We start from the raw sequence: 72,089 nt of genomic DNA on the forward strand, positions 1-72,089 counted from the left end.
AACCCCTCTGATTTTGATTAGTTGGGCTGGGCGAGTAAAACAAAGCAGGAGTGGAGATGATGGAGATCACCGCCTTCTCAATCCTCTTCCGTCGCTCCAGGCCAGTGAGCCAGAGGGCCCTCCATGTGGACACACTCCCTGAGCTCCCCGTTTTTAGGAGTCCATATTAGAGGAGCTAAAATCTCTTCCTCCCCCTCTCCGGAATATTCTACAAGGCACGACTTTCCAAACCTGGCCGCTTCTCAAATGCGCCTGGGCGAGCCGCTTAAAATGCAGATTGCTGGACCTCCCCCACAGAGCCTCCTCCACCGTGGCTGCGAGTAAGCCGGGAATCGGTGTTTTTGCTCAAGCTCATCAGGTGATTCTGATCCGCAACCAGGCTTAGAAAGCCTCATCCCTAAAACCCTCCAAGCCTGCCCCCCTCCAGCGGCTCAGCAGTCATCCACCCCCATTTCCCCTCTGGTTGGCTTTTCCTGAAATCCCCACACCCAGCAGCCCTCACAGCCCTACCCCTTTTGTTTCCCAGGATCCTCCCACTTCTCCCTCCCTCCATTTTTAATTTTTTTTTTTTTTTTGGCTTCCAGTGCTTTCTCTCCCGCTAAAGACGAAAATGCTGTTATTACCTTCTCATCTCGCCACGTTCCCATTGTCCGCTACGTTCAGCCTCCTTCCGCCCTCCGTCAGCTGCCCCCCCCCCCCACGGAGGCTCCCCGTTCACCTTCCAGCTTTTCGGTCGGCCACACACAGCACGCGCACACACATACCAAACACATGCCACACACATACCTGACACATGCCACATTCCGAGCGCGCGCGCGCACGCACACCCGCGCCCGGCAAGCCCCAGGCACGGACCACGCACTTCACACATCACCTGCCCGCACGCACTCGGCTGCTACCTGCCGCCCATCCCACCTCCGCTCTCCTGCTCCCGCACCTTCACACACGCCGCGGCCACTCCCGGCCGCAGCGGCCTTCGCGTCTCCTCGCAGGCTGGACCTCCCCCCTCCGCCCTCCCCTCCCCGCTTCCCTCGAGACGCCCACGTTTCCCTTCTCCAGCCCGACACCGCCTCTCCTTCCAGGAACCCCCAAACCCCATGCCCTCGAAGCTCCCTCGACACTGCGCGCGGCCGTGCCCCCCCTTCCAGGCCGGCGAGCTCCCCCCCCCCCCCCCCCAGCCCCCCCCCCCGCCCTCGGCCCCGGGCGCTCCAGCCTTCTCTCCGCCCCCCCCAGCCCCCATCCCGGCGCTGGCGGCGTCCCCCGCCAGCCGCAGCCCTTCTAGAGCGCCCCTTGCCCGCTGCCGCCGGGGAGCCGCCATTCCTCCCCTCGGGGGCGCCCCGCTCCCCCTCGCTTCCCCCGGCCCCGGCGCCGGGCCGGGGCCCCTTCTTTTGTCTCCGCGTCCCCTGGGCGGCCGCCGTTACCGGGCCCGTAGAACTTGCGGCCTTTGGTCACGTCGAACACCTTGCCGTTGATGGCCATGAGTATGCGCGGGTCCTGGACGCCGTCGAAGCGCCGCAGTTCGGCAGGGGTGAAGTCGCGCCGCTTAAGGCGGGGCAGCGGGGGCGGCTCGTCGTCGTCGCTATCGCTGCTGGCCGCCGGCTGGTCCCCGCGCACGATCTTGTACAGCAGGAAGACGCAGAGGCCGAGCAGCAGCAGGTTGAGCGGCGACGTGAAAATCTCGTGCAGCAGCCCGCCACCCTCCAGCTCGCTCGGGTCGGCGCCGGTGGCCGCCACATCCTCGGCAGCCATGATCTCGGGAGCAAAGGTTGGGCCGGGCTAGGGAGGGCTCCGGAACTGGCTGCTTCCTCCTCCCTCTCAGCGAGCTAGTGGCGCGCGGGGCTCGGCGGACAAGGACTAGCCGGGGGAGGAGGCGGGGCGGGGCGGGGCGGGGCGGGCGGAGCCTCCGGGCCCCGCCTCCCCCGCCGCCCGCCCGCCCGCCCGGGGCGCCGCGGCCCGTCCAGCTCCGGCCCGTCCAGCTCCCGCCCCCCACCTGGCCCCCGGACGGTCGCTCCCCTTCCCGCGGCCGGATCCCGCCGCCCCCCACCCCCCACCCCCGCTGAGGCGGCGGGAGCGGCACGCCCCCCCGCCCCGGGCCGTACCTGCGAGGCGGCGGCCGCAGCCTCACGCCATCCCCGCGCCAGCCTCTAGCTGAGCGCGACGCGGCGCGCAGCCCTCCTCTGCACCCTCGCCGGCTCCTTGCACCCCGACCCACTCCGAGAGCCTCGGCCCTGCCGAGCTCGGTTCGAGGCCCGCTCGGCCACCTGATGCGCGCCACACACGACTCCATTTCTCTTGCTTCAGCTTCTCCCTCGCCTTCCATTCTGAAGCTTCACCTTTCCCCGCCCATCCCCCCGGGCACCGTGAGGCTCCCTTGGGGGACAGGAAGGAAACTCTCCTCGAGCTCCTCTTTCCACCTTGGAGTCCCAGACTACCCATTTCCACCTTGAGAACCCCCTTTTACTCTCCTTAATGACCCTTCTCCAGGCCTCCCCGCCAGAGGCTGTGGCATGGACACCCCCGTGTAGCTCAAGTCAGCGCACAGGCCCCTGCCTGACAACTCTCCCAATATCTGGGGGAGGCCGATCGGCTCGCCGGATGAAATTGGATTCATTCTCGGAAATCTAAACCCTTTCGCAATCACAGATTTGCTCAGTCCCAACGCATCAGCAAGCGGCCTTCTGTTGTTGCGCTTTTTTTTTTTTTTTTTTTTTTTTCAGAATAATGACCGAAGCTTCTTTGTTGGCAGAGTTGTTTTATTTGAACTCTGTCGAGCTACCCTTGGCAGTCTCAATAACCCTGTGCTGTATCCCAGACGAAAGCGGGAGTTTGGAAAGATCCTAAGTTTGGTCCCTTCCTTTCCTGGGTATTTCCGCCGGCTGTTGATGGGCTAACCGTCTGCACAGGAGCAGGCCTTACGGAGGAAGGGCCGTCTCTACCCTTTAGAATCGTAATCCGGCCGCCCTCTTCAGTGTCACGGGGTGGGGGGAGGGGAGCGGAAGAAAGGATAGAGAGAAGGGGGAAAAATAATTAAAACCAAGCCCTGCACACATCTGCAACCCAGAGCAGTACTTTTCCATCAAGAGTTCTGTTCGCTTGCACATAATTTACTCCCCCTCTCAACACGCAAGAGATTTGAGAGAATTGGCGTCTTACCTCAGAATTCTAAAAATTTCTGGCACCAACTTCTTCCATCCCTGCCCCCACCCCATCTTCTTAAATCCTTTAAAAGTACATATGAGCGGAATAATCCTTAAATTGGGCCCACACGTTTTTTCCCCCACAGATCTAAATTTAGGGTTAGCTGAAATGGCCCTCACAGATCTTTTGTCAAACCTCTTCCATGTAATCAAGGGGAAATAGGCTTAAACTGAGGGCCCAAGGCCGGAGTTACACTCTACTTATCTTTTGTTTTAAAAGTCTATGGCCAAGATATTTTTAAAAACCAACAAACTTGTGAAATATATTTTCATCTAATGACAGAGAAAGGGTTAATACCTTGCAAGAGTTCATTTTAATTGATAAGAAAATCCAGAAGAGGCTTAGTCAATGAATGGGCAAAAATGGAAGTAGGTAGTCCACAGAAGAGGGGATACCAATGGTGCCTAAGCATATGAAAAATGTTCAGTCTTACTGCAATGAAAAATGGAGATACCGCTGTCACGTACCACCTTCCTGTCAGAAAGATGCAACAACAGCAAAAAAGGATGATCTACAAGGCTGGCCCGAGGGTGACGAGACTCTTGTACACTGTTGGGAGTAGAAATTGATACAGTCTTTTGTCATTCATAGAAATACTCTCTATCCATTAATCCCACTTCTAGAAATCTACTCTTTGGTCCAGTTCTTTGACCTCTAGGTATCCATGGCAAGGAAACACTTAGAAATGCAAAGATTTCATTACTAAGATGCTTGTCAGAAAAACTTTTTTTTTTCTTTTTTAAGTAGTGAGCTCTATGCCCAATGTGGGGCTCGAACTCATAACCTCGAGATCCAGAGTTGCCTGTTCTACTGACTGAGCCAGCCAGCCGCCCCAGAAAATCACTTTTAATATGAGAAAATTGGAAACAACCTAAATGTTAAACTTTAAGAAATAGCTAATTAATCCACTTGAAATGTGACAAAACCACAAAATATTATTATGACATGCATGACGTGGGAAAATGCTTATGTCTTAAGAGAGAAAAACAGGCTACAAAACTATGCAGTATGAAAACTCAGCTATATAAAAAAACATGCATTAAAAGGAAGCCTAAATGGAAACATGCTAAAATGTTAACTGTTGTGATTGTTAGTTTCTTCGTACTCTTCTATATTTTCTGCAATGAGCACATGTCACTTTTAGCCTCAGGAGGAAAAAAAAAAAAGATTTATTACTTTTGTGAAAAAAATGTAGAAGGGTAATACATGCTCATTGTAACAAACTTAAACAATATGTAAGTGCATAAAAGAAAAAATGAAATTCATTCTCTCTCTCCCAGCTCCCCAGGCAATCTTTAAATGGGGCCCACACATTAGCAGTTTGGTTTATATTCTTGCAGACATGGGACACACACACACACACACACACACACACACACACACACACACAGATTTTGTTTTACAAAACTGGGGAAATTTAAAAATTATAAATGGTTTACCAGGGTTTTTTTTTTCTAATGAAGAGAGATACAAAGTAAAAACTAAGAATAAGTCATGAGCTCCCACCCAGATAACACATGTTGAAATTTTTTTAAAGTCATATTTGTTTAAGGTCATAAAATTCAAACTATGGAAAGACACAAAAGGTAAATTAAAGCCCTTCTCTTCAGCCCTGATTCTCTCTCCTCAAAAATAAGCACTTTTGGAAGTGGGGGAAATGCCAAACACAGAAATACAATACTGTGTGATATCTCTTACACGTGGAATCTAAAAACAGACACTGAACTCAAAAAAAACAGTGGAATGGTGGTGACCAAGGGCTGGGGGTGGGGGAAGGGGAGAGATGTTGTTTAAGGGTGCATACTAGCAACTAGTAGATAAATAAGTCCTGAAGATCTAATGTACAGTACAGTGATTATAGACAACAAAACTGTATCTTAAACATTAAACTTGCTAAAAGACTGGATATTAATTGTGCCAACCACTAGAAGAAATGATAATTACATGATGAGACAGAGGTGTTAGCTAATGTTACAATAGCAATTGTATTACAATATAAATGTATCAAAGGTACACCTGAAACTTACACAATGCTGTATGTTATCTCACTTATGCTTTATTTTATCTTTTTTTTTTAATTTGAGAGAATGGGGGTGGAGAGCAGAGGGAGAGGGAGAAAGAGACTCTCAAGCAGACTCCCCGCTGAGTCTAGAGCCTGATGTGGGGCTCGATCCCACAACCCTGAGATCATGATCTGAGCTGAAATCAAGAGTCAGACACTTAACCCACTGAGCCACCCAGGCACCGCTATATTTTATCTTTTTTTTTTAAGATTTTTTAATTTATCCATTTGACAGAGAGAGACACAGCGAGAGAGGGAACACAAGCAGGGGGAGTGGGAGAGGGAGAAGCAGGCTTCGTGCAGAGCAGGGAGCCCGATGCGGGGCTCAATCCCAGGACCCTGGGACCATGACCCGAGCCGAAGGCAGACGCCCAACGATTGAGCCACCCAGGCGCCCTATATTTTATCTTAATAAAAAGTGGGGGATATGCCTTTATGTAGGGCTGGGGAATTTATAATTTTCTTCCCTCACACAGAGGGTAGAAAAGTTGTGCAACTTGAAACCCCAAGCAGTGATACAGCTTGAAAATATAAATGCTCTCAAAACATATTTGATATTAAGGTGGGCTCTTAAATAACCCTGGGATGTTGAAATTGTTGAGGAAAAGTATCACCTCCACCTCCCCCTCCCGCCCCACCCCATTCTGGCTTATAGTCGGTGGAAAGGTCCAGAGTTCTCAAATTCTGTGGAAATTGGAAGGGAGCTCCTGACTAAAAAGCCCTCTCCAGAACATGAGCGTTGCATTATATGTGCTCTTTGGCTTCAAATCAATTTCTAAAGCTTATGTACTAGACCTGAGGGCTACCTATTTCACAAGATATATATTAAGTCTGTTGATGTTTCCAAACTTCCTGCCTCCTTTAAATTATTTTCAAAGGTTTTCAAAAGCTTTTAAAGAAAAATAGGACAATTGGTTGATTAGCTAGAAAATGTGTGGGAAGTAATTCAACTTCACTAGTAATCAAATCTAAAAGAACATAATAACAACGTACCACTTTTCATCATTCAAATTACTGGAGCATTCTGTTTTGCCTTTTGTTTCTTGAAGCTTTTTAAGAATGGTAATTCTTGGTGTTGGCAAGCATACAGCAAAGGCAAGCACTCTGACACAATGCTGGCAAGAGTGAAATTGCTAGAATGAAAGATTCGTTTTGTTCACCGGTGTATTTCAAGCCCCTAGACCATGTCTGCCTCAATAAAGTAGTAGGCACTCAATATAATTAACTAAATTATATTTTAAGTGAGTATAGACTTTCTAGAAAGCCCTTTTGGCAATATGCAGCAAGAGCCTCAAATTATTCCTAACCTGTGACCAAGGAATTTAACTTCTAGAACTTTTCCTTAGGGAAGTGCTCAGAGATGTGAACAGAGGTTTGTATAGAAAAATCACAGGGGCGCCTCGGTGGCTCACTCGGTGAAGCGTCTGTCTGAGGCTCAGGTCATGATCTCAGGGTCCTGGGATGGAGCCGGAGTCGGGCTCCCTGCTCAGCCCGGGAGTCTGCTTCTCCCTCTCCTCCCCGCTCGTGCTCTCTCTTGCTATCTCTGTCTCTCTCTCTCAAATAAATAAATAAAATCTTAAAAAAAAAAAAAACAGAAAGGAGAAATCACAAAGCATGAGAGATGGTAGCAAAAACTGGAAACCACCTAAGTGTTCAAAGATGCTCCCCATCTCACTCAGAGTAAAAGCCCAAAGGCCTTACAGCAGCTTACAAGGCCCCACAGGATTCAGCGCCCCCCACCCTTACCTTTAGGACTTTAGCACCTCATTTTCCAGTTCCTTCCCTGGTCACTCAACTTCCAGCCACAGCCATCTCCTTGCTGGCCCTGGAACAACCAGGCATGTTTCCAGTTCAGGGACTCTGTACTTGTGATTCCTTTTGCTGGAATGTTCTTGCCCAAATATCCTCATGGATCATCCCTTCACCGCTTTCGAATTTTGAAACATCCTTCCTCGCCTCTCCACCCCCCTTCTTGGCTTTATTTTTCTCCATCGCATTTATTGCTTCCTCAGATATATAATATCCTTTACTCACTTTTTTGGTTATCTCCTTCAACTTGAATCTGAGCCACACAAGAAGAGACATTTTATTTCCTTCCCTACCGTAGCCCCTGTACTTAGAATAGTGGCTGACGCATAGCAGGTGCTCAGTAAGTATTTGTGGACTTGAATTGATTTGAGTATGGAAACCCACTATGTGAAACATACACGCAGACAAGACATGAAGGAAATACACCTACTAGTTAATGGCAATGGCGCTTCCGCCACCGCCGCAGCCGCCTCGTGATTCCCGGGCTTCCCAGGGTGGCGGTGTCCCTGTCCACCTGTCTGCACCTAATGTCCGGAGGCCTTTGGAGGGCACGCTGCGCAACGACTCCAACGTGGAGCTGAGCCAGTACCGGGACCCGCCCTTCCGGGGGGACCATAAAGAACAGGAAAAATTACTGAAGAAGAGCTGCACGTTGTATGCTGGAAAACTTTCCTTTTGCACCACAGAAGGGCACACCTATGAACTCTTCAGCAGAAGTGGCGGCATAAAGAAAATCGTGATGGGCCCGGATGTGGGTTCTGCTTTGTGGAGTCCCATTCAAGAGCAGGTGCCGAAAATGCCATGAGGTACAGACATGGAACTTGTCTGGGTGACCGGATCATTCGCACAGACGGGGATGCAGGCTTTAAGGAGGGCGGGCAGTATGGCCGTGGGCCCTCTGGGGAGAGCCCCATCATGAAAACTCACTCCTTTGGCCTGTTGAATTTGTGGGGCACTACCCAGGGTCTGCAAAGTTGCCCACTCTTACCAGCCTTTTTTATTTTTTCAAGAAATCTCTACATTCAAGGTGGGGCTCGAACTCACAACCCCGAGATCAAGAGCGGCTAGCTCCAGGGACTAAGCCAGACAGGCGCCCCCACCATGCTTTGTTCAAGGTCTCTACTGAGCTGGAAGCCTTTTCATGGTTTTCCTATTAAGGGACAGAATCCAAAAGGAAGCCTTTAATTCTGTAGTCTTAGAATCTCGGCCATGTGTCAGGTTACCAGAATGATTTTATGTTACCAGGTTGCGTTCGGTGGCAACAGATTTGATCTCTGATGTTGATCTATCAGCCCCCAAACACCACACTTCTTCTAGGAAGATGGAAGATTTTAAAAAATTGATAGTAGATTCATGGTCTACATTGGGGCCTGCAGTTATTATTTAAACATTTTTAAGTGTGCAGAAGATAAAATGTAATAAATGGGGTTTTGCTGTGTTGTACAGCTTTGCTCTAAATTAGTAGCTCTTTGACAACTGACTTCGCTTTCTGTTTTGAATTCTCATCTCTAAAGGCAAACTCAGGAGTCAAGGGAACTTCCTAATTTGTTGGGGCAAAAGTAAGCCTTAGACTGTCCCAGGGGAGACCGCCAGCTTATGTGTTTTATGTATTAGGACTTGAAAAGTATTGACTGTACACATTTTTCAAAAGATGTGTTTTACTTAAAGCTACCAAAAAAGGGTTTATGCATCACACTCATGCATTTTCAGAGTGATCTTAGGAATGGACTGGGTTTCAGAAGAGCTTGAAGATCAAGAGAACACTTAACCAGGACAATCCGAATTGCTTCCCTCAGGAAATGTGTGTCGGCCAATTCTCGTATTGAAGTCTGTTTCCCCCCCCCCCCCCCGATTCTGCCTACTGAGTTTCAGAGCCTTGTTAGTGAGCTGATGGCCTCTAAAGAGAAGGGGGTCTACAAAATTTATTTTGCCTTTGTAAGGCATAAGGTGATTTCTCTAATATATGTGAACTCTTGCTCACTTAAACTGTTCATCTAATACAATTTTCCCTGACATAAGTGAAATTTTTACATCTAGCAGCAGAGCATCTCCCAACTCCCACTAGAGTCTGTGGAAGTTGGGGCTGAAGTATCTCGATGTGAGCGCCTTTCCCATTATGGGAAGAATAGGTTCTCTCATTAAGTTCAAGATGATTATTTGGATTTTTAAAAGCTGTGTCTAGTTGTATGTGTTTAGGAAAGAACCATTTGCAGATGTTTAATGAGGACGTATCCTTCATTTTGAAAATTTCTTTTACAGTGTAGTTTGAATGAATGTATTTTATAATTTTGTAGTAAAACATAACTCAGATTTCTATAGGCCTTAACGCAAACAATGGTTCCTGCTTGAATTGTTGGACTGAGTTATCATTGTCTCTACCCATTACTTCACCTAGAAAGAGGGACATTGGAACTCTTAAAAAGACAGTTAATGGGGGCGACTGGGTGGCTCAGTCATTAAGTGTCTGCCTTCGGCTCAGGTCGTGATCCCAGGGTCCTGGGATCGAGCCCCGCATCGAGCCCCGCATCGAGCCCCACATCGGGCTCCCTGCTCCGCGGGGAGCCTGCTTCTCCCTCTCTCACTCCCCCTGCTTGTGGGGAGCCTGCTTCTCCCTCTCTCACTCCCCTGCTTGTGTTCCCTCTCTCGCTGTGTCTCTGTCTGTCAAATAAATAAATAAAATCTTAAAAAAAAAAAAACTAAAAAAAAAGAAAAAGTTAATGACATCTAGTATGTTAACTACGGTAGAATTAAAATTTTTAAAAAGTTAATGACAACCATTTCTGGGTTGTGAGATTATGGATAATTTTGCTTCCTTTTTTGTACAGTGAGCATAAATTACTTTTATTATTGTAAAAAGTAATACAAAGTTCAAACAATGAAAAGGATAAAACCCAAAACTTCAAAGTTGCCAACCATGTCTTACATAGTAGAAATATATGGATTCCAAAACAACCAACCAACCGAGTGTATGGATTCTACATTTTCAATTTCAGAGGTTACAGTAGGCAGCACTTGGTGCTGAGATTTTAAAGAGACCCAAAAGGGGCCTGTCCATCTATATTCACTTGACCTTGAGGACCTCTTGAGACCCTGCTCCGTGCTAGGCTCTGTGGTAGATGTTAAGAATGCAAAGTCTTTGCCCCTCAAGGAAGGAGCTCACTGTCTAGCAACAGGAGACAGACAGTCAAAAGGTTATAGATGCTGTGATCGTGGTCTGCACACGATAAGGAGGAGGTAGAGAAAGGAGGGCTGGAAGGTCTGATCTAGGAAGATTTCATACAGGAGGTGAGTCTGGGCTGAGCTTTAAAAATGTTCACCAAGTGGACAAGGAAGCAATGAGTTTTCTAGGGAAACTAGTGGTTCTCAGACTTTAGTGAGGATCAGAATAATCTGGAGCGGGGGGAGGGTACTTATTAAAACTTCTATTCCTAGGGTCAGCCCCCAAAGATTCTGATCCAGTAGGTCTAAGGTAAAGCCTGAGAATCTGCATCTTTAGTAATAGCTAACATCGTTGGAGCACTTCCTGTGTGCTAGGCAATGTTCTAAGCCCTTTGTATGGAATGACTCATGTCCTCTTTTTTATTGAAATATATTTGATGTGTAATATTGTGTAAATTTCAGGTGTACAACATATGAATGATACATTTATATATTGCAATATGATTGCCATGGTAGTGATAATTAGCGCCTCAGTCACATCACATCATTAGCATTTCTTTTTAGTGGTCGGATAACTCATGTACTCTTCATAAAACACTGCGAGGCAGGTAGTTTGTGGGGCAAACTCTGTGGGGCCACCTCAGTGTCAGAGCTCCCTGTGGGATCGACTGAGGCTGTGTTGTGACTGCTCTCTGGATCCTGCTTCCTTGCCTTACCCTTCAGGTGTAGATCCCAAGAGCACTCTCCCATCAACTTCTGATCAACGAACTCGCCATTGTAGAGTCTGTTTTCCCAGGGAACCTGACCGAAGACTCTAACCTTCCATGATCTGGCCTCAGCCTACCTACCTAGCTTGATTTCTTTCTACTTCTTATCTTACCTTCAACAACTATACTAAAACTAGGAGTGATGTGGCTGACATCACAGCTAAGGTGTGTTGAGTGCTACAGACACTTTCCATATATTAACTCATCTATCTAACCCTCTGAGTTAGGTTCTATCATCATCCTCTTTCTATAGATGAGGAAATTGATACACAGAGAGGTTAAGTTATTTGCCCAAAGTCACACAGCTAGTAGGAGGCAGAGCTGGGATTTAAACCCAAAAGTCTGGCTCCAGAGTCCAGGCTTTACATGAGATCACTTTTCTTTGTAGAAGTATTATGCTGGGAGGAACCTTGAGGATGCATTGGAGGGATGGGTACTGGAGCAGGGACGCCAATGAGGAGCCTTCCTCGGGAGGAAATGGGGACGTGAATCAAGGCTGTTATAGTGAGGACATAAACACAGGGATGAATGTGACATATGCGAAGGAGTTGGATGCAACAGGGCTTAGGATTCCTCTACTTTTCCTGTTCCCTCTACAACAATAATTTGCCCCAAGCCCTTGCTTGGGTGAGTGGGTAGATGGTGTGTCATCCACCAAGAGGGGGTATGTATACAGGGGAAAGAGCAAACTTGCAGAAAGGACCTTGTATTCAGATGGGGGTTGTGTCTTAAAGTGTGATTCATGGACCAGCAGTGTAGGCATCAGCTGGGAGCTTGTTAGAAAGGCCCCATCTTTGGGGCGCCTGGGTGGCTCCGTCAGTTAAGCGTCTGCCTTGGGCTCAGGTCATGATCCTGGGGTCCTGGGATCAAGCCCTGCATCGTAAGGCTCCCTGCTCAGTGGGGGGCGGGGGGGATTTCTTCTCCCTCTGCCCTTCCCCACCCCTGCACCCCAGCTCATGCTCACTCACTCTCCCTCATGCTCTCTCTCTTAAATAAATAAATAAATAAATAAATAAATAAATGTAAGAAATGCCCCATCTCGGGCAATACCCCAGAACTACTGAATCAGAATCTCCAATTTTAATAAGATGCCCACATGAGTCACATGTGCATTACTGTTTAAAAAGCACAGGCATAAGGAAGATCTTGGTGGAGATATCCAGTAATGTGTCCAGTTGGATCTTTGGGTTTGGAGCTCAGGCCAGACGTATGCAATGGAGAGTTAAAGAGAGGAGAAACCAGCCTGTGAGCGGATCACCAGGGAGAATGTATACAGCAGAGGTCTCGCCAAGGCTCATTGTACACTGTGCTAAACCAAGGTTGAAACTTCTTGGCCCTGGTGATTAGAGCTGTCTCGAATGCGTGTTTATTTGACCTTCACACTGTGTTAATTTTTAAAACACTAAATGTAAATATTTTAAAATATTAGATGTAAACACCAAAAGACTTTTACGTAAACCCGTATTTCCTACTTCTTGTGAAGAGTCAGACAGTCTGCAGTCAGATCCCTCTGTGGCAGAAACCGGCCAGAGCTGACTGGCAGCTTGCTTCCACTTTTCCTTTTACTGTATCCCCCCCACGCTGAGACCAAATATCATTTGTCTTTTATCATAGTTGCTCCGTTTTTATTAATAGTGAAGAAGAGAGTCAAATGTTTTATGGACTCATGACTCTATCAAAAATGAAGAGAAGAGGGTTACTGTTTCCTTTTCTTTTTTTAAAAAAAAGATTTTATTTATTTATTTATTTGTCAGAGAGAGAGAGAGAGAGAGCACAAGCAGGAGGAGTGGCAGGCAGAGGGAGAAGCAGGCTTCCCGCGGAGCAGGGAGCCCGATGGGGGCTCGATCCCAGGACCCTGGGATCATGACCGGGGCAGGGAGCCAGCCACTGGGCTCCAACCCAGGTCCTTGGGATCCTGACCTGAGCTGAAGGCAGACGCTTCACCGACTGAGCCACCCAGGCGCCCTGAGGGTTACTGTTTCTTAAAAAAGGTGGGGGGAGGTATATTTCTTTGTGAATTGCAGCACATACTCTCCACAGTCACACACCCATCATCCTCCCATTATGCATTCATATTATTTGCTCGGCATCTATAGGGGGTTCGTGGGTTGTGGAGAGAAAAAGAGGGCCGGGATCCCATCTTGGGGAAGATTACCATTATAGGGATAGGGAGAGCAAGAGGAACCCGCCAAAGAGACTGAGACTAACAACTGGGAGAATTCAGTCAGACCAACGCCAAGAGAGGAGAGGTTCACAATGTTGAGCACAGCTGAGTCAGCAAGGAGTCAGACTAAGGAGTAAGTTGGCCAAGGCCACTAACAAACCCCAGGTTACCTAAGCCAGAGTCCTTTTAATGTTGCATCAGGAGGGGGAAGCCTGGTTCCAGGGGCCTCAGGAGCGGGTGAGCTGTGAGGGTCGGGGAGATCTAGCTCTCAAACAATAAGCTTTAGAAGCTTGCCTACAGGGAGCAGGATGGAAGACAGGGAAGTTGGATTTCTTGGTTTGACTTGTTTTTCCTAAAGCGTAATAGACTTAGGCCAGCAGTGCCCATGGCCAGTCAGCCGATGCTCAGAGGCGGAAAATACAGGAGGGGGCGGGATAGTCAACAATCTTGTGGCAGGAAGTGAGACAGGAGACCTTGAAATCAAAAGGACAGGCACAGGGATGTGCCTTGTCCTTTAAGAGGGGAGGAAGAGATTGTGGGAACCTCAAGGTTGAAGGAATTTACACCTGATAGCCTCCATGTTTTCCCTGAACTAGGAGGGCAAGGTCAACTGCTGGGGGAGTTGAGGGGGGAGGGGGAGGGAAAGAGCAGGGACTTGAGTGCTGGCCAAGGTTAATATTTTCTCCATTCCCTCCATAGGGGCTTTTAGAGACAGGAAGAAACAGGAGAAATACAGGCATTACGTTGCCTAGGAAACTCAGTGGTTTGCTAAAGCAACAGTAGGGTTGTTTTTAATCCGATTAACCCATTCCTATCCATTGTCACATAAAAGAGGAATGGTGAATAGGGGTGGAAACAGAATCCTGCATCACAGGGGACCCAGAGGCATCCCTCTGGAGCTAAGGAAAATTGGGGGCATAAGTAGCCCTGGGACAAGAGACTTAAATAAAATGGGGGGAATCCTCAAATAAGTGGCAGGTATGGGATATCAAAGACAAATTTCCCCTATCTCCTTTTGCTTGTGTGTAAACACACACACACACACACACACACACACACACACACACACACACGGAGGCTCCATACCTCAGCATGTATATACCTGTGTTCCTACTATCCCACCTAGAAATATCTAGGGTTAAACTTCAGGAATTATTCCTTCTTTTATTTTTTGTGCATGGCAGGATAATCTCATTAATTGTGGCTTTGCTAAATAAAATTGATTTTTCTCTCCCTTACTCAATCTTGCCACAAAAGGTGGCCAGGGCTGGTGACAAGGCGGTCTGGACTTGAATTGCCTGAGGACTTGAATTCAATACTTGAATTGCCAAAGAGGAATTGGTTTCCATACAGTCACGGTTAGGGAGAGCTTGCAGCTGGATTGTCTGAGATTGGCAGCCTCTCAGGGTAGAAGGACTGGTGTGTGGGCCAGCCCTGGCCAGTGCTTGATCCCCTAACTCTGAGCATATATTAGGGAGGGGGGCAGAGTCCCAGAGTGTCTGGGATCTACGCCCTGGGCGCTTCCGCCCTCTAGAAGCCCAGAACAGGAGGTGTATACATTCTACTGAGGGAGCCTCTTCCTCCAGACTCAGTTGTCCCCCTCAAGTTTATCATTCTTGGGGACTTTAACATCCATGTGGATGACCCATCCCATACCCTGGCCTTCTACTTCCTTGATGGTCTTCAACTCCAACCAGCTTTTCCGTCTACCCTCGATTGGCCACCTTCCCTTTTGGTCACATATTAGACCTTTTCAAAACCTAACCCTGGTGAAACCCAACTGTCCCCCTATTCCCTCGACACATAAACTGCTGAACATGGTAGCGGGGAGCACAGTACCCCACTGGCTGGTCTCACTTGAAAAAAATTAATTTTTTTTTGGAAAAGAAGAAGTAAAACTTTTTTTTTCATGGATTCCATGCTCATTTATACAGGAAATCCAATGGATTCTACAAAGAAGCTACCAGAACTAATGAGTGAGTTTAACAAGGTTGAAGGATAGAAGATTGACACAGAAATATCAATTTTAGTTTTAGATAATAGCAATGAACAATGAGAAATTGAAATGAAAAAAGATGCCAGTAGCATCAAAAATATGAAAGATTTAGGGACAAAGAGGTGTACATGATATATGATTCCATTGATATAAATCTCCAGAAAATGCGATCTAATCTATGGTGACAGAAAACAGATCAGTGGTGACCTGGGAACAGGGGATGGGGAAGCACTCACGTGAAACTTTTTGAGCGTAATTCACCAACAGACAATGCAGTCCAACAATGATACCACATTGTCACAGTCCATCCTTCCTCCCTCTCTCACACTTTATCACACCACCCCCCTGCTTTGCAGACCTCCAATATGCCCTCTCTGTTTTCATTCACAACTGATGAACTTGCATTTTATTTCATTAGGAAAACAGAAGAAACTAGATCGAAACTCCCTTATCCTCCCGCCACCAAACCCACCACCCTCTCTGTGTGTCTACGTTCTCTGTCTTCCTTCTTGGTACAATGCAGAGAACGTCCTTCCTCCTGTCGATGGCGTCCCCTTGGGCTCTGCATCCATTTGCTTTGTGTACCATCAAGACCTTGGCGCCCACAGTTATCCGTCCTCCCTCCTGCATATTAATATCATCCTGTCTGCTTGATCATGCCAGTGTGCAACAGACATGCTCTGGTGTTTCTTCTCTTTTAACGTGACCCCCCCCACCCCGACCTCAGATCTTCCTTCGAGCTACTGCTCCATTTATCTGATTCCTCTATGACCATACATCTCAGAAGGTTCGTCTATTCTGCACGCACTGTCTCTGTGTCCTTGACTTCCTCTCCTCCACTCGCTCCGTGCGGCTTTGCCCCGCCTATGTTCCCAATTCCAGAGACATTTTCGTAACCTCGTCTTTGTTTCTCAACAGCATTTGACGCAGTTCATCAGTGCACCTTGAGTTACTTTCCTTATTGGGTTTCTGGGATACGTATTCTGATGGTTTTTTTTTTTTCCTTTTTCTCACTGGCTACTCCTTCACAGCTTGGTTTCCCATTCTTACCTCTTTTGTCAGACTTTTAAGTGTTGGGGTGCCCCGGGCATGTCCCGGGCCAACACCTGTTCCCATTCTCCAGCTAGGTGATTTCATCTGTTCTTATGGCTTAAAATGTTATTCATATGTTTATGACTCGTATATTTAAACTACTTACCCTTGACCTACGCCTAGATTTTAGACTCCTATGTATGATTAGACACACCCAATGTCAAAAGGCGTTAGCATCTTTACGTGTCCCAGACAGACCTTCTTATTTCATCCTTGTATTAGTGTTCAGTGGTAAGAAACAGAAATCGTTTAGTCCTTTTGAAAAAGGAACTTAACGCAAGGAATTAAGTGCTTACAAAATCACTGGAAGAACTGGAGGAGCAAGACTTCAAGAATGACTCCCGGGGCTCTACCACTCAATAGACCCATCAGGGGTGCTGTGACCTCTGCCCCAATCAGGGAAGTGGGCCATCTGGAAGCTTCTATGAGGATCGTCCATTTCAAGAACATATCACCATAGCTGCAATCCGGGGAAGCTGAACGACTTCCACTGCCCCACAAACTGCTTCTCAACATTCATGAAACCTTTGCAGAGATAGAGGAACATGGAGTTGGGTGGCCACCATTATAGCAACTGTCTTTTAACCACCACTTCTCTCTCTCCTCAAATGTGCGCGCATGGGTGCGCACACACACACACTCACCAGCTAATACGTAACACTTTGTATGTGCAAGGCACTATTCTAAGTTCTGTTGTTATTTATCCCCATTTTACAGACGAGTAAACTGACAGGTTTGGTAAGCTGCCAAAGATAATACAGCTAGTGAGTTTTACATGGGGTTATCTGCCCTGCTTTTATCTGCGAACATTCCTTTGTCAGTTTCTCTTGCCCGGGAAACATACTCTCAAGACCTTGGTGCCCACAGCTGTTTTACCCACCGTGTTAATACCATCCTCTCTACTTGAGCAATTTTAGTTATATCTAAAATTCTTCATAAGCATCATTTTAAGGACTGCATAATACCACCATGTGCATTAGCCCACCATAATTTATTTAATCATTTCCTTATTTGCATATTTAAGCTTATTTCCTTTTTTTTTAATGAACGATAACTGCAACTAGTGCTATGTGTACAAGTTACTGCTTATTTCTGATTATTTCCTTAGGACAAACTCCTTAAAATTCAACTCCTAGGTCAAAGGCTACAGTGATTTCTAAAAATAGAATTATTTGGGTCAGAGGTTGTGAATATTTTTTTAACATTTTTTTAAAAAGATTTTATTTATTTATTTGACAGAGAGAGACACAGCGAGGGAGGGAACACAAGCAGGGGGAGCGGGAGAGGGAGAAGCAGGCTTCCCGCTGAGCAGGGAGCCCGATGCGGGGCTCGATCCCAGGACCCTGGGATCATGACCTGAACTGAAGGCAGATGCTTAACGACTGAGCCACCCAGGCGCCCCATTTTTTAAAAACATTTTTAAATTTAAATTCAATTAATTAACATATAATGTATTATTGGTTTCAGAGGTAGAGGTCAGTGATTCATCAGGCTTATGTAACACCCAGTGCTCATTACATCCTGTGCCCTTCTTAATCCCCATCACCCAGTTACCCCATCCCCCGCCCACTTCCCCTCCGGCAACCCTCAGTTTGTTTCCTATGATTAAGAGTCTCTTATGGTTTGTCTCCCTCTCTGGTTCTGTCTTGTTTTATTTTTTCCTCTCTTCCCCCATGATCTTCTGTTTTGTTTCTTAAATTCCTCATAGCAGTAAGATCATATGATAATTGTCTTTCTCTGATTGACTTATTTTGCTTAACATAATACCCTTTAGTTCCATCCACATTGTTGCAAGCAGAGGTTGTGAATATTTTTAAGGCACTTGGTGTGATGGTTGATTTTTATGTGTGAAGCTGACGGGGCCACAGGATGCCCAGATTTTTTTTCTCTTTTTTAATTAAATGTTTTATTTTAATTCCAGTATAGTTAACATACAGTGTTATATTAATTTCAGGTGTAGAGTGTAGTGATTCAGCAATTCTATACATCATTACTCAGTGCTCATCAACATGAGTGTACTCTTTTTAAAGATTTTATTTATTTATTTGACAGAAAGACACAGCGAGAGAGGGAACACAAGCAGGGGGAGCGGGAGAGGGAGAAGCAGGCTCCCCGCGGAGCAGGGAGCCCGATGTGGGACTCGATCCCAGGACCCTGGGATCATGACCTGAGTCGAAGGCAGACGCTTAACCGACTGAGCCACCCAGGCGCCCCAGGATGAGTGCACTCTTAATCCCCATCACCTATTTCTTCCATGCCCCACCCACCTCCCCTCTGGTAACCATCTGTTTGTTCTCTGGAGTTAAGAGTCTGTTTCTCGGTTTGTCTCTTTCTCTTTTCCCCCACTTTGCTTGTGTGTTTTGTTTCTTAAATTCCACATGTAAGTGAAATCATATGGTATTTGTCTTTCTCTGACTGACTTATTTTGCTCAGCATAATACTCTGTAGCTGCATCCATGGCAAGATCTCATTCTTTTTTAATGGCTGCGTGATATTCCATTGTATATGTATATCACCACATCTTCTTTATCCATTCCTCTATGGATGGACAATTGAATTGCTTCCATAATTTGGCTATTTTAGATAATGCTGCAATAAATATAGGCATGCATGTATCCATTTGAATTAGTGTTTTTGTATTTTTGGGGTAAATACCCAGTAGTGTGATTACTGGATCATAGAGTAGTTCTATCTTTAACTTTTTGAGGAACCTCCATACTGTTTTCCACAGGGGCTGCACCAACCTGCATTCCCATGAGGTACCCAAATGAAACATTATCCCTGGGTGTGTCTGTGAGGGTGTTTCTAGATGAGATCAGTATTTGAATCCATGGACTCGCCATCTCCCTGCCTGCTTGCTGGAGCTGGGGCATTGGTATCTTCCTGCCGCTGGACTGGGATTTACACCGTCAGCCCTCTAGGTTCTCAGGCCTTCGGACTCTGCCTGGGATTACACTTTTGGCTGTCCTGGGTTTCCAGCTTGCCGATGGCAGACTATGGGACTTCAGCCTCCATAATTGTGTGAGCCAATTCCTACAATAAATCTCCTTTTATATATTTCTCCTACTGGTTCTGTTTCCCTGGAAACCCCTGACTAATACACTTTTACTAACAAAACCGGCAATGTGTGAGAGTACTCTTCTCCCTGTGCCCTCCTTACCTAAACTAGGCATGATAGTCTTTTCAAGTTTTTGCTTTAAGTATGTCCCATGCAATATTTGCATACTTATACTAAAAAAAAAATTCAAGAGAACCTGGTTGGCTCAATCGGTAGAGCATGCGACTCTTGATCTCGGGGTTGTGAGTTTGAGCCCCATGTTGGGGTGTAGAGATTACTTAAAAGTAAAATCTTTAAAAAAAGCATTCATTTCCCCCTGAAACTGGCATTTAACTGGATGTCCTGTATTTTATCTGGTAACCCTCTTTGAGGGGATATCCGAACCCTCTTTTATTATTTTTTTTAAGATTTAAAAAATTTTTAAGTAATCTCTACACCCAACTTGGGGCTCGAACTTACAACCCCGAGCTCTACCAACTGAGCCAGCCAGATGCCCCTAAACCTTCTTTTTTGAGGCAATCCTTCACTGTGAATCTGGAAGGCAAGGCCTCACCTCCCACCATGAAAACCAAGGGAAGCACATAGTGTGTCTTCACACGCCCTGGGCAGTTAGGGTACCACTAGGGGACCCAGGGTCTCACCAAAGACTTTGAGTCTTGAGAGGCTTATACAGCAAGTGGCCGTGTTTGAATTCCTTCATAGGACCTGCATCTAACAGAGGCCCCAACAGTGTCAGATCAGTTGGGTCCAGAGGCAGCGGTGATTTCTGGTGGTGGTATCTAGAAATGGTAGAGGTAGCCTTTGCCGGTAGTGACATACTAACCAAGCCAGTCCTATGGCATGACCTTCCCTGGGGTCCCCTCTGCTCAGCCTCCCTTGCTTCCTATCCATTTCCCTAAGCTGGTTCATCTGCCTTCCTGTTGATTCTGTGAAAGGCTCAATAATCTGCTTAATTCAGCCCAAGTCAGTTTTTCTGTTGTTTGTAATCAAGAACATTGACTGTTATAAATACAAGCCCAGAGAGACTAGAGAAAAGTTGAAATCAGAAGATATTTCCAAAAAAAATATTTGTATCCCTAAAAATGGTTCTTATCACTTTCTAAAAGATATTCTCTTGGGGTGCCTGGGTGGTCCAGTCGGTAGAGCGTGCCACTCTTGATCTCCAGGTCGTGAGTTCAAGCCCCACGTTGGGCATAGAGCTTACTTAAAAAATAAATAAATAAAATATTGTCACAAGTAAAAAAGAAAAAAAATATGTATATGACACCTGGGTGGCTTAGTCTGTTAAGTCTCTGACTCTTGATCTTAGCTCAGATCTTGATCTCAGGGTTGTGAGTTCCAGCCCCAGGTTGGGCTCCACGCTGGGCTTGGAGCCTACTTTAAAAAAAAAGAAAGAAAAGACACACTCCCAAGCAAATGATTGTTGCTTGGATAGATTTGGAATTTCCCCAAACAAGCACTAGATGGTGCTATGAGGTAGCATAGACTGAGTAAGGAGGTTGAAGACTATCCACCCCCAAGGGCACAGTCAACAGGAATAGCTAATGTTAATCGAGTGCCTAATATGTACCAGAAACTTCTGTTTTATAGCACGAACTCATTCCTTCCAACCAATAAAGCAGGTACTTTCATTACCCATATTTTGCCGAAGAAACTGAAGCATGTTCAAGTTAGGTAACTCGTCTAAGATCAGAAAAATTAGTGATGAAGGTAAGATTTGAACTCAAGAAGTCTGGCCCCAGAGCCTGTCTTAAACCATACGCTTTACTACCTCTCATCATTCTGCTATAGCTGCCATTTACCAATAGCTTACTCTGAGCCAGGTTCTGAGCCAGGCATTTTGCATAATGAGATCATCATCGCCATTTTACAGATGAGGGAACTGAGGCCCAGAGAGGCTAAGTCACTCGTTCATGTTCCACAGACAGAGACAAGTCCAAGAGCATTTGTAAATGTAATTCCATCATGGTACCAATAGAAGTAAGTTAAATAAAAATAATATTTGCCGCTTGAGGGAATAATTCTACTTCTGAGAGAGGGAAAAATAGACTTTGAAACTGGTTGGGATGGTAAGCTATTCCTTTTCAGTTCAGCTTTTCAGACAAGTGTGGCCAAAATATCCTCCCTCTTTAGATTCCTCCCTCTACAAGCTAAAGACGGCGTGAACTCTCGCGGTGTAATTGGAGCCTGGTTCATTTTGGCTCTTGCATTTGTTCATTATGAGGATGCTGTTTGATGATCCAAGCAGGGGAATTAGGCAGCCCCCAAATGGTGTAACTTAGGTGGGCTCCGGGGAGGAACCAGCCTTCCTGACAAAATGGTGGTCATATTTATCTGGAGGAGTAACCAATATAAAGAGCTAAGAAACTTTGAGTCAGAGGACTAATGCTATCAAAATATATTACAAAACCACAGCATTTAAAACAGCATGATAGTTCCAGCAACAAGATAAAACCTAGAGAAATAGGCCCGTAGGACTGAGTTTCTCAGAAATGCCCATGCTGCCTCTCAGTCCCTCTTAGCACTGGTCTTCAGTCCTACCTTGGGAGCGGGAGCCTGGGTGTTTGGGGACATCTTGCTCAGTCATAGGATTCTTTCCCATGGGCTTGATTTTGCCCTGAGTAGTTGGACAAAACTCTGTGCGGTCCCAGGGAGTAAAGCTGTTCCTCACCAGGGCACGGAGCTCTGTGCGTGGACCTGTTTGCCTCCACACAGCTGGGCCTGGCTTGTACCCCTTGGAGCCTGAAGCTTTTCAGTGCTCCCAGGAGGGGGCATCAGAGAAAGACATCCTGAATTTAAGTGGCTTGACACCCTTCTCCAGGGAAGTCCTGTGAACCTGAGCCAAAGGGCTGGTGTGCACTTGTTTACCCTGTAAGCAAGAGTAGAAGAATGTCTAATGTATAGTGGAAGCTTGTACAGAACGAATACTAGTTTTTTGTTTTTAAAGATTTTATTTATTTTCTGACAGAGAGACAGCGAGAGAGGGAACACCAGCAGGGGGAGTGGGAGAGGGAGAAGCAGGCGTCCCGCTGAGCAGGGAGCCCGATGCGAGACCGGATCCCAGGACCCTGGGATCATGACCTGAGCCGAAGGCAGACGCTTCACCAACTGAGCCACCCAGGCGCCCCAATAAATACTAGTTTTGAGAAACAGAAAGATAGTATAATAGTGGTGCAAGATGAGACAAATTAATGGAACAGATTAGACAGCCTAGAAAATAAAATAAAAATATGTGCATATGTACATATGTATACGTAAATATACAGGAATTTATAAGGTAAAGGAAAGATCGCAAATCAATGGGAAAGGGAAAGATTATTGAATAAACAGTGGTAGAATGATTTACGATCTGAGAAAAATAATCACATCCTACACTGAACTAAATTCTTCCTGTATAAAAGATACATTTTTAAAAGGAAAAAATGAGGTTATCCATCTAATTGCTGGATGGGGAAGTGATTTCTAGGCAGACATGTTAGAAGAGATCATTAAGGAAGAAATTAATTGGTATGCTTACAGAAAAACGAAGCCTTCTGGACCCTCAGAAACAGCATAAACATAATTAAAGGCAAGCCCCCGCCTGAAAATTCTTACAATAAGTACTGAAGATAATTGATTAAAGAGATGATGTACCTCAATAGGAAAGACACTGGGGTGCCTGGATGCCTCAGTTGGAAGACTGTGCAACTCTTGATCTTGGGTCATGAGTTTGAGTCCCATGTTTGGTGTAAAGATTACTTAAATAAATAAATACACTTAAAAATTTAAAAAAAGTAGGAAAGACACTAGGAGAGCAAAAGACAAATGGACAAAGAACTGAACAGATGAATCACATATGAAGAAATACAAATGTGTAATGAAATAGTATCAAACTTTGATGTCACTCGAAATTTCAAAATGAGAGTTAAAACTAAGGTAGCGTATTTCACCTGTCAAATCAGCAAAGATATTCTAAAAATCATAAGCCCCAACATTATAAAGCACTCTTATGTGCTGAAGAATAAAACAAATGGGTCTGGCCTTTCTGGATAGCAATTTGGCCCAGATGCTTCAAGAGCCATCTTTTGTCCAGGAAATTCCATGTCTAGGAATTTATTTTAAGGAAATAGTAATACAGATGGAGATTTTTGTACAAAAACATTCACTTCAGCCCTGGGAATAACCTGAAGAGAACCATTAGGAGTATGGCTAAATAAATCATGGGATGGCCATACAATAATAGCATATTCTACCGCTATCAAAAATGATATTTACAAAGGACTTTTAATGGCACGAGGAAATGTACGATAATAAACCAGATAATCCAGATGAAATGGACACATTCCCAGAAACACACATATTACCAAATTGACTCAAAAAGAAACAGAAAAGTTGAACAGACCTACACCAAGTAAAGAGATTTATTTTTTTTTAAAGATTTTATTTATTTATTTGAGAGAGAGAGAATGAGAGACAGAGAACACGAGAGAGAAGAGGGTCAGAGAGAGAAGCAGACTCCCCGCTGAGCAGGGAGCCCGACGTGGGACTCGATCCTGGGACTCCAGGATCATGACCTGAGACGAAGACAGTCGCTTAACCAACTGAGCCACCCAGGCACCCCCAAGTAAAGAGATTTAATCAATAATTAAATACTTCCCCTTGTTACCCAGACCACTCCTACTCTAGGTCTGCATCTTCTATTTTTTAATTTATTTTTTTAAAAAGATTTTATTCATTTATTTGCCAGAGAGAGAGAGTGAGAGTACAAGCAAGGGAAGCGGCAGGGAGAGGGAGAAGCAGGCTCCCCGCTGAGCAGGGAGCCTGACGCAGGGCTGGATCCCAGGAGCCCGGGATCATGACCTGAGCCGAAGGCAGACACTTAACCACCTGAGCCACCCAAGCATCCCTAGGTCTGTATCTTTTATAAAGAAAAGTCATTTTTCAAAGAAACAAAAACTATAAATAGTTTGAGGTTCAGGCTCTGGACCAAGGAAACACTGGAGGGAGAAAAGGTTTGTCTTCACCTCCCTCTTTATAAGCTTTTTTTTTTTTTTTTTTTAAAGAGAGAGAGAGAGCGAGTGCAAGTGTGCAAGGAGTGGGGAAGGGGCAGAGGGAGAAGGAGACAGAATCCCAAGCAGGCTCCCCGCTGAGCACAGAGCCCAACATGGGGCTTGATCCCACAACCCCGAGATCATGACCTGAACTGAAATCAAGAGTCAGATGCTTAACTGACTGAGCCACCCAGGTGCCCCTTTATATGGTTTTGCATTATCTCAGGGGCCCTCTATCCTCTTTCCAGTGGTATCATCACTTTCCCCTCCAGCCTCCTGATATCATCACTTTCCGCTCTAGCAAAATTTTCCCTAAGGCAAAGAGCAAGTAAATGAATTTATACTCAGTCCTACTTGGCTGATAATATACTTTTCCTAGGAATATTTGCACCCTGATAGAGGCCAAGGCCTTAGCCAACAGAATGAATCCCTAAGTGGCCTGACATTCAAGGCAATTCCCTACCTCCTCTCACTGGTCTTTTATTTGACTACCCCTCCCCCGCTTTGCAAGCTGAGTGATGGTCTCTTGCTCTCAGCCAAATGGATCTCCTGGCTGTATTCCCCTGATTACCTTATGCACGTTCAGGTTTCTCAGGATTTCCATTTGGAATCCTTCTTGCCTACCTACCTATTCAACACTTACCCATCCTTTGGGACCACCTAAATCCCACATCCCTACCTGAATATTTCTTCCATTTATTCATTAATTCAACAACCATTTCGTGGGCACTTGCTATCTTCCTGGCACCATTTCAGGCCCAGGAGATACACAGAGTGGTGGCTAAATCACACCTGGGTCTGGCCTCATGGAACTTAGTTTACTGGGAATGGCTGACACCAAACAAGTAAACAAATACATATATGACTACAAAGTGTGGTATGTGTATTGAAGGAAAACGACTGGGTGCAGTGAGGGACGCCTGGGTGGCTCAGTCGGTTAAAAGGCTGACTCTTGATTTCAGCTCAGGTCATGATCTTGGGGTTGTGGGATTGAGCCCTGCGTCAGACTCCATGCTCAGCGGGGAGTCTGCTTGAGATTCTCTCTCTCCATCTCCCTCTGTCCCTGCCCCCTGTGCGCGTGCTCTCTCTCTCTCTAAAATAAATAAATCTTAAAAAAAAAAAAAGAACTGGGTGCAGTGAGAGAGAATACTGAAGTTAGGGGAAGCAGCATCCTTGCGTAGCCCCGCTGTCCCTGACTTCTCCCTAATTCAAGCCCTTAAAGCTTTATTGTGTGAACCACTCAGACACTCACATATGTATATGGCATCCTTTAGACGCCAGGTCCTGTGCAATCCTAATACTAAGTACCACCGACTGAGCAATTATTATAGGCCAGGCACTGAGCTGTGCACTTTAGAGATATGCTCACACTTAGTCCTTAAAATGATTCTATGAGAGAAGTACTACTATTATTCCCATTTTATAGAGGAGATGACTGAGTTGCAGAGTGAGTCAGTTACTTTCCCAAGGTCATTCATTTAGCGAGGGACAAAGCTGGGTCTCAAACTCAAGCTGCCTGGTTCCTGAGTTCACCCACTTAACCACAACCATCTACTGTGCTCTGTGAGGTGTGCACACGTGTGTGTGTTGTGTGTGTGTGTTTGGGGAGGGGACAAAGTTGAAGAGATGGGCCTAGCTGGGGAGTCTGCCAGGTCACACTGATCATACTTGCCATACTCTAGACCTCTCCTTGGTGCACAAGGTAAAGGGAAAGAAATCCAGTCTGCTGGAAGTGGGGGAGCAGGGTGCATGGGCAGTGGGGTTCACAAGATGCAGCGACAGTATTTGAGCTCTATCTTGGCTGAATTTGGAATTTGCGGAGAACAGGAAGAGAATGAGAAGCCTTGAGAACAGCCTGCCCCAAGGCACAGAGATAAAAAGAAAGAACACGATGTGTTTGAGGAATGGACAGTCTGCACTTGACCCTGCTTGGGGCTGGGGCTGGGGCAGGAGGTGGGCGAAGCTGGGTGATGTTGACTTGTCTTCTTCCTTCCATTTTTGAAAATAAATGTCCCCTCTTCCCAGGGAAGATCCTTCCATTTCTTCATTTTGCAAAGCACAATTCTTCCTTTCACAGTGCAAAGCCTGGCGTTGAGAAGGCATGGACACAGGAGGCCACATGCCACCCCTCTGCTTTCCAGAAAGTGAAACACGGTCACTGTAGGAAGCACAATAAAACTGTTAAAAGCGCATTCAATCTCTTACCAAAACCGAGAGAGACGAGTTATGGTTCTCTTCATTCTGGGATAGTATAAAAATGGGAAATTTGTCTTCAAGCTAGAAGATGAAAACATCACTAGCAAACCATCTCTGATCTTCTTCAGCTCTTGCAAATCCTTTCAGTGACTTTATCCTAGGCAATCGACATAATTTTAGTTAGCAGAACCTCTGTAGATGTTAGGGAATGTGCCCTCCTGCGCCTCTACTGCTTGGTAACACCCATAGCTCCTGGAAGAGTGCTGAGCGCAGGTGAGGTGCCTCAGTTTCCCCATCTGTAGGACCGGCATAGTGATAGCCTCTACGGCATAGCCTTGTCGGGAGCATTGCCCAATAGCATTGTCCATAGCTATTGGATGGAAATAAAGTTCTCAGCACAGTGCCTGGTGTACCGTAAGCCCCTCCCTCCTTCGTGTGAATCTGATCCTTGAGATCTATTGATTGCATGTGGGCTTTTTGTTTTGTTTTGTAATGGTAAACTGGGAAAAGAGGTATTTGATGGGGGCAAAGGAGTCCTTCTGTTCCCAACACTCCTAAATGGAGACAACTTCTAAGGTCCATCCTCCTGGAGTTATTTTAACCATTATTGAACTTAAGAAAAGCTCCTAACCAGTCACCAACATAACCCCCATTTCCCTTGGCTTGCTTCTTGATCCAGGGCAAACATAAATACCCTTCAAATCACTTCAAATTCTTTCTCCGTGGAAATCAGCCTATATAAACTTGAAACTGAACCAGCCACACATTCTTGCTTCCTGCCCCCTTTTTCTTGGCCTCTGGAAGCATCCCACTGATTCTCAATCCTGGTCTCAGCATTAACCCCCTCCAGGCTGCTCTAAGTTGATACACCTCATTAGCTATGGTTCTATAAACCATAAAATGGCCAAACTGGCAAGACCCTTAGATAACAATTTGTCACGCTCTTCTCCCTCATTTTACAAAGGAAATGTACCAGGAAGGGGGGAGGGGCGTGATTTTGCCAAGGCCACACATTGAATTTGTGGCAGAGCCATGCCTAGGGCCCTGAGACTGTGCACATACAGCCCGGCCTTGGTTCTTTGGGCTCTTGGGGCAGACCCCAGTGTTGACAGCAGTGTCAAAATGATTGGCCAGGCATGTCTCCTGGGTATAAATTAAAATCAAGTCATGAGAGTGGCCAAGCAATACCATGAACTATCCCACAGAGGTGTTTCAGGGTTCTCCGCCTGACCCAGCAGGAGAGCTAGCCTGGGACAGGAGGGAAGGTAAATTTGGGCATGTGTTTGTCACACCTTTCAGTTCTCCCTGTGGAGTATTTGTCACCCAGTAAGCACTGCTCTGGAGAGCGATTATGCAGCCATGGGGAGAAGATAGCCTGATGAGCCATCTTGTTCTTCTTATGGTGCCTCGTGCATGGTGGGCACTCACTAAACATTTGTTGAACCGAGTTTCGAGTTTCGTACAGTTCTAAGGAGAAGTATTCATTGCGGTGTGGAGGAGGGTGTGTGCAGCACCATGCGTTGAAAACACCCACAGCAGCACATTCAAAATGAGGAGGGGAATCTCGGATGTCAGCCAGATGCTGAGGGAAGATACGTTCATGCCTAGAATCCCAGGGAAAGGGATGGGCGCAGTTAATTTTGATGTCAAGATTCCTCCACAGTACTGCCAAGGCCAGTGAAAGTTTACGTTATCTGAAACGTAAGCACTAATCACTTTCATGGGGTTTGTTGGACTTTGGTTTTGTTTAGGACTTTTTTTTTTTAAACCCAATAGCCTCATCATCAGAGAAAACAGCCCTCCACCTACCTACCTTTACCCCATCCCTGGGGTTTCTGAGTTTTAGCAAAGGACAATTTAGGTAACATAAGTGCAATTGCCAAGTATTAATAGCCATACCAACTCTTATGAGCAATAGGTGAAGGAGATTAAGAGGTACAGTCTTCCAGTTATAAAATAACAGTTATAATATAAAATAAATAAGCCATGGAGATGAAAATTGCAGTATATGGAATATAGTCAATAATATTGTGATAACGTGCTATGGTGACCGACGGTGACGACACTAGCGTGGTGAGCACACGGTAATGGATAGAATTGTAGGATCACTATGTTGTACACTTGAAACTAATATAACACTGTGTCAACTCTACTTCAGTAATACATTTTGATTTTTTTAATTAATTAATTAATTTTAAAGATTTTATTTATTTATTTGGTGGAGACAGACACAGCGAGAGATAGGGAACACAAGCAGGGGGAGTAGAGGAGGGAGAAGCAGGCTTCCCGCTGAGCAGGGAGCCCGATGCGGGGCTCGATCCCAGGACCCCGGGATCATGACCTGAGCTGAAGGCAGACACTTAAGAACTGAGCCACCCAGGGGCCCCCAGTAATACATTTTTAAAAATTGCGATCTGTCAGTGAAAATGCAGCTACCCCTCAGTGTGTACACATTTTTTGGGTTTTGCATGAGACATGAATGCAGAAATCTACTTGATAGTTTTCTTAAATAACAGCTTTATTGAGATAGAATTCACATATCATAAAGTTCATTCCTTCGAAGTGTATCATTCAGTGGTGTTTTAGAATATTCGCAGAGTTATCTGGCTATCAGCATTATCTAATTCTGGAATATTTCATCACTCCAGAGGGAAACCCTGTACCCATAGCGGTCACCCTTCACTTCCTCTCCTGCCCCCACCCCCGCCCCTGGCAACTACTTATCTGCTTCCCATCTCTATGGACTTGACTATTCTGGACATTTCATACAAATGGAATCAGACAGTATGTGGCCCCTCTGATTTCTATGTCACACCCCAGTAGTGAACCCTTTATATTAGCCTCTGAGCACTTTTGTCTGTGTCATCTTCTCGGCAACAAGCACAAGCTAAGACGCCACTCGGGTTACGACAGGGGAGTTAGGAATGTACGCAGAGTAATGAAGACCTGAAAAGTTGTTAGTATGAAGGTCATCTCTGCCCCAGTCCAGGGACACCTGGAGCAGGGGCTTATCAGGCAGTATGGTGTAGCCGAGACCTTCCAAATCTACCTCCACAGCCCGCCAGGGTGCAGCCTCGGGTCTGTCCCTCACCCTACTCACACTATTAGGCAAATCGAGCTGCTCAGAAGCTCTGTTACCAGGTAGTACAAAGAAACACAACCCCAAGATAGGGTGGATGGCCAAAGCATCCTGTTTGTCCTCATGGTCATGACAATCCAGACGGTCCCTAATCTCAAGTCAAGATCTAAAGCCACATTCTGCTTCTCCCTCTCTCCTTTTAGGCAGACTATTTTTTGTCGTTGTTGAAAACATTGGAGGGTCAGAAAACCGGGGGACTGGCCCCGTGCCAACTGCCCTATCTTGGTCTTCCCTAAGGATATGTATGCAACCTTTTCAGTTGCATTTGTTCCATTTATAGGAAGCAGAATCAAGCTACCTACTTCAGTAGGATGTTTTGCTTCCCTTCGGTGTCTTGCTGTCCCAAGGACACAGATGGGACATACCCCTATTTCCCCCTCCAAACTGAGCCTCTTCTCGGTGCCTCTCGTCCTGTCTCCTTCCACATCAGCCTCCACGCCGCTCCTGTATGAGTCATGTCAAACATTACTTTTAGCATGTCATGATCATGCCCACAAACTGTCAGAGAGCCCCCCCTCCCCGCTCCTGCCATTTCCTACCCTAGCGGTCAACTGGAAAGCTCAACCCCATTGATTGGGTATCAGCTTCCACGTGTGGGTAATGACCCCATCTGGTCTCTCTCTCCCCCCCCTCCCTGCTCCCGCTTCTTAGAGCTCATGAACCTGTCACTACAATTAGCTTCCTCCATACACGCACCTACACACACCCCCACCCCATACACTCCCCCCAACACTCCCCACCCCACTCACTCATGCACACTCACACATGCACTCTTACACACCCGCTCACACACACACTCCCCCCACTCTCACAACCCCCCACCACACACTCCCACACACCCCACATCCCCTCACACATAATACCCCCCCCACTCACTCATCCCCACACACTCAGCCCCCACCATGGGCCCAAGTTTTATGCAGTTTTCCCTATGAGAAAGCACAACCAACCCACTTCTGGGTGCCCACTGTACGCCGGGCGCCACATCTTCATCATCCTGCTTACTCGGCGCCATAAGCCTCTGGTAGCGAATGCTGATCTCCATGTTACAGAGGAAGTGACTGGCCTCAGAGAGGTGAAGGAAATTACTGGAGCACTGGAGCTGGCACTGGAGCCCAGATCTACGGACTCCGGGGACGTTTAATCACCGGGTTGCTGAAGACCAACAGTCCCAGCGTTCCAGGCTTTCCATAAGCCAGCCCACGAATCCCCAGTGCACCCCCATCTGCTGTAGCCATTTATTTCAGGTGCGTAGTCTCGGGTCGCCGACTAACAAAGACGTTCCCTCAGGGCAGTGACAAAGGCTTTACTCATCTTGGGGTCCATCACAGGGCCCAGAGCAGGGTGCAAAAGATTAGCCCTTGTGGAATAGGATCGAATTGCTTGAAACGCAATCCAGGCAATAGCGAGTTTTGTAGAGCAGCCCTTCACAAAGACGCTATCTGTGGTCTCTGATTACAAGCGAAGAGCAGGCACTTCTGTGGAAATGCGGGGGAAAAAGAAAGCCCCAATTAAAACTTGGAGAGGAGGTAATAAAGAAGGAAACAAAGTGTCAGCGGAAGGGTATAAGAAGAAACTGCTTATTAGTGCCTGTCTCCTGTGAGAGAGCCTGAGGAGGAACAGAGGTGGGAAGGAGGCTTTTCCCTGAATGCCTTTTTGCGCATTTTGAGTTTTGGACTATGGAACTGTTTCGGAAGCTGGACTGGATCGCCCGGTGGAAGAACCGAGTGGCATCCGGAGATCTTGGAGGATGGGAGGTTTATTTAATGCCGCTAGGCTCAGAGGAGAGCGGTCTCCAAAGGTCTGAGCCCTGAGCACAAACAAAGGGGGCAGTTTATACACTTCTACTTCCGCATACTGGGCACTCTTGGCGCATGCGCGAAGCGGAGCAGGGAGAGGAGCCCAGATTGGCACGTCTGGGAAGCAGAGCTGGGAGAAGAACGCAGAAGAGCCCCGGGGCAGGGGCTGGGAACCTCTTGCTGGCTCGGTCGGCCATCTTAGGACACAGATTTTCCTTATCATTCCCCCCTTTGATGCCCCTTTAAACACCTAGTTTAGAGGGCATCATCTTCATCTTCTAAGGGGCGATAGTGAGTAAGGAGTAACTGGAGTCTGATCTTTGCAATTTGAGCAGTGATAAACCTAGTAAGGGCATTAAGAATACAAGGACCAAATACTACTATAAGGAGAAGCAATAGGAGGGGGCCGACGAGGGGGGCGAACCAAGGGAACCATTGTGAGAGGGTATCCCACCAAGTTGTCCGCTGGCGTGTTTCCCACCGGTGATGTACTCATTCCTGTAATTGGGTCAGAGTTTCTTGGACCACCCCTGACTCATTAGCATAGAAACCACATTCCTCCTGTAAGAAGAGGCAGAGCCCCCCTTGTGGGGCCACGAGCAAGTCGAGCCTGCGCCTGTTTTGGAGGACCACTGGGGCCAGTGAGTCGAGTTGGTGCTACAGGGCCAGGGTCAACTGAGTGAGGGCGGAAAAATCCGCCGTGAGTTGTTGAGTTAACCCCTGGTACTGAACCTGGGACATCCCGATGCCAGTGGCGCCGAGGGCAACACCTGATGCAGCCAGCAGGCTCACGATAAGGGGGATGGCCATGGGGGAACGTCGAGGGCGGCTAGGAGGTCCCCATATGAGTGGGGCATTGCTCCCGGGGAGGACTGAAAGATCAGGTAAGAGACTGACAAGCATGCATGACTGATCGTGCAGGGTGATGCAGATGTATACACCTTGATCACAAGCCAGAAAAGTGTTGTTAGGCGCACAGACCCGACTGTGGCCCGTGATGGGAGAGGAAGAGTTGCCATACAGCGGTACCAGAGCCAGAAAGGGATAATCTGAGGTCCCCGGTGCCGAGGTGGGAGGTGACACAGTAGATTGGTTGAGGATGACACCTAGGTATTGGACGGGACCAGGCTTCATACAGTTCCAGCGGTCAGATGCTAGGGGTGGATTTGAGTGGCTAAGCGCTTGGTGGGAGGTGTTAATCATACTTAACAGTTGCACTATAGATGCTTGCTGCATGTGGATGGGGGACCCAGGGATGCGCCAGGGCGAGTTATTTCCTCTGACTCTGGGGGTTGACTGTAAGGCTTGGAGTGAACATGGACTTAATCATAAATTTGGCCATGGGGTCGGTTCCCATAGGGTGATATTGGCCCAACAGGAGAATGATTCCTGTAGCCCATGATGTGGCATTGGGTTCTAAGACTGAGAGGGTGAGCAGTATACAGTGATTGTTAGAGCAAGAGGATGGGGTGGCGCTGCGTGCCAAGGAAATCCGGATGTCACTGCACTGTTTGAGGTGCCACCACCTGGTGGACCATTGTTCCATTCCCGGCCAAGTCGCCACCCATGACTCACATCCCCAGGCTTGCGAGCAGAACTGAGGGCAGGTGTTTGGCTGTTGAGGCATAGGGCCCCCACAGATGTAGATATCTACCAGCCGGTAACCTGAGTGAGGGCCATGGTAGGAACACCATCTACGAGGTTCCCAGGAGGTGTCAGAAGCTGGCATCCATCAAAATGGAGGTTAAACTTTGGTGTGTGCCCATCCCAGGTAGAAGAAGTTAATGGGGGCACTGGTGCAGGATTGAGGGGGATAAGCTGGAAAGTCCATTTGCCAGTAACAGTGATACGAGAGTTTGCTCCCCTTGCCTGGCCGGGCAAGCTAGAGGCAGGGCGGAGGAACAGCACACCAGGTAGCAGAAGACTGGGCCTGATTGCCCTCCAGTTGCTGTTGGAACTGGGGCCAGGAAAACCATGGTGAAATGTGCTCAGGAGTAGACAGCAGAGGGCCAGTAAAAGTGGGGTCTACGACCTTAGGTAGAGGGAGCCATCGTGGCTCACCTGACAGCAGATGAAACCCGTGGACGAGTAAGTGCAGTAATACACCCTAGGGTCACCCAATAAGCAATGACAATAGTAAGCCTCTGGGGGAAAGTCCAATCAGGTGGGGCAACAGTATAGAGTCCGACTCCCAAGTTGAGGGAAATCACGCCGATGAGAGCCAGGGACCACAATGAGCAGGTGTCCATCAGCCAGTGGGGTCTCATCGAAGGTGAAGCCGGAGTGGGTTCGTGAAGTCTGGCTGGACTCTCCACTGGCGTGGCTCCTCATCTGAATGGTGAGCTTTTTTCACTCTGGAGTGGTGGACCCACGGGGTGACACCTGAGACCTTGAGGGCAGTAGATGTGGTTAGAACAACAGTGTGGGGCCCTGTCCACTGCAGTTTGAGGGGTTCTTTCTTCCAATCTTTGACCCAAACTGAGTCCCCTGTCTGGAAGGAGTGTACCTGAGACCCTAAGGAGATTGGGGCCCTCTCAATAGTGTACTCTTGTAATTTATTCAGGGTGGCCCCCAGGGCCTGAAGCTGCTCCTGTAGCCCTTTATCTCCAACCTGATGCAAGTTTCCTGGAAGGCTTCCCAAGCACGGGGGAGGCTGTCCATATATTAATTCGAATGGGGAGAAACCTGATGTCCCAGGCACGCATTGAGCAAGCAGGAGAGCTAGGGGTAGCAGATCCGGCCACAGGAGGTTAGTCTCCTGACAAAACTTTGCTAAGGTTCCCTTGAGGGTGCGATTTATTTGCTCTACTTTCCCTGAACTTTGGGGCTGGTAAGTGGTGTGGAGTCTCCAGGTGATGTTGAGAGATTTGGTCAAGACCTGTACAATGTCTGACACAAATGCGGGTCCATTGTCACTATCGATTGTTAATGGCCAGCCGAACCGGGGCACGATCTCCCGCAAGAGGACTTTAGCTACTTCCCGGCTTTGCTCCGTCCAAGTCAGGAAGGCTTCGACCCACCCAGAGTATGTGCATACTATTACTAGGGGATATCTGAATGCCCTGCTCCGCTGCACATCTGTGAAGTCTACCTCTAGATCTTCGAAGGGGGTTGCTCCCATCCTCTGAACACCTGGGGGGGGGGCATGGTGCAGACCGAGCATTATTTTTAGCACATGTTATGCATCGTTCACTCGTTGCTCGGCATGGTGCAGGCAGCTGACTGATGTAGTGTGCTTCTTGAGAAGGGCCTCTAATGCAGTTTTCCCCAGATGAGTGAGTTGGTGGTATTCCTTGACTAGATGCCCTCCAGTTGCTGTTGGAATGAAGACGTGCCCGTCTGGCATCATCTACCATCCCTTTTCAGTCAGGGTGGCTCCCTCAGCCATGGCCCATTCTTTCTCCTTTTCACTGTGACTGGGTGGAAGGACTTCTTCCGGGGGTGTCAGGGCCATGGTCAGGGAAGGGGCTCTGTCCATGTCCTCACTGGCTACGGTCTTGGCTGCCTCATCTGCCAGATGATTTCCTCATGCTATGGGGTCGTCTCCTTTCTGGTGTCCCTTACAGTGCAGGATTGCTACTTCCTTTGGAAGCCAGACGGCTTCGAGGAGTCTCAGTATCTCTTCTTTGTTCTTGATAGGTTTTCCTGCAGCAGTTAGGAGGCCCCTTTCCTTGTAGATGGCTCCACGTATATGTACAGTAGCAAAGGCGTACCAAGAGTCTGTATAGATGTTGACTCACTTGCCTTCACCAAGGGTGAGGGCTCGGACTAAGGCATATAGTTCAGCCCGTTGAGCTGACCATCCAGCTGGTAATGCCTTAGCTTCTAGGACTTCAGTGGTTGTGGTTACTGCATAACTCGCTTTCTGGGCACCCTCTTGTAGGTAACTGCTGCCATCGCTGAACAGGGTGAGCTCTGGATTCTTTATGACTTGAGTCCGCAGATCTGAATGGCTCGCGTAGACTTCATCAGTCACCTCGGAGTAGTCATGGTCTGGTTCCCCCTCTTCCATGGGGAGAAAGGTTGCTGGGTTAAATGTCCTTACTGTTTTGAGGGTGACCCGTGGGTTTTCACAGAGGAGCCCTTGGTATTGTGCTAGCCGAGAGTTGGAAAGGAAGCAGTGTCCCTGTGCATTAATGAGGGACACAACTGCATGAGGGACCTTGACATTAAGTTCTTGCCCCAGGGTGAGTTTGTCCGCCTCCTTGATGAGTAGGACTGTGGCTGCCAGGACCCTGAGGCACGGCGGCCATCCCGCTGCCACGGGGTCCAGCTTCTTCAACAGGTAAGCAACTGTCTGTTGCCGGGGTCCAACAGTCTGGGTGAGTACCCTGAGCACTATTTTTTCCTTTTCATGCACAAAAAGATTGAAGTGTTTTTCTACACCTGGTAGGCCCAGGGCTGGAGCCTGCCCCAGGGCGGTCTTTATCTCTGCGAAGGTGGCTTCTGCTTCCTCAGTCCAGGCAGGAGATTCTCGATCTAGTCCCCCTAAGAGACCGCAGAGGGGTCTTGCTGTTGCCGAGAACCCAGGGATCCAGATGCGGCAGAATCCTGCAGCTCCCAGGAATTCTCGTAGGCTCCTTTATGTCTGCGGCTGTGGCAGGGAGATGACTTTCTTTCTCTCCGGCCCTAGTTCTCTCTTCCCTTGGGTGAGGAGGAAACCAAGGTATCGGAGCTGTTGTTGGCAGAGTGTGCCTTCTTCCATGAGGCTCGGTGTCCCGAGTCTGACAGGAGCTGTAGGAGGGCCTTGGTGCCTTTTGTGCAGTCGTCTTGTGTGTCACTGGTGAGGAGGAGGTCATCCACATACCGGAGGAGGGTGCATCGTGTGGCCTCTCTTGGGAAGCTGGCGAGGTCCGCGGCCAGTGCTTCCCCAAAGAGGGCTGGTGAGTTTTTAAACCCCTGCGGAGGCGCGTCCAAGTCAGTTGCATCTGGTGCCCTGTATCAGGTTCAGACCATTCAAAGGCAAACAGTGGCTGGCTCTGGGGAGCTAAGTGGAAGCAGAAGAAGGCATCCTTCAAATCTAGGCAAGTGAACCATCTGGCCAAACCTGGGATTTGGCTGAGGAGGGTGTATGGATTCGGGACCACTGAGTGCAGAGAGATGGTCACCATGTTGATGGCCCGCAGGTCTTGAACTGGTCGGTATCCCCCTCCTGGCTTCTTGACCGGCAGGAGTGGGGTATTCCAGGCCGACTGGCACTCGACTAGAATACCTGCTTCTTTGAGTTTGGCCAGATGTTCTTGGATGCCAATCTTAGTTTCTTGTGGGAGGGGGTATTGCCTTTGCCTCTGAGGTTGGGCTCCTGGGATCAGTTCAGCAATGATAGGGGCCTGATTCCGGGCTAGTCCAGGCGGGTTGTCCTCAGCCCATACTGAAGGAAGGCGAGTCTGAACTCCGGCGGGCTGCTCAGAATAGCCTCCATTCTTCTTCCCCCCCTGTGGTAATTGCTAGTACCAGAGACTCCGTCTTGCCTTGGGTTCAATCAGAGGCTAGTATGTCCGGTGGGCTCAAAGGTTACTGAGCCCGAAGCTTGGAGAGTATGTCTCGGCCCAGGAGGGGGATGGGGAATCAGGCAGATAAAGGAATTCGTGTTGGACCTTGTGGCCCCCGAGTTCGCACTGGTGAGCCTGGCAAAAGGGCTGTTGTATCGCCCGCGTCCTGGTGGCCCCAAGGATGGTCGCAGTCCTTTTGCTGAAAGGGGCCACTGGGGAGGTGACAACAGAGTGCTCGGCCCCAGTATCAACCATAAAAGTCACTGGTTGGCTCCCCACCTTCATTCTGACCGTGGGCTCCTGGGGGCCAAGGAGGAAAGAGCCCGGCCCCCCTCAGTCTGAGTCCATTCCCGCAAGGCCTGTGAGGGCCTCCTCTCGGGGTTCTCCCTTGTAGTGGCTGGGCTTCTGGGCCTTTCCCCGGTTGGGACATTTGTTTTTCCAGTGCCCTTTCTCCTTAACAGTAGGCACATTGATCCCTTGTCAAGGGGGTTCTGGACTTTCCCCCTTTCAGTGGTCGAGGTCTCCCCTCCTTTGTGTTGTCCTTTTCTTTCAGGGCGGCGGCGAGGAGGCTGACTTTCTTTTTCATCTTTTTGTTGGCTTCCCTCTCGGCTGTGACCTCCCTGTTCATGTAGACCTTATTGGCAATCTCTTATTAGCTGGGTGATGTTCATCCCGGCAAAACCCTCCAGTTTCTGAAGTTTTTTTCTGATGTCTGGGGCAGCCTGAGCCACGAAAGAGGTGTTTACCATCTGTTGGCTTTCCTGTGCCTCGGGGTCAAATGGAGTGTGTATCCTGTAGGCTTCACATAATCTTTCGTAGTAGTCCTGGGGGACTCCCTGGTTGTTGAGTGACCGAGGATACCTTAGTCGTGTTCATGGGTTTCTTAGCTCCTGCCTGGACTCCCCGGAGGAGGGCCTCGTGGTATCGGTGAATGTGGGCCTGTCCCTCAGATGTGGGGAAGTCCCCTGCTGGGCGCTCCTTGGGTGCAGCTGTGTTAGCCCAGGCAGCAGGGTCGATGACTCCCGCTGGTGCGTGCTCTTCCACGTACTGCTGTGCACCTTTCATCATTCTCCTCCTTTCCTCTGTGTTAAACAGGGTGCGGAGTAACTGTTGGCCGTCTTCCCAGCTTGGCCGATGAGTCTGGAAGAGGGATTCCATGAGGTCTACCATAGCCTGTGGTTTCTCAGAGTAGGAAGGAGTGTTGTGTTTCCAGCTGAGGAGGTCAGTGGTGGAGAAAGGTTGATAATACATCATGGAATGACCGGGTTGGACTGTCCCGTCTTCATTGTGCCTCTCGGGTTCCCAAGTCTCTCGTACTGGCATTTTTGCACCCAACCTGGATCACAGCCTGGCTGCTGGTCCTGGAGTAAGTGGATCTTTTGGGCCTGGGGGCACTGGTGGATCCTCTGGGCCTGGGTGTGCCCGTGAAACCAATGGCAGCGGAGTGTCTGGAGCTGAGGGGCCAGGTGGAGGCGGTCTTGAGGGTACGTATGGTGGGGGCAGGGTTGGTTTGTTCTCAGGATGTCCGGCTAGGATTTGTGGAGACTGGGGCTTTTGTTGATTTTCTTTAGGTCGCTTGGATAAGGCGATTAAGACCCTGGCCTGTCCCTGAGTATTGCAAGCGAACTGCACCCAGGGGGGAAGGGTCTGAGCAATTCCTAGCCAGGAGTCAATGTATGGAAACTGGTCGGGGTGTCCTGGTTCTCCTGTTATGACTCCCCACACTCGACGGATCACTGGGACGTCCAATGTCCCTCCTGAAGGCCACCCAACATCAAAGGTGGGCCATTCCATTTCACATAGGGTTCTCAACTTGCTGGAGTTCATCCTGACTCCATAGTCTCCCGAAAACCCCTTCTTGAAATTTTTGATCATGTTCTCTAGAACCGTAGGTTTACTCTGCCCTGACCCCATGGTGATGTCCCCGTGTGCGGTGACACAGAGACAGACAAGGGGTGGGGGGTGCCTCCTGAGATGAGGAGACCAATCAGATGCCTGTCTGGCCATGTCCTGAAGGAGCTTAGGTGAGGCTTAGCCACAGCGGTCTCAGCGTTGTGACTTACAATCGGAAACTATTCCGGTGCCGCCCTGTACTGTATGCCGTTCACCACGGAATTGCAGACGGGCCCACTCAGACTCTATAGGCTTCTGGGGACCCTAGAGGTGCCCACCCGTGGAGTCACAGAATCAGTCCCCTTGAGCAAGCCAGGTCGGACTGCACACTCACTCACACGTTCACACTCCAGAGGTTATTACATTCCCTCCCTGGGAATCCCTACCTGTGACACCTCTAAGAGGTCTCCGGGAGGTGATCAGGCTCCCCCTCCACCCTGACGGGTGGGTCTGTCTGGGTCTGGGGCCCCAGGCCTTACCGTGATCCGATGTCGGGACCAGGTCCTCACCTGCCGAGTCTCCTTGAGTCCGGCGGGAACAGCAGAGTGGGGCCAGTCTGAAGCCACCGGGTGGGAGACTGCCAAATATTAGGCCAGGGCACGTCTTCTCCATTACAACCCCTCATTCTGTCACCACCCCGTCGTTGCCCCCAAACCTGTGGCAACAACGGGCCAGCGCCGTTGGGTTTCCCGGTGTGGGAACCAAATGTTAAGGAAGCTGGACTGGATCACCCGACGGAAGAACCAAGTGGCACCCAGAGATCTTGGAGGATGGGAGGTTTATTTAACGCTGGTGGGCTCAGAGGAGAGTGGTCTCCAAAGGTCTGAGCCCTGAGCACAAACAAAGGGGGCAATTTATACTTCTACTTCTGCACACTGGGCACTTTTGGCACGTGCGCGAAGCGGGGCAGGGAGAAGGACCCGGATTGGTGCGCGCGGGAAGCAGAGCAGGGAGAAGAACCCGGAAGAGCCCCGGGGCAGGGGCTGGGACCCTCTCGCTGGCTCAGTCGGCCATCTTAGGGCACGGATTTTCCTTATCAGAACTACCCGGACAATTTCAAAAGTAAATGAAGAGTAAACTTTTTTTTAAAAGAAAAACCTGCACAGCCGAGTGAGAGATAGCATGGTATGGTTTTCAGCTCTTGTCCTGAGATGGTTTCATCTACTGCTCTGCAAAACGGAGCCCATTGTGCCTCATCTGGCTCCAGGGTCTGAGGCCAGTACCCTAAGGTGTAAGGTGTGCATCCCTAACTTTGCAGGGCACCACAGTATCCAACTGCTTCCCCTGATTTGTTTATCCTTCGAGCCATGAGAGAATGGAAGTCAGTATGTGGTAGAAATACACATATATGGGCGGGAATCTGATTCAATAGCCAGTGAATCTGCAGGAAGATGGATTCCTCTCTTACCTCCAGAGGTCATTACTAGCCCCAGGAGCTAGAGCTACCTGGGTACAACTATTAATATTTATCTGGGCCGGAGCAGGAGAAGCCTCATGTCTGGGACAGCAGTTACTGGATGATGTGGACATGGTAAAGGGAAGAGATAAATGCAGACGAGGCTCTCCATATCACTTAGCCACTGTCCTGGGAATGTTCCAGAGAAAATGCTCATCGGGCTGACAGACGAGTTAGAGCAGGAGAGCCGAGTCAAATTTTGTGTTCTCCTGGCCTGATAAAGCAATCAAAGGATGTTCTTGGTTAAGAAAGACTGAGATAATAAAAAACTAATGATGTAATATATGGTGATTAACATAACAATAAAAAATGGAAAAAAAGAAAATAAAAAAAAAAGAAAGACTGAGGTAAATCAGTGAATGGCTATAAAATAACTGACATCATAAAATGATACAAGATGCATTTTGATCTCAGGGCCCATTCTGTTGCCCCCATGGGGTAAACAAGTTACTTGAACAGGGATCCAGCTCCCCACCAAACCCTTTTTTTCTCCCGTCACCTCCCATGCCCTATACACTTGTAAGTTTTCTAAGTTCCCCCCAGTGCTGCTGCAACCAAGTTCAAGTCTTCAGCACCCTTTCATCTTTGTACTTACTCCTTATATCTGACTTTGCACAAATCTGAAGTCAGAGAAGAGAGCCTAGTCATCATAGTCTGTCTCTAGACATCGTGATAACCAGAAGATGAGTGATGTTTGCATCCCAGAAACAGCGCAACTGCCTAGGGACTGGAAGCATGAATCAATGAGATCCAATGTGGGCTGAAGGACATGAGACTAAGGGACAATCATCTTTGGGGATCAAGGTCTATGTGAGTAGCTAGTGCTATAGCCTTACTGTCTCTGTCTGTTGTCTTTTCAAAAAAAATTAGGGCACCTGGGTGGCTCAGTTGGTTAAGCTTCCAATTCTTGATTTTGGCTCAGGTCATGATCTTGGGGTCATGGGATCCAGCCCCATGTCTGGCTCTGTGCCGGGCATGGAGTCTGCTTGAGATTCTCTCTCTTCCTCCCCCCACGCTCCTGCTCTCTTTCTCTAAATAAATAAAATCTTTAAAAAAAATTGTGGTAAAATTATGGTACAAATTTACCATAAAATTTACCCCCTTAACTATATTAAGTGTATATTTCATTAATGTTAAATACATTGACACTGTCGTGCAATCATCCCCACCATCTGTCTCCAGAACTTTTTTCATCTCGTAAAACTAAAACTCCATACCCATTCAACAATTACTTCCCGTTCTTCCCTCCCCGCAGCCCCTGGCCACCACCATTCTTTCTGTCTTTATGAATTTGACTACTCTAAGTACCTCATATAAATGGAATCATAAAGTCTTTGTCTCTTTTATGACCGGCTTATTTCACTTAGCATAGTGTCCTCACGGTTCATCCATGTTGTAGCATAGTGCAGAATTTCTTTTTAAGTCTGAATAATATTCCATTGTGTGGACACACAGCAGTTTTCTTATTCACTCACCCATCGGTCATTTGGGTTGCTTCCACATTTTAGCTATTATGAAAAATGCTCCTATGAACATGGGTGTAAAAATATCTCTTCAAGACCCTACTTTTGATTGTTTTGGGTATATACCGGAAGTGGAATTACTGGATCCTATGGTAGTTCTATTTTTAATTTTTGGGGGGAACTGCCATATTTTTTGCCACCATGGCTGCAACATTTCATGTTCCCACCAAACATGCACAAGGGTTGCAGTTTCTCCACATCCTTGCCAAAATTTGTTTTCTAGTTTTTTGTTTGTTTTGTTTTGTTTTATTTTGTTTTTTGGTAGCAGTCATCCTAATGGATGTGAGGTGGTATCTCATTGTGGTTTTGATTTTAGTTTTTCTAATGATTAGTGATGTTGAGCATCTTTCCATGTACTTGATGGCCATTTGTATGTCTTCTTCGGAGTAAGGGCTAGGCAAGTCCTTTGCCCTCCTTTTTTGAGTAGGCTCCATGCCTAACATGGGGCTTGAACTCACGACCCTGAGATCAAGAGTTGCGTGTTCCACTGAATGAAGCAGCCAGGTGCCCCTTGCCCATTTTTGAATGGCTTTGTTGTTGAGTTTTAGGAGTTCTCTATATATTCTGGATATTAATCTCTTATCAGATACATGACTTGCAAATATTCTCTCTCATTTTGGGGGCTGCCTTTTTACTCTGCTGATTATGTCTTTTGATGCACAATATTTTAAAATTTTCATGAAATCCAACTTGTCCATTTTTTGTTGTTACCAGTGTGTTTGGTGTCATATCCAAGAAATCATTGCCAATTCCAATGTCATAAAGCTTTTGGCCTATGTTTTCTTCTAAGAGTTTTATTTTAGGTCTTACATTTAGCTCCTTGATCTGTTTTGAGTTAATTTTTGTATATGCCATGAGGTAAGGGTCCAACTTCATTCTTTTGCATGTGGATAACCAGTTTCTGAGAACCATTTGTTGAAAAGTCTATTCTTTCCCCCACTGAATGGTTTTGGCACCCTTGCCAAAAATAATTTGACGTTGTATGCAAGGGTTTATTTCTGAACTCTTTATTCTATTCCATCTGTCTATATGTCTGTCTTTATGCCAGTGCCACACTGTTTTAATTACTATAGCTTTATAATAAGTTTTGAAATCAAGAAGTGTGTCTTCCAGTTTTGTTTTTCTTTTCCAAGATTGTTTTGGCCATTCGGGGTCCCTTAAGATTCTGCTTATTGTCTTTTGCCATTGCATATAACAATAAGAAATCTTGGCCACTCAAGAAGATGGAGGGGATGTTTTGGGGGAACAAAGGAGGCTTTCTGCCATCTGAAGGGGAAGAGGGACATATAGGTTGCCACTTTCTCTGCAACAGAAGTTCTTAGGATGGGGCACAAGGAGTACTCCTCAGGGAGTTGAAAACACCCCAAAACCAAGGGCATAACTGTGGGCCCATCCCAAGGGCATTTTTTTTTTTTACTGGGAATAAAGTTTAAAACTTTATCAAATTCTCAAAAGACTCTGGGACCCATTGATAGTTAAGAACCACTGCCTTTGACTGCTTTCTCTTCTGGTGTCCCCCTCCTCTTCTTGTACTTGGCCCCCTTGGGAGCCCAAATCTGTGCTCCAGCCATACTTTGGGAGTATGGGAGAGGAGGACTGGGGAAATCTGGCTGAAACTTGGGGTTCTCCATGTACCCCCTAATTCCTTACACTTTCATCCACACCTCACTGTTCCCAGAGAAAACTGTAGGAGGGAGTGTGGGGCTGGGGGCTTGTGGGGCTCATGCTTGGACAAGAGGTGAAGGCAGGGTGCTCCTTGGGGCTGAGGCAAAGAAAATGCTAGGACAAAATTGTGGCCCTTACTGGTGCCATCCCAATCAAAATTCTCTTGCAGGCCAACCGATCTCAACATCCCACTCTGAGGGTAGGAAAGAATTAATCAGCTAAATGTATCTGATCCCTAATGCTTCATCCCAGGGAACATGGAACTTTAGGTCAGCAAAAACCCTCACATTCTGCACCTGAGTGGGAAAGACTTGGGGTCAAGGAGACCTTATTCCCTGGTGCCCTTTATTTATTTTATTTTTTTAAAATTTTTAAAAAGATTCATTTATTTATTTGAGAGAGAGAGCAAGTGCACATGCAAGTGGTGGGGGGCAGAAGGAGAGAATCTTCAAGCAGATGCCCTGATGAGTGTGGAGCCCCACGTGGGGCTCTGTCTCATGACACGTGAGATCACAACCTGAGTCAAAACCGAGAGTTGGACGCTTAACCAACTGAGCCATCCAGGCATCCCACCTGGTGCCCTTTAAATCAGGTTTTCACCGTTCCCTTTTCAGTCCCCAGAGCAGTGGGTTTCACGTGAGGGCTGCACTTCATTTCCCCAGATCTGGTTAAAAAATGTAGGTGCCTTAAACAAAATCAGCAAGGGTATAGAAGAATTCAATAACATTACCAACCAACTAGGTCTAACTGACATTTCTAGAACACTCCATCCACTCCAGCAAAATACACATTTTTTTTCAAGTGTGCAAAGAACATTCACCAAAAGGGGCCATATCCTGGGTTATAAAACAAATCTCAATAAATTTAAAAGCATTGAAATCATACAGAATATGTTCTCTGACTACAATGGCATCAAACTAGAAATCAATAACAGAAGGATATGAGGAAAATCTCTAAATACTTGGAAACTCAACAACAGATTTCTAAGCAATCCATGGGTCAAAGAGGAAGATTCAAGGGAAATGAGAAAAGATTTCGAACTGAATGAAAATGGAGGTACAACATATCGAAATTTGCGGGGTGCAGCTAAAGCAATGCTGAGAGGGAGACTGATAGCATTAAATGCTTATGTAAGAAAAGAAGGAAGGTCTCAAAGCAATAATCTAATCTTCCACCTCAAGAAACTATAAAAAGAAGAGCAAAATAAACCTAAAGCAAGCAGAAACCAGGAAATAATAAAGAGCAGAAATCAGTGCAATTGAAAACAGGAAAAAAAAAAAAAAAAAAAAAGCAATGTAATCCAAAAGCAGTTTCTTTGAAAAGATCAATGAAAATGATAGGCCTCTAACAAGATTGACAAAGAAAAAGCAAGAAGACACAAATTACTAATATCTGGAATGAAATCAGGGATATCAGTACAGACACTGCAGACGTCAAAGGAATAATAAAGGAACACCTCCAACAACTCTGCACATAAATTCGACAATTCAGATGAAATGTTCCAATTCCTTGAAAATCACAAACTATTAAAACTCAGTCAAGAAGAACTAGATAACCCGAATAGTCCTATAATTATTAGAGAAATTGAATGAGTAATTCAAAACATTCCCCGAAGAAAAGCACAGGCCCAGATGGCTTCATTGGTGAATTCTACCAAACATTCAAAAGATTAATACCAGTTCTACATAATTTCTTTCAGAAAATAGAAGAGGAAGCAGTACTTCTCAACTTATTTTATGAGGCCAACATCAGCCTGATACCAAAACCAAACAAAGATGGTCCAAACATCAATCAATCAAAGTACAGACCAATATCCTTCGTGTATATAGATTCAAAAATCCTTGACAACGTATTGGCAAATAGAATTCAGCAACATATAAAAAGAATAATATGCGGGGTGCCTGGGTGGCTCAGTCGTTAAGCGTCTGCTTTCGGCTCAGGTCATGATTCCAGGGTCCTGGGATCAAGCCCCGTATTGGGCTTCCTGTTCTGCGGGCAGTCTGCTTCTCCCTCGCCCACTCCTCCTGCTTGTGTTCCCTCTTTCACTGTCTCTCTCTCTCTGTCAAATAAATAAATAAAATCTTTTAAAAAAAAGAATAATATGCCACAACCAAGTGGGGTTATCCAATAATTTAATATCAGGCAGATTTTATATTTGAACATCAGGGCTATCTGGGTGGCTCAGTCAGTTAAGCATCCGACTCTTGGTTTCAGCTCAGGGTTGTGAGATCAAGCCCTGTGTCGGGCTCCACATTGAGCATGGAGCCTGCTTGAGATTCTCTCTTTCCCTCTGCCCCTCCCCCTCTCACACACTCTCTCTCTCTCTCTCTCTCTCTCAAAAAAAAAAAATCAATCAATGTAATCCACCATATTAATAGTCTAAAGAAGAAAATACAGATGGCTGGGCCCCAAGTGAATCAGCATCTTTGGGAACAGAAGGAGGAAATCTGAATTTTCACACCTCCCTGCCCTCCAGTGTTTCTGGGGACGTTTCAAGACCTACAACTCTTCAGGATAAAGAATGCCTTTCTTAGCTTGGCGTGCAATGCTCTTCATTAGCAGGTCCCTGCTTACCACTCTGCCCTCATCTTTTCTCTCTTCACTTTTAAAGCTGGGGAAATGGTCAACAACTTGGGGTTACCACTATCTTCCAAACACAGTCCATGCTACCCCATCCCTCTGTTCCGGTGTCCTCTCTGGCCTTAGCCTAGCCCAGCTGAGCCCAGCCTAGCCTTTGCCTTGCAAATTCCCATTCTTTTGTCATAACTTATCTCACATGTCACCTTCTCTGGGACCCCTTCCCCGACCTCCCAGGCTGGGGCAGGTGCCCTTCTTGGGGATCCCACGGCCTCCTTGGGCTTTCCTCTCTCAGACCCTTGGTCAAACTGCGTTGGGATTGTCTGTTACTTGTCCACCTTAGCCATCTCTCTCTCTTTTTCAAAAAAGATTTTATTTATTTATTTACTTATTTTGAGAGAGCGCATGTGAGAGAACACAAGCAGGGGGACTGGCAGAGGTAGAGGGAGAGCAAGAGGCAGGCTCTTGGCTGAGCAGGGAGCCCGATGCAGGGACTCGATCCCAGGACCCCGGGACCATGACCTGAGCCGAAGGCAGATGCTTAACCGACCGAGCCACCCAGGCGCCCTTTAGCTATCTCTTTAACCCAGGGTAGAGCCAACACAGATTAGATGCCCAGCACTTAGCACCTAGACAGCGGGGAGACCAGGGGTCCCTCAGACAATAGTAGGGCAAAGGGAATTAAGCAATGGGCACCTCTGGAAATCCCTCCAAGGCCAAGGGGCTAGTGACAGATAGACACCTGGAAACCCTCCTCCATTGCAGGAGGCCAATTGGGAAGTTTGTTCTGAGCCTAATTCTCCCAACTGTGCCTTAGTTTTGTGTGGTCCTTTTGCTTGGGTAGAGGCAGCAATAAGCCTAGGGGCAAGACTCCAGATGACTGTCCACTATCTGTTTTAAGTGAGTGGGGAGGTGAGGCTGAAGAGGTAAGTGCAAGCCATTTAGCAAAACTGTGGCTTTAGAACAGTGATTCTCAACTGGAGGGTTTTGCTGCTCAGGGCCATTTGCCAAAGTCTGGGGATCATTTCGATCTTTACACGGGGGTCGTGGGGAGGTGTGCTGCTACTGGCTGCTGGTGGGTAGAGGGCAAGGATACCGGTAACACACAGGAGAGTCTCCCTCCAGCCCCAAACAATTATCCAGCGCCCAGTCAATAATTCTAGGTTGAGAAATCCTGGATTAGGGAGGCGTGAGACATGGGGCTCAGAACTGCTCAGAATGCGAAAGAGATATCAGATTACTTGTCTGCCAAAATGGCCTGAATAACCATATGGACTCATGTGCTTTTGTCCCAGGAAGAAACTGGACAACCCTGGAGGTATGCAATGGGTAGTTGGTCTCAGAATTTTTGAATAATTAGTAGTTAAAGGCCCCCTACGATAGTCCCATTCACAGACCGTTTACAAAGAAGTTCTTTTCAAGTAAAACAGTAACTCCAACTAATGCATAACAGGATGAAACTGAGTAGAGGTTCCCTTGACTTTTTAAAAGTAATTTTAATTTTAAACTTTTAGAAGTAATCTTTCTGCCCAACATGGGGCTCAAACTCAGGACCTCAAGATCAAGCAAGAGTCACTTGCTCTGCCAACTGAGCCAGGTACCCCCTGCCCTTGACTTTTGTTACTGAGTAGATAAGGTAAAATAATTAGCACATAATTAACATGCAAATGATACTGCTTCTGAACTAGTTGAAGCCATTTTTATTCAGATGATTAATTTTCATAGCTTACTCCTTTTTTTATAGTTAGGGCAAAGGTAAACTTCCGCGGCCTATACTCCTCGTATGAATTATGGCTCTTTCAATTAATGAGATTTGGCTTGGTTTTTCAGATGTCCAGCCAAGGTCCCATTTTAATCTTAAGTGAAGAGTTTAAAACTAAGACCATATCACGTAGGAAAAAAGTATATGTGTATGAGATATATTTATATCTACATTGATATATATATGTTTTTTTAAAGATTTTATTTATTTGAGAGAGAGTGAGAGCACGAGAGTAGGGTGAGGGGCAGAGGGAGAAGCAGACACCCCGCTGAGGGGCTCGATCCCGGGACTCCAAGATTATGACCTGAGCCGAAGGCAGAAGCTTAACCGACTGAGCCATCCAGACACCCCTACACTGATATATATATATTTTTAAAGATTTTATTTATTTATTTGAGAGAGTGAGAGAGAGAGAGAATGAGAGATAGAGAGCACGAGAGGGAAGAGGGTCAGAGGGAGAAGCAGACTCCCTGCCGAGCAGGGAGCCCGATGCGGGACTCGATCCCGGGACTCCAGGATCATGACCTGAGCCGAAGGCAGTCGCTTAACCAACTGAGCCACTCAGGCGCCCCTACACTGATATATTTTTAACTAGTGAGCACATGCGCGCTGACACACACACACACACACACACACACACACACACACACACACCTCCCACATTCAATACTCTCCAGCAGTGGGGAATAATGCACACTATGGGGAACCTTGGCCATCTCAAGAAGAGTGTGCTAGAAAGCACTCATAGGAGTTGGGCTTGAGTTCTGTGACTTTGGGAGGGTTTAAGGAAGCCGCAGCTTGCTCTACATTGGATACTACTGGAAAGCAGGGCCACGTCTATGCCTGGATATTTCAATAAATCTCATCTTGAAGGAGGGCAGACGGGAGCTAGAAAGGGTAAAGCAGCAGTCCCCATATTTGCCAGGAGAGGGGGACGTTTAGTCATTTCTGTGGTTTGGACACTGGTCATGTTTTGTCTGGGTTCAGACATGATTAAGGAGTGGTCTCGCTTTGGCCTCAGTTCATCACGGTCACCCAGTGGCCTTGTCTGATGTTGCTGTTTGTGGAATTGTTTCTGTTGGACAGAATGTTGAGGCCTCATGGTGAGTGCAGGGCCAGTGGCTGGCTGGTATCGCCAGGCCCGCTCCTGGATGGTAGGGGATGCTTTTCTCTTTCTCAGTATATTACAGTGTATTCTAGTCTATATATTACATTAGTCATCTCTCTCACACACACATACATGTGTATATTTATCCATAGTCCCATACCGGATTCAACTACTACTCACTTAGCGCTCTTCTCACAAGTTATTTTGTCAGAGCCCTGCTTTTTCATTTTTTGGTTTTCTTTGCATAAAGACCTTCAGTCTACTATTTGGTTACTTTAGAGAACACTGAGCTTGCCCACTGGAACATCCACCAAGTTGGCGCCTCCACGGGCACACCACCACCATCCTTCTCAGCTCTGCCTTCATCCCATGGTCTTCTTTCTCCCTTCTAACTTGCCCGCCTATCTTTATCTCCACGTGCATCAAAAGTTGTTTCCTACTTGAGATTCACCGTGAGAACACCACAGCATGTGGTCCTTCTGGGGCGGGGCGGGGGGGCGATTGTATTTTGGCAGCTGAGGGGACCTAGCTGGTCCCTACCCCACACAGGAGAAAGGAGGCCCTACACTAAAGGAAGGATGGCAGTTCTGGTTTAGCAAATGAGGGGAGGGGTAGGTACCCTAAAATGGTACCATTCAGATTTTAGGCCACTTAGGTTTCTGGTTGAATGTTGGGGGCTACCCAGGTTGATGGAGCAGGAGGTGTGAAACCAAACTTGTGACCAAATTGGGGTCCCCATCATCCCCTGACTCATTAGCCGATCTCCATCTTACAGACTGTCCCCAGGGAAATGGGAGCCCAACAGCTATGGGTGAGCATGTGCTGGTTGACTCCCAAGGATGGAGGGAGAACAGTCTGGAGAACAGTCCTTTGGGCAATTCCCCTAGAAGCCTTCCCTGACCCCTCCATTGGATGAGGTATGCCTTATTACAGTCTTTTTCAAGGCAGTCCTTTTGGGCCAGACAAGACCTGGATTCCTAACCTGGTTATACCAAGTCTCTTGTCCTCTCTAAAGCTGTTTCTACACCTCTAAAGAGGTGCTAAAAATAGCACCCTTTTTGTGAGATCTGTTGTGAAAGTGAGAGAAAATATATGCATAGTTCCTGGCACCTAGTAGGTACTTAAAACACGGTAGCTCCCATTGTCGTCACCATTGTCATCATCATCATCAGCCTGCTTGCTCTGCTGGGCTCAACTGAGCTCTCAGCAATGAACAAGAGGAGTGAGGAATAAGCCCTGAACAAGATGAGCCGTGCACAAAGGCCATGAAAGAAGACTTCTCTCCGTTCTTACCCATATGCTCTGCTCCCTTCTTCCCTCAGCCGAGAGCTGACCTAGTCTCCCCTCATCAAAATCTCCTCCTAGCCATGATTAAGGTTGTAACAGGGAGTCTGGTCTAAAGCTGAAGGAACGAAACTCTAAGGGGGAAGTAAGTACCAGCCAATGGATGGGAAAGATCTGGGTGGGGAAGACTCACCTTAGTGCCTCCCGAATCCCAGCCTACTCTACACACACACACACACACACACACACACACACACACACACACAAGTGAGTTTTGATCAGGAAGCGTTCTTCAAGAAGTAACTTGGTCCTAGTAGGATGCGGTCATTGCTGATGACATGCTGCCAATGGGCCTTCCAAGATTCCCTGCTAAGATTTCCCTGAACTTTGCTCCTCAGACTTTCGTTAAAGAGTTAATGACCTGTAAACAAATTCATAAATGCAGGCTGGTCTTTCAGAGACCTTTAAGGGGACCCCTTCTGAAATCTCAATTTGTAAGTCGCCTAATTCGTATTTTTGATTAAAAAAAAAAGCCCTTATGGATTCCCTTAGCTGCTCTGTCCTCCTTCTTCCCCTCTATTCAACTCAACCTAAGCCCCCACTCCTGGTTATTTCCCCCACAGGCCTGAGCTAGAGGTTCCTTGAAAATGGGGGACGGGCAACATCTGGTTTTAGTAGTAGCTACGTTTCATCAAATGCTTTCTACATGCCATACACCGTGTTTTTTCTCTCCCCCCCCCGTTTAAAAAAAAAAACTGAAATAAGTGTAGAGCCACAGGAAGTTGTGAAGATAGTATAGAAAGTTCTCGTGTATTCTTTGTCTAGTCTGCCCCAGTGGTTAAATCTTATGTTGCTATAATACAATATCAAAACCAGGAAACTGGCCCTGGGACGGTGTGCGTTTGTAGCTCTATGCTATTTTACCACATGCGTAACCACCACCACCACGACCAAGATGCAGAACTACTGGGTCACCATAAAATTCTCCCCCGAGCGATCTATATAGTCACGCCCACCCTCCATCCCTCGCCCTGGGAAACTACTAATCTGTTCTCCATTCTCTATCATTCTGTCACTTCGAGAATGTTACATAAATGGAATCATACAGTAGGTAGCCTTTAGAGGTTGGTTTTTTTCCCCCACAGCATAATGCCCTTGATAGCCACCCGAGTCATTGCGTGTATTCATAGTTTGTTTTCTCATTTATGGGTAGTGCTTTGGTATCTTGTTTAACTTTCTCAAGCCCTTGGTTCTGGAGATTTTCTCTTATGTGTTCTCACCTGCCACTCTGGACAATGGGGACAAATCCTCCCTTCCCTGAAGCCCCGCAGCCAATCCACCAAAATGTCCTGTTGACCGCACTTCCTAAAAGTGTCCGGACTCTTCCACGGGCCTCCAACTTCCCCACTCCACATAGATCGAGGCTTCCGTCTCCATCTCCCACCTGAATGACTGTAAGCAGCTTTCCAACTGTCTCGCCATTTCCACTCTTGGCTGCCCCCACAAAGCCAATGCCGACCTGATTCTGTCCCCTGCCGAAGCCCTTCAGTGGCTCCTCAAAGCTCTTAGGCTGCAACCTGAATACCTCTCGGGGGCTGTGAGGTCCCGCCTGTCTGGTCTCTCCTTGCCTATCTCCCAGAATTCATATAGATATATTTTTAAGATTTTATTCATTTATTTGAGAGAGAGAGAGAGAGAGAGAGAGAGAGAGAGAGAGAGAGAGAGCAGGAGCTGGGGGAGAGGCAGAGGGAGAGGGAGAAGCAGACCTCCTGCTGATCAGGGAGCCAGACACTGGGCTCCAACCCAGTTGGAAGTGACCCCGCCACGTGGCCTCTGGGCCCCCCCTTCCCGTGTCCTCTGTGGGACAGCACTTCCTTCTCCCCCGCCTCTCGGTTGGGGCCAAATCCTGCGCACCCTGCATCCTTCGGGTTTCACCTCCTCCGGAAAGCCTTCCCTGAGCCCTGCCTGGAAGGAGGGACTTCCTCTTAGTCTCTTTCAAAGTATTTAGCATAACTGTAATGAATTCGTTATTCATGAAATTAATTCATCCCCGTCGCGTCCACGGATTGGACTGGAAGCTCCCCGAGAGCCGGGGCTGTCTAGTTAACCCTTGGGTCTCCAGCCGCCGGACGAGTGTCCGCTCTTGGTGGCTGTGCGAGGGATTCTTGTTGAGCACACGAATGAGGGGAAGTAGAACCGCCCTGGTCCTAAGTTACTGTGACTGTAAAAGACAGGGAGGGACTTTGGGAGCTCTTTGGAGGAGGAGATTACTGAGTGACACCCAGACGCCACTCCACTGGCCAGGGGTTCCAGGGGCCCCACTGCAGCCTCGCCTGCCTCTTTCCTCCCTCTTCAAACCTTCCTTTACGGGTGAGAGGCCCCGCGAAGGGAGAAGGTTTTTATGAGGTGCTAGGGACCCATTTTTGAGTCTTAGATGTCTGCACTGTTGGCAGTTTCTACAGGACACTTAGATTTCAGGTTTGGCAGCTCAGACTGGAAAGCATCTGTGGGTCTGTAAGTAGGGTGTGGCCTCATGGTAAGGAGAGGCCTCTTTGAACCACCCCACCTAAAGGAGCCCCCCCACCCGGACCCCCTTAGGCTGTAAGCTCCAGAAGGCACAGAGCCTGCCCTGTCCACCACTGTCCCTCCAGGGCCCAACACAGAATGGGCACTTCGTAAGTATTTATGAAGTGAAGGAATGGTTAACGAGCGAATGAATGAATGAATGAACAGATGAATGGTTAGGCAGGCTGCCAAAAAGGTCCCGCGAGTTGCCCGGAAGCCGAGACTGGCTGGCCTGAGCATTCATACCTCCCGCTTTGGGCCTTCCCTGGGAGCTCTGACCCCTGGTCCCAGAGGGAGAGCAAGCTGAGGGCAGGAGTAGTGGCCTCCCGGGGCCCGGCATGGGGCCAGGCACAGAGCGGGTGTTCAGCAAGGGCTTGCTTGCTCCAAAGTCCTCCCTGCCACCCCACCACCCCCTCCGACTCCCCCGTTCAAACCTTCCCAGCTGCCGCGGAACGCTCTCTGCTTTCCAAGTTGGCAGCCTGCTAATGGGTGAGTGAATACAAGTCAATGGCTTCCTGTACTCCCCCTCCCGAGCAGCTGGTGCTTCTTCCCACTTCAGTCTTCTCAGAGACCTGGTGGGGGCAGCCGAGGGGAGCAGGGGCCCTTGGGGAAAGCATCCAGACTGGGAGGGGGCGGCGTGCGTGGGGCGGCTTCCCCTCCCTCGGCCTGCCTTCCAGAAAGGCCCTGACTTGTTCTCTTCAGTCTCTGAGTGAGTTTCCAAGGACACTCTGGGCTTCCTGGGCCAGGTAAGAAGAAAAGTGCCCTCCCCACCCCACCCTCAGAAGTCACCACTGAGGAGAAGCAGGAAGAGGTGCCTAGGAAGGCCCGGGGGAGCCACCTGTGAGAGGCGCCCCGAGAGACTCAAACTCCAAACTGGCTTCTCCGTCTTTAAAAAGGTCACTGACAGCTCAGAGCCTAAAGGGAGGGAAGCCATCTCCCAGGACAGCCCCCCGCTAGGCCTGCTGTGACAGCAGCTCCCTCAGAAAGCAAGTTGGGTGGAAAGACATGGTGAGGCCAGGCCGAAATTCCCTCAGGAGAGGCTCCAGGTTGGGGCAGGGAAGAGCTGCATTTTCTCTGTCTTAGTTTTTCCATTTGGACACCATCCCTGCTGTGGAAAATCTCTGGCTCGGGAGCCTGGCCCCAGCTGGGCCACTGACTCACTCACCCTGTGAACCCTGGGCAGGCCTCAGCCCTGTCTCCCTTCAGGGTTTGCACGTGGAGGACGGGGGTGCTCCCTGCTCTGCCTGCCTCAGGAGCGTGGTGAGGAGTAAAGGTGGTAAGGAATAGCAAAGTTCTTGGTCAAAGGGAGAAGCTTCTCTTCTCTCCTGTTCTCTCTGGTGCCCCCAAACTGGCAGCTGGGCTGTTCCATGGACCCTGCCTCTCGGTCCCATGATGTCTCTGAGTGAAGCTATTCCCAGGGAAGGGAGCTGTTGACATGGGACGCTACCAAGGGCTCTTCAAAGTCTCAGCTGAAGACACGGCCAAGACCTGTGTCCACTGTGGGGCTGAAACTACCTTCTCCCCCATTAGAGCTAACCCCTGGCTTTAAACATTCTGCCATCATCAGCATGAGCAAGCACTTCCCAAGCTCCTCCTGGGCCAGGGACTTGGGCTGAGCCCTGGGAATACAGGAAGACACAAGACTTCCTCTAGACGTAGTCCCTTCCTCTAACTGGAAGGAGTAAGGACAGGGAAGGAGGAAGACAAGGAAAAAGACCTTCTTTTGAGTACTGCTTTATGATTTACCACGTGTTTTCACTTTTTCATTTACTCTTTAAAAGTTGTTTACAGGGGATGAGATGGAATCTCAGAGAGTCCCAGCAATCTGAGGTCACAAAGCCTATGAAGACCAGGCCTCGAGGTAACCTGATTTTAAATTCAAGGCAATGTCTTCTACAAAACGTTGCCCTTCTGTGATCACCAGGAAACCCCTGTTGAGGTAGGTAGGACGTGGGGGTAACATCAGTACCTTTACTACCCACGAGCACCCCGCATGGATTACTATAGCGCGGCCCAAGGGAAGGGGATAAACAGAGGAACAGAAAGGTCTTTTCTTTTCTTTTAAAATAAGTTTTGGAAATTTTTAAAAAAGATTTTATTTATTTATTTGAGAGAGAGAGAGAGAGCACAAGCAGAGGGAGGGGCAGAGGGAGAGGGAGAAGCAAGCTCCCTGCTGAGCAGGGAGCCCGACGTGGGGCTCGAGCCCAGGACCCCGGGATCATGACCTGAGCTGAAGGCAGACGCCTCACCGACTGAGCCACCCAGGCGCCCCAGGTCTTCTCTTTTGCAATTAAACTTTTTATTTTGCCCTAGGTTCCTCTGCAGTTGTAAGGAACCGTACAGAGAGCGAGCAAGTACCCTTCATCCAGGTTTTCCCAATGGTGGCGTCTTGCAAAACTAGATCCCCCAATCACAACCAGGGTGTGGACATCAGTACCGTCAATGTACAGAACATTTCCATTGCCACACAGATCCCTCCTGTTGTCTTTGTACAGCCGTACCACTTCCCTCCCACTTCGCCCCTCCTCCTCAACTCTGGCAACCACTAATCTGTTCTCCGTTCTTCTAATTTTGTCATTCCAAGAAGGTTATCTGAGTAAAATCAGAGTATGTTACCTCTGGCTTTTTTCACTCAACAGAGTTCTCCAGAAGTTCATCCAGGCTGTTGAATGTGTCAAGACTTGGTTCCTTTTTGTTGCTGAGTGGTTTTCCATGGTATGGATGTATCACGGTGCTTAACCTGCGGGAGGACATCTGGGCCCATTCTGGCTTTTGGCTATTATGAATAAAGCTGCTGTAAACATTTGTGGACAGGTGTTTGTGGGGACGTAAGTTTTCATTTCTCTGGGATGTTTGCCCAAGAGTATAATTGCTGGATCATATGGTAGTCGCATGGTTACCTTTTCTTTTTTAGATAGAGTATGCATGCACGTGGGGAGGGGGAGGGGGAGGGGCAGAGGGAGAGGGAGAGAGAGAATCCCAAGCAGGCTCCATGCCCAGCGAGGAGCCCGATGTGGGGCTCCCTCCCATGACCCCAAGATCATCACCTGAGCTGAAATCAAGAGTTGGACACTTAACCAACTGCACCACGCAGGCGCCCCACACGTTTACCCTTTTGAGAAGCTGCCGAACTTCTTTCCAGGGTGGCCGTGCCATTTTATAACCCCACCAGCAACATACGAATGGTTTGGTTTCTCTAAATCCTCACTGGCATTTGGTGTTGTTGCTATTTTTTTAAGTAAACTCTACCCCCAATGTGGGGCTCAAACTCATGACCCCAAGATCAAGAGTTGCATGCTCTATGGACTGAGCCAGCCAGGTGCCCCATTTTGCTGTTTGTTTCAACCTTTCCGATAGGTATCGTGTTGTGGTTTTATTTTTCATTTCCCAAATGGCCAGTGATATTGAACAGGCTTTTAAGTACTTATGGGCCATCTGTATATCCTCTTGGCCGAAACGTCTGTTCATGTTATTTGGCTGTTTCCTAATTGGATTGCTTGTTTTTCTGCAGTTGGGTTTGAGAGTTCTTTATATATTCTAGATACTTGTCCTGTGTTGGATATGTGGTTTGTAAATACGTTCTCCCAGTCAGTAGCTTGTCTCTTGATCCTCTTTGCGGGGTCTTTCAGAGAGGGAAGGGAGGAGTGGAGAAAAGTACACCCACTCCATCTTCCTGGAAGTAGAAGTCTCCACAAGAAGTCTCTCACAAAATTGTTTGGTAAAGGAGGCAGGAGGGAGAGGAAGAAATCTGGGATGCGGATTCACAACCCCGCCTAGATATGGTGGGTCTGCCTCTGGGCCAGGTGCCATCACGTCATCCCAATGGTTCCGGCTGCCTGAGGTAAGAGGTGCTGAGAGGGATGCATAGAGAGGCAGGTGGGAGGCCCACACATGTGGCCTCAACCTTACTGCCTCAACTGGATCATGCTGAGGCTTTCAGAAGCCTTGGGGAGGCCCCCGCAGCAGCCCTGGCCCGGGCTCCTGAGGGAGTCCGCCACACTTCCGGCAGCCTGTAGGTGGCACCCGACATCAAGGAGTTCACATGCGGGCCTTCCAGGTAGCCCTGGGGCTGAGGCCCTGGCTGGTTGGTTCCAAGTGTGAGCTTAGCCCCTTCAACCAGTCCTTTGTCTAAGCCCCCAGAGCCCCATGGTGAGACGGAGCCCCTACCTCAAAATGCAGAGATTACACTGGGCGTGGCTGCTCGGAAAGGAGGAGTTTCTCACCAAGCATTCTCCAGTAACTAGCGGGGCAGGAAGAAGCCGCTTTTTAATTCGGCGTTTATGAAATTTTTGTTTGAGAAAAACTCTGGTTCACTGAAAATGAGTTCACGGAACACCAGGAGCTATGGGGGCCAGCACCGCTCATTCATTTCATTCACCAGATATCACTGTGTACCAGGCATGGTTCTAGGCACCATGGCTACGAAATGGACAGACACTGTCCTTCTCCCAAGGACCTTTCCAGTGGAATTATTGTGGGGACTCTTTCCCTTCTCAGTGAGCAATGGGTAGCACAGGCCTGCTGACTGGGGTGACGTTGCAGGCTTTGGGATCAGGCTTCTGAACGACAGTGTAATCTTGGTGTTCTCAACTGGGCCTACAGCTCAGAATCACCTGTGGTGGGGGGAGGGCTTTGGTTAAAAATGCAGCTTCTTGGTCCTTTCCTAAGATCTACTGACAGTGACTCTCGAGGCCTTCTGTTTATCTGCCCTTCTGTCCTAGAGTGCATCAAGCCCTGTCTCATTCGGTCAGGCTCTCTGCTCTTACTCTTCCTTCTGATATAATGCCCTTCCCATGGCTGGCTCCTTCTGTTCACTCGGGCCTCAGTCAAACATCACCTTCTCAGAGAGGCCTGCTCTGGTCACACTCTTTAAAATCACAACCCCACCCCGGTCTTTCCATGTCACAACCATATGATGTGTACTTCATAGGGCTCCTGGATATTGGCAATTAACGTCTTTCTTGTCTAGCCCATCCATTAGATCGTAAGCTTCCTGGGGCGCCTGGTGGCTCAGTCGGTGAAGCGTCTGCCTTCGGCTCAGGTCATGATCCCAGGGTCCTGGGATGGAACCCCGCATCGGGCTCCCTGCTCAGCTGGGAGTCTGCTTCCCCCTCTCTCTCTGCCATTCCCCCTGCTTGTGCTCTCTGGCTCACGCGCGCGCGCTCTCTCTCTCAAATAAACAAATAAAATCTTTAAAGAAGGAAAAAAAGATTGTAAGCTTCCCACGGACGGGGACTCTGTCTTGTTCACTGTTGGATCTCTAGTGTCTACAGCAGTGCCTGGCACAAAGTAGGTGTTCCCTGAATATTAGCTAACTATCCAGTTGAGTGACCAGAGGCGACCTCGAGACTTCTTCACCTGTTAAGCACCCAGGTGGTTCTGGTGCCTGCTATAGTTTAACAACCGTGGCCAAGAACCAGAGGTAGAGAGGGAGGAGACTGGGCTGAACACGGATGTACTCCAAACATCCCCCCCTTTACAATGTTCCCCACTATCTTCTGATTTGGCTCATTTTCCTCTAAGGGGTTGGGGGCAAGCCAGGACAACGTTGCTGGTTATTTGAGGTTGCTGGCCAAGATGGTTTCCCTTCATCGAGGTTCGGGTCTAGCAATTGAAATATTTTCACATTTCAGTCTCAGAGTTGATTACAGCACACTTATGCCTTTGCAATGCGCTCCTGACTTGCACTCATGACAAAAACCAGTGTGATCTCCTTGTGTGCACCGCAGGTAGCAATAGAGATTTGGGAGTCAGAGTGAAGCCAGTCCAGCATAGTTGCTTTGAGATTCATCGCAGTGACTCGTGAAGCATACAGATCTCATGTGCCTAAGGAAAAGTGGACTTGGCTGCATCTGTTGCCCAGCTCTGTGCCCTCCCTCCCTCATGACCCCCCACATTTGTAGCTGGATCCAGATCGCCCAGAGGAACGAGCTGCTTTGCTAACACATGGGTTCCTGCTTCTGCCCCGCGGTGTGTCTATTGCTTTGGCATCTGGCACCAGGCTGGGGTAGAGAGGCAGGGATATAAAAGGGGATCCAGAGGCATTGGTCTGCGTGGTGGGCAGTAAGTTGGTGGCAGAGCGGCTCCTTGGGATCACTGCTCTGCTCCTGCAGCAGTCAGATGGCGGAGGCGCTGAGTGTCCCCCTCTAAGTACGGCCTGGAGCGCCTATGCCACCATTTCCCATTGGTGGCGTTTCACAAGCAGGCCTTCAATCAAACGCAGCCAGAGCCTGCCCCTGAAACCCTGGGTCCTGGGCAGAACAAGGCCACCAGGAGAACAATGAGGCCAGTGTCACCCAGAAGGGCTATTGTTGGAGAGATGCTAACAGGCTCTTTGGACTCCGGGCCCCACACAGTTTGTCATCTGTTGACCTCTGCTCACCAGGCCCCCAAAGCCTGCGGCTCTTTGCAGATGTGGTCTCCAGGGCCCCAGAGGAGTGTGGCGGTGACCAATGGCAGTAAGGTCTGTTTTGTCATGTAGCTAGACTCACCCTGAGCTGGCTGGTTACACTCTCCTTATGGTTTTTGTTACATCCACTAAAGAAGGGTTTGTTTTTGTTTTTAAAAATTCATCCAAGAGCAGGGCGCCTGGGTGGCTCAGTTGGTTGGACGTCTGACCCTTGATTTTGGCTCAGGTCCTGATCTCAGGGCCGTGGGATCGAGCCCCGCGTCAGGCTCGCTGAGCGCAGGGAGTCTGCTTCTCCCTCTTCTTCTGCACCTCCCCCAGTTCGTATGTATGCACCGTCTCTCTCTCTCTTTCTCTCTCTCTCTTTAAAATGAATGGATAAATAAAATCTTAAAAAATGCATCCAAGAGACACTCAAGATTCTATTTAGGGAAAATCAAATGCTCCACAGGGCTTATTTCCCAGGAGGAGGTTTCTTATGGTCTTGTTTGTTAAAGCGTCACCCTTATTAGGTATCATGCCCCAGAAATCAACCTAAGAAGCAGGGTGTATGGTTAAGAGCAGATTACAGGGCTTTCCTTCCAGTGGTGAAGAGCCTCTGAACTGTACAGGGCATCCTTAGAGGGTCGGGTTGGCCAAAAATGCCTTAATGCCCTTCTGGATAGAGAAACTGTTTTAAAGACATACTCCAAGTTATTAAAAACAAAACCAATTAAAGCAAGAGAATTGAGAAGGAGTAGGTTTCAGGAGAGGAGGCCATCTCTTCATTTGTGGCTTATGTAAGACCTCCATCTGGAGAATTCGAGGGAGGAAACGAGAGTTCAGGCCACCATACTTGTGGTGTTGGCCGACAAGAATGGCCAGCCCTGGGCGAGGATTGGAGGGGGCGGGTCATCTTCTGGTGATTTCCCTTCTGGCCTAGTGCACATCCGGATGGAATTTGAGGAAAATGTGTTTCAGGGGGGCGATCACTCTGCTACATCCAAGGGATGGCTCTGCTGGTGTTGCAGCCATTTAAAGAAAACACCATTAATGACAATTACTACCATTTACCGAGGGCTTGCTCTGCCCAGGCCCCATTCGGAGGGCTTTATCTAGATAATCTCAGTTAAGCCTCACGTCCACCCCCTGAGGGAGGGGCCACTGTCATCTCTATTTTACAAGGAAGTTCCAGAGGCGGAGGGACCCATGCTGTAAAAAGGGAAGGCGTGGTTAAGCCAACTCTGCTGATTGCTGGGGGGAGCTACAGTATTCTGGAGGTGCATGGGAGAAGGCCTCTTTAGGGCTTCACCCCACAAACGGGAATGAGGCGACAGCAGATGTTCGCCTCTAAGCGCTGATATCACTCCTTACCTTCCACCCCCATAGCCTCCTCTCTAGAACACATGTTGGTGTTTATTCTGGTGTCCGTCTTGTTAACAAAACTCATCACCGATGGCTAGCTTTAAGAACTGTTCCTTTTCAAATTCATTCTGGAAACTTCTTTCTCATTCCAAGCTTTACACAGCAGGGAAGTAGGCTTGTCAGTGGGATGTCTGCTACATTTTTTGGCCTCTTGAGAGAGGGTATTGGTTACTCTCTGTGAAGTTTCTCTGTGTAAAGTGCTCTGAACATGGATGGTAAGTAACAATTATCATTATTGGGCTCATTACCAACAGAGTAATGCCTACTACTACAGGCGATTAGGCCTCTTGCTTGTGGTCCTTCGTATACAGCAACTAGTCTTCTCAGCGCTCCAGTGAGGCCTGCTTGGAGTGGTTCCTGCCACCTTAGCGAGACCAAGAGGTTCTGGTTGTTGCTGTGACTTTAAGGAAAGTAAGTGATTCTCCCTGGGCCTTTAGTGTGTCCATTGGCAGATTTACACAGGTCCAGAACAGGAGGTTAATTAAAACAAACAAACAAACAAACAAATAAACAACTTTAGGGGCGCCTGGGTGGCTCAGTGGGTTAAGCATCTGCTTTTGGCTCAGGTCATGACCTCAGGGTCCTGGGATTGAGCCCCACGTTGGGCTCCCTGCTCAATGGGGAGTCTGCTTCTCCCTCTCCCTCGGCTCCTCCCTTCTGTTCATCTCTCTCTCTCTCAAATAAAAAAACAAATCTTAAAAAAAACACCCAGCTTTATTGAGATATAATTCACATAACATGTAATTCAACCTAATTGTTGATAGCTTTTTATTCTAGACATTTTTAAACATATACAAAAGTAGAGAAGACAGTAGAATGAATCCCCCTGTAGCCATCTCTCAGCTTCAACAATGAACAACTCATGGCCCATCTTGTATCTGTCCTGCCGCACCCTGTATGCCTCACCCCCACGTAACTGGCAGTATTTTAGAACAAACTGCAGACAACATAGCATTTTACCTATCACACTCTGGTGTGTATCTCTAACAGAGGGGATTAGGAAAAAAACACAACTGCAGGACCTAGGCTGTGTCCAGATTTCTAGATCAGAAGTTTCTGTGATGTGGGGTTCTTGGGTTGAGCGGGCAGGCAGTTCATAAAGGAGCTTTAGATGATCTACATATTCCCTGAAAATATGCAAAGGTGTGTGTGTGTGTGTGTGTGTGTGTGTGTGTGTGTGTGTGTGTGTGAGCATTTTGTGAGGGGGCCACCAAGGGAGTATTCAACAAGTTCTCAGAGGGGTATATGATCCCATAAAGGCCTGGAGTCTTGGGTCCAGGTGAAGGGTCTGACTGAAAGAGCCCTGGTGTCCAGTGACCAGGACTGGGTGGAAAATGTGCAGGGAAGACTGCTGAGAGCCTCAGGTCTGACATGGAGCCTTTAGCATTCTCGCCTGGACCCTGTGCCAAACTCAGGAGGCAGCAGAGTGTCCACCAGGGCCGAAAACTTCCCTGTGCCTCAGAACACTGCCCACCCTCCCCCTCCACACACCCGGTGTGTGTGGTGTGAAGCACTCCAATTCCTGGGCCCACCCTTCAGGATTCTTGAGTCAATGGGGCTGAGGGTGGGGCCTAGGAATCTCCTCATGTGGCTAAGCTTCTCCTTTGAGAAGTGCAGACATGGCAGCTGAGAGCATGGGTCTCCAAGTTGCACAGCCCAGGATCTGAATCTTGGTTCTGCTTCACATTAGCTGTGTGGCCTTGGGCAAATCATTCAATCTTTCTGTGAAGTGGGCCTACTTATATTTAACCCCTCTGCCCTAGGGTTGTTGTAAGAATGAGGGTAGATAACATATACAAAGCACACACATAGCGCCTTACATGAAGAATACTGCTAGGTGGGCTGGCCGTCCTTGTTAAAAAGACCTTGGAAGGGCTCCCTTTCTCTCTCTCAGGATTGTAAGGGTTTATTGTCTTTTTCATACAATTGAAGAGATTTTAAAAGTATCAGAAAGCTTATCTGATTCATGGGTCCTCTGGGCTCTTCTGACTCCTGCTGACAGGAATGATGCGCAGAAAACTGATGGGCTCAGGTCCAGTTGTCAAGCTCCAAGGGCCAGGGTGAAACTAGAATGTTTCTTCCTCGAGGTGCCTTCTGGGCATGGGTGGTCTTGTTATCTCAATTGTTGGGAACACAGTGCCTCCCTCAGAAAACTTTCGATAGCAAAGCCAGCCCGATTTGGCAAGTATGTTTCCTTAGCCTCAGTGAAGAAGTGAAGAGTCCATGAGAGAATGTGGACGAATCTCCCTTGTGAGGAAAATGACTGGGAGCTCATGTGCAGCTCTTGGTGGGGGGGTGGGGGGTGGGGAGCAGTGACATTAGCTAGCATCCTCTCACACGCCCCAGGGCTCCTTGTAACCCACTGACCTTTTCTAGCTTCAACACTGTGGCGGTCTTTGGGGACCCAGGGCTGGGAGGCACCCGTGCTAGGTCTGGATTTCTTTATATGAGGGACAGGCCCCGCCAGACTTCAAACTCCCTGAGGACAAGGCCCTCTCTAGCTAGGCCCCACCAGAAAACTGTAGCATCCATCTAGGTCCCCCTGGCTTTAACCCAGGATGATCTGCCCATGAACCATGACTCCTATGGTTAGGCTTCAACTCCCCTACCTCAGGCCTTTTCAAGGTAACTGGATGTTCTCACTTTGATGCCACCCCTGTTTTTCTTTCTTTTTTCTTTTTTTAAAGATTTTATTTGTTTATTTGAGAGAGACAGAGCAAGAGAGAGCACAAGCAAGGTGAAGGGCAGAGGGAGAAGCAGACTCCCCGGTGAGCAGGGAGCCCGATGTGGGACTCGATCCCGGGACCCTGGGATCATGACCTGAGCTGAAGGCAGACACTTCACCGACTGAGCCCCCCAGGTGCCTGGCCACCCCGGTTTTTCGATCCTACCTCCATCCTAGTGCCTACCTGGTATCTGACTTTTCGGGTCTTACCTCTAGTTGCTGGCTCTGCACTAGCCCTTGGAAATTAACAGCCGAACATGACCTTCCCTCCCCTGCTACCCCGCAGACCCTCTGGTCTCCCAGGAGACAGCTCATACTTTTTGGGGGGACTTCAGGTAATTGTCCCACCTCAGGGCCTCCTGCTCAGAGGAGCTTACCTGGTCACCTCTGCCCCCAGACTGGTGACAGGACAAGCTGTAGATGCAAATGAGTAGTCATGGGCTCCAGAGGGCGCTTGGTGTCCAGGTCACTGCAAGTGGGTGACCAGCGAAATGAGTGAGCGAGCTACTCCTCCTTCTTCTAGCCAGTGCGCCTCCCTGTCCAACTGTGCTCATAGATCCAGGGCCTTGGCCATGGAAGGAATTTTGAGGCCAGGCTAGGGCTGGTCTTGTGTCTGTTCTCTGATGGTTGACAAGCACGGAGGCCACTTTTCTTCCCAGAGGCCTCTGGTTGCAGGTTCATGGAGCCAGCGGGGAGGTAGGCCTGAAGTATCTCTGGCCTTCTTAGCAGAGGGAAACCTTGACCAGTTAGAATCCTGGGGAAGGAGCCTAGTGGGAATTTCTGGGAAATGGAGGCTCAAGCAGAAAGCATATTTTGTCATTCTTCTCGTTGGAAGTGTTACCAAAGGGTCTGAGGCTACCTTCTTGCCTTCATGGGCTCAGCTTGTGACTGTCATGGGCCTTTGTGGGGTGAGTAAGCGTCCTGACTGTCTGAGATCACTGCCTGGGCTGGGGATACACACCAACACAGTATAAGATTGTGACCCCAGTAGATGTCCAGGTAATCATGCATTTGTGTGTATTCGTGTGTGTGTGTGTGCACGCGTGCACACAAGCTTTAGAGTGTTGATTTTTCTCCCAAAAGGAGAATTAAGAAAAATGTTTAAGGGGGTCCAAGTCATTGAATCTTTATTTTCCTAGGAAATACAGTCTTCCAGGCTGAAACTGTTTTGGTCAGGGATGACCTTGGCACTGGGAAAATCAGTCAGAAACAACATTTGGGGAGTACCGCTAAAGCTACCTCTTCCTGGGTGCCCTCAGATAAACTAACTTCAAGTTGGGTTTCTTTGTTCATTTGAGTTTTCTCATGGGGAAGCAGCCCAGAGGCTACAGATTGCAGAAAACTTTATAGGGCACCCGTGTACTGGATGCTAGGGGAGACACAGAAAGCTCAGGAGAAAGCCTCTGCCATCCACTATCCTCTGGTGAGCCTATTGAGGAGATACAACACAGATGTCGCACAGGGCAGCTCAGGCTCCACAACTGATACCCTCCCGACCCTTATTCTGATTTCACGGGTCAAGGGGGCGGGGCCAGGAATCTGTTTGATCACATTCCCCAGGAGACTTGCCATCTATGGATCCCATGGGAAGCCAACTAAACTAAGCCAACAAGCTTGTCTATGATGGGTACTGGACTTGTGCGGGCAAATAGCCTTCCAGGAGTTCAAAGGTGGAGAAACCCCTTGCTGGGCTGGGGTGAGAATGCTCTTATTTTTCACGGATAGGTCCCAAACTAGGCCTCCATGGATGGAGGGAGGATTTGGAGAGAGTGGAGGAATTCTATGGCCAAAGACTCAAGGCCAGGCGATTGTTTTCTCGTTCTCTTTGTGCTTCTTATCTGGGGTGTGGACCGGAGAAGTTGAATTGAGGATAAGGAGTCACACGGAGTACCAGCCAAGGCCTGAGCTCAGGCCTCCTGATACCTCTTAGATCCCGTCCCTGCCAAAGTCCAGGAACCCTCATTAGGCACTGACCTACTATTATTGTGGATAGAGACTTAGTGAGGCCATTAATTCATTCCACAAACCTTTGTTGAATGCCTACTTTGGGCTAGGTCTTGTGTTGAATGCTAAAGATACAAAGATGAATAAGATACTGTCCCTGTCCCAAGAGGCCTCAGTTTGAGCAGACAATTTCAGTGTGCCGGGTGTGTTCAAGGCCTTATATGAAACATTAGTGTGCAAAAGAGGAGGCTGTAGCTGTGGGGAGGGGACGGGGAAGACCTCACAGAGGAAGCAGGTTAGACTCACCAGGTTGGGGGAGGAAGAGAAGAGCACTTTCTAGGTAGTAGTGGAATAGAAGTGTAGATAGTATGGCACATCAATAACGTGTTAGGGCGGTTTGGAGGCCTATAATCTGTCCCTTGAGGCCCCCAAGGGAAGGGGGAATGATGGGTGCCATTGAGCTGGGGTCATTGCTTGTGTCTTATCAAATGTTTACACTTCACCCCGAGGGCCCTGGAGAGACAGGGAGGGGCTTTGAAAGCAGGAATTGACTTGGGCAGATTTGAGTTTTAGAATGTTCCCTCTGGTGGTTTTCTAGATCGTGGGGATGGATTGGGTTAAATAATAGCAAAAGCACGATTCCGAAGACGATTTCTCTGGTCTAAGGAGAGTTGGTGAATTGGGACCGTGCAATGGAGAGGGTGAGCTACGGGTGGACTGGAGAGCTCTTTAGGAGTTCAGATCTACACGGTTTGTGGATTAGTTGAGGCAAGTTGAGGATTAGTTGGATTAGTTGACAGTGGAAAGTTGAGGGAGAAGGTAGAGCTGAGGATGACTTTCCAGCTCTTGCCTCGGAAAGGTGGGTGGGAGGAGGAGGTTTAGGAGATTGTGGATTAAGGGGAGAAAGTGGGTTCGGTATTGTACTAGTTGAGTTTGAAGCACCCATGGGAGATCTGGGCAGAGATATCCAGTGGGCAGCTGCATAACAAGAGAGGCCCAGGGTAGAGGTGCTTCTGAGGAGGGATTTCTGGATCCTGTGTGAATTCTATTCTTAAGTATTCCTTTGCATCCCCCTTAAAAAAAAAACAAAGAAACAAACAAACAAAAAAAACCCACAAACAACAACAACTTAATTCCAGTATAGTTAACATACAATATTATATTAGTTTCAGGTGTACAATATAGTGGTTCAACAGTTCCATAGATTACTTAGGACTCATCTCAACGAGTGTACTCTTAATCTCCTTCATCTATATCAACTACCCCCACTCCACCTCCCCTCTGGTAAGTTTGTTTTCTATAGTTAAGAGTCGGTTTTGTTGTTGTTGTTGTTTTTTGGTATGTCCTTTTTTCTTTGTTCATTTGTTTTTTTTCTCTTAAATTCCATATATTTGTCTTTCTCTGACTGATTTACTTCACTTAGCATTATACTCTCTAGCTCCATCCATGTTGCAAATGGCAAGATTTCACTCTTTTTTATGGCTGAGTAATATTCCATGGCATATATGTACCACATCTTCTTTTCTTTTAAAGAGAGGGAGGGAGTGAGGGAGAGAGAGAGAGAGAAGGGAGGGGAGGGGAAGAGGGAGAGAGAATCTTTTTTTAAAAAGATTTATTTATTTTAGAGAGAGAAAGCATGTGCGCACAAGTGGGGGGGGTGGGGGAGGGACAGAGAGAGACTCTCCAGCAGACTCCCCACTGAGCACGGAGCCCAGTGCAGGGTTCAATCTCACAAACCTGAGATCATGACCTGAGTAGAAATCAAGAGTCAGATGCTTAACTGACTGAGCCACCCATGCACCCCTGTACCACATCTTTACCCATTCATCTATCAGTGGACACTTGGACTGCTTCCGTAATTTGGCTATTGTAAATTATGCTGCTATAAACATAGGGGTGCATATGTCTTGTTGAATTAGTGTTTTTGTATTCTTTGGGTAAATACCCAATAGTGCAATTACTGGATCATATGGTAATTCTATTTTTAATTTTTTGAGGAAGCTCCATACTCTTTTCCACAGTGGCTGCACCAGTTTGCATTCCCACCAAGAGCACGCAAGGGTTTCTTTTTCGCCACATCCTTGCCAATACTTGTTTCTTGTGTTTTTGATTTTAGCCATTCTGACCGGTGTGAAGTGATATCCCATTGTGGTTTTGATTTACATTTCCCTGATGATGGGTGATGCTGAGCATCTTTTCATGTGTCTGTTGGCCATCTGTATGTCTTCTTTGGAGAAATGTCTGCTCAGTTTTTTGCCTATTTTTAATTGGATTATTTTTTGTGTTGAACTGTATAAGTTCTTTACATATTTTGGATACTAACCCTTTATTATGTCATTTGCAAATATCTTCTCCTATTCAGTAGGCTGTCTTTTAGTTTTGTTTATTATTTCCATTGCTGTGTGGAAGTTTTTTTATTTTGATGTGGTCCCAACAGTTTATTTTTGCTTTTGTTTCCCTTGCCTCATGAGACATATCTAGAAAGACGTTGTTATGGCCGATGTCAGAGAAATTACTGCCTGTGCTCTGTTCCAGGATTTTTATGGTTTCAGGTTCATAATCCATTTCGAGTTTATTTTTGTGTACGGTGAAAGAAAGTGGTCCAGTTTCATTCTTTTGCATGTAGCTGTCCAGTTTTCCCAGCACCATTTGTTGAAGAGACTTTTTCCCATTGCATATTCTTGTCTTCTTTGTCAAAGACTAATTGACCCCATAATTGTGGGTTTATTTCTGGGCTCTCTATTCTGTTCCATTGATCTATGTGTCTATTTTTGTCCTTTGCACGCTTAATACACGTCTAAGAACATATTTTGGTGATATCCAAGGTTGTATGCTTTCTCCTTTCCAACGCCCCCATATCTGCCCTTTATAATACATCACATATCCATCGAATTCCCATTATTCATAAAGACATTTCCTTAAATCATGAGGGCAATTAGAAGGGATTTCAGAACATCACTTGCTGACTCCTTGCATTCAAGTGTGGATATTCCAGAAGGCAACGAGACATTTGTTAAAGATTCTAGAAGTCATTTGAACTTTTTTTTGAGAGAGAGAATGAGAGAGAGAGTGCATGCGCGTGGTGGGGGTGGGAGGGACAAAGGGAGAGGGAGAATCTTAAGCAGGTTCTACGCCCAGTGTGGAGCCCAACTCGGGGCTCAATCTCACGACCCTGAGACCACGACCTGAGTGGAAATCGAGAGTCGGATGCTTAAATGATTGGGTCACCCAGGTGCCCCTCAATTGTACTTTTTTTAGGAATGGGAAGGAAGTAACAGTGGACCAAGCCTATGGATATTCTGTTGTGAGGCCTGGCCTCCTGGGATGAGTTGATGTCGTCACCATCATCATCATCGTCATCATCACTAAAGAACTAAGAGCTTGAAGAATTTCTATTAGCTTGACACTGTGCTGAGGACTTCTCATGCATGATCTCACTGAAACGTGGTCACAGTCCTAAGATAGTACTATTACTATGCTTACTTTTATAGATGAGGAAACTGTGAGGCTCAGGGAGTATGAGTGACTTGCTCAGACACCCTGTTAGCACTCAGTAGAGCTGCATCTCAAACCTGCATCTATCTGACTCCAGAATCCTTATTCTTAACTATACTTGGCCTGCTTAGGAAGGCTGTTTGATTGTAATTGGTATTGCTTTTCTTTTAGAAGGTCTTCTAGTTTTCTTTCATCTTTAGTATGTAACCACCTGATTGGTCAGCTAATCAACCAACAGCCAAGATTTCGTACCAGTTTTAAAGGAACTATGCTACATTTTGAGGGTGGGGTGTGAGACAAAAGAATAGAAAGCACAGTTCGTGAACTCAAGGACCTACGTAGCCAAAGACACCCATGAGACAAATGAGATTATGCACTCCGGGGCTAGGATTGGGTAGGATTCATAATAAGGTAAGGCTTCCCGGAGGAGATGAGTACTAGCTATTTCTCCATCTAGAAGGAAGGGGCAGACAGATGGGGAGAGGCATGCTAGATTCCTATCAGGACAACTCAGAAGTCATCGGAGGTTGAAGGGACCACAGAAAACATCTGGTTACTAGATTTGGGCCCAAACTTCTCATTTCCAAGATGAAGAAACCTAGCAAGAGAAGAGTGGGGCCCTTCTTGGGTTAGGGTTCATGACATGCCAGCCAGTGTTCTCCCTGTGGGGGAGGGGAGGTGGGAGACCAGCATGAGCAAAGTCCCGGAGGTGCTAAGAGGTCTCATGCAGGGAAGAATCAGACCAGGAGCAGCCACAAAATCACTTTGTTCAGAACGCATGTCAGCAAAGTCTAGGAAGTTTTGTTTTGATTTCCACCGACTCCATGGGCTTCCCTCAACTCTGGTGACAGTGCGCGGCTTGCTCTTGTCACATGCCTCCGCAGTCCAGGCTGACAGTGAACATATCATTAGCCTGCCCATGCTGAAGCCATACTGTCAGTGGAACATGCTCATGGGTTCTATTTACCCAGCACAGCATATTTCCGTTAAGGACCTAAGAATAAAGAATAACTTCTTTATTCCAACAACAGCTTACATATTTTCAAACAAAGGAACCATAGAGTCTTCATTTGTAAACCTCTGGCTGCCCTGGTGTTTGGTCAGGAAATACCAGCTTTTTACACGGTGTCAAAAAGTAATTGACTTCCCATCTCCTCCCACAAAATCTTGCTCCACAGACATCGAGATGTGCAGGTCGGAATCCCAACGCCCTTGGTTTCCAGACTACCCTGTCATGGAGTCCTCATAAATCAGAAGGAAACCCTTTCTGATAGGTCTGTGTTTATCTTTGTAGATGAGCAGGGGTGCCAACTTGTGGAGGAAAACTCTTCTCTTCCTCGGACTCCCATTTGGAATCTGCCAGCAGTTCCCCCCACCTTCAGTTAGGCAGGGCTTCGGGGCTATGGGGATAGCAGAGGATGTGTATTCCTTGACTCCAGAGTGGATATTCTGGGTGCTTTTTTCCTTCCATCTAACCTCGGCCTTTAGCTCTCAGCCCTGCGTGGGCAGCTCAAAGGAACTGCTGATCTCTTGCTGTGGCTACACTGATTCTGGATCCTGCTTTCTGCTTACTGGGCTAAGGGGTTGCCTCACTCCGGATGGACACCAGCAGAATGCACCTGAGGGCCATAGGATGGGGTGGGGCAAGTAGGGATATGGAGGGAGGGAAGTAGATTTAGTTTCCACAAGACCGTCCTACCTAATCAGAATGTAGTCATTTTACGGGAGAGGGTTTTGAGGAGCTTTCAGACCCAGGGAAACACCCCACTGCTTTTATTTGGGATTCTTAAGATCAAAAATCTAGACTTCGGAAACATGACTTGATACTATTTTAAGTTTTGTAAATATTTCATTCTGTTCTTTCATTCATGCAACAAATGTTTGTTAAGCCCTCTGCTATGGCCAGGCACCGTGCTGGTCATAGTGAGGAGCAAAACCACACATAGTCCCGACCTTCATGCAACTTACAGTCTAGTCGGCAAGCCAGGTCTTCAGCACATAATCCCAGGAATGAATGTTAAAATGCGCTTGCAGAAAGTTCTAGAAGGGGGAGGTATATGCTATTGGGGTTACTTTCCCACAAACCCAACGTAAGTTGAAAATGCACTGAATACACCCACCCTACAGAACATCATAGCTTCGCCTAGCCCACCTTAAATTAGCCTGCAGGTGGGCAAAGCCATTCAACACAAAGCCTACTTTATAATAAAGTGTTGAGTACCTCATGTAATTTATTGGCTACTGTACTGAAAGTGAAAAATAGAATGGTTGGTGGGTGCAGATTGGGTGTTAGGGTATCAATTGTTGACCCTCGTGATTGCATGGCTGACTGGTTGCTATAGCTCCCTGCCCTGCCCAGAACCACGAGAGAGTATCATACTGCGTTATCACTAGCCCGGGAAAAGATCAAAATTCAAAATTCGAAATACGATTTCTACTGAGTGTGTATCGCTTTCGCACCATCAAAACGTCAAAAAATCGCCAAGTCGAACCATCCTAGTCAAAGACCATCTGTATATGCAAAGGCCCCGTGGTGGGTCTGCAAGAAGGCCAGTCTGGTGGAGCAGAGAGAGGATCAAGGGGAAGCACAGTGGGAGCTGAAGCTGCAGTCAGCAGGCCCCCAAGGCCAAACAGTGTGGGGCCCTGAAGACCTTGCTAAGGAATTTGATCTTTATATTAAGAGCCACAGGAAGTTCTTGGTCAAGTTCTTTTTGAAAATGTCAGCCTATTGGAGGAGTAGTTTACTAGTTAAGAAAGAAAAGGGTTATTTTCTTACTCGGAGCATACCTGGGTCTATTCATATGTAAATAAATCTCATTTCCTATCTTCTTGGTTTCCAAGGGGAAAAGTTCTCCCGAAATGGAGCAGAAATCTTTAGCCTGGGAAGAGCCTGACAGGATGGCGCATGAGACCTATGGCACGCTCGGAACTGTGGGTCTGGCACTGTTCCTTTAATAGCACTTGCCCACTTGGCACCTGCCTTTTATAATCTGGCCCAGGTCTCTGTCTCCCCTCCAGCCACTGCACTCATTTAAATTTTTTTTATTTTTAAAAATTGTGGTAAAATATACATAACATAAAGTCTACTACCTTAACCATTTTTTAAAAGATTTTATTTTTAAGTAATCTCTACATCCAATGTGGGGCTCAAACCTACAACCCTGAGATCACCTACTGCACTGACTAAGCCAGCCAGGTGTCCCTTCACCTTAACCATTTTTTTTTTTTTTTTAGTGAGAGAATGCATGCCTATGGGGGGCGGGGGGTAAGGGGAGGAGGGGAGAGAGAATCTTAAGCAGGCTCCAAGCCCAGAGTGGAGCC

General features: G+C 47.6%; 1 protein-coding gene across 1 annotated transcript in view; it reads right to left on the reverse strand.

Moving 5' to 3' along the window:
- Positions 1-1,834, reverse strand: part of PGRMC1 (progesterone receptor membrane component 1) — an 8,415-nt gene extending 6,581 nt beyond the window's left edge. The window contains exon 1 of the mRNA XM_025852745.2: positions 1,422-1,834. Coding sequence (XP_025708530.1) covers positions 1,422-1,749 — 328 coding nt within the window. The 5' untranslated portion in view covers positions 1,750-1,834. The remainder of the gene's footprint in view (positions 1-1,421) is intronic.
- Between the last annotated feature and the right edge of the window lie 70,255 nt (positions 1,835-72,089).

This window comes from Callorhinus ursinus, unplaced genomic scaffold (genome assembly GCF_003265705.2).
Source record: "Callorhinus ursinus isolate GAN/ISIS: 27379988/994484 unplaced genomic scaffold, GSC_fseal_2.0 scaffold33, whole genome shotgun sequence".
Lineage (NCBI taxonomy): Eukaryota > Metazoa > Chordata > Mammalia > Carnivora > Otariidae > Callorhinus > Callorhinus ursinus.